This window comes from Helianthus annuus, chromosome 7, assembly GCF_002127325.2.
Source record: "Helianthus annuus cultivar XRQ/B chromosome 7, HanXRQr2.0-SUNRISE, whole genome shotgun sequence".
Classification (NCBI taxonomy): domain Eukaryota; kingdom Viridiplantae; phylum Streptophyta; class Magnoliopsida; order Asterales; family Asteraceae; genus Helianthus; species Helianthus annuus.
This window is the reverse complement of record NC_035439.2, coordinates 39,237,650-39,309,738: the sequence shown is the minus strand read 5'-3', so window position 1 is coordinate 39,309,738 and position 72,089 is coordinate 39,237,650. Positions and strand designations below refer to the sequence as shown.

Here is a 72,089-nt window from a genome sequence, read left to right as displayed (position 1 = left end):
AAAACTGCCAAGAACGCCAAGAGGCCACGATATGATTTGGGTGATTGTTGACCGCCTAACAAAGTCCGCACACTTTCTGCCAATCAAGGAGAAAGACAGTACTAGTAAACTTGCAGAAATTTACTTGAGAGAGATCGTAGCACGACATGGAGTACCCCTCTCGATCATCTCTGATAGGGACGGAAGGTTTGTGTCAAGGATATGGCAATCCTTCCAAGAAGCTTTTGGCTCACAATTGAATCTGAGCACTGCGTTCCATCTGCAAACTGACGGCCAGAGCGAGCGAACGATACAGACTTTGGAAGACATGCTGAGAGCATGTGCTATGGATTTGGGCGGTAGCTGGGATAAACACTTACCTTTGGTCGAATTCTCATACAACAACAGCTACCACACCAGTATTGGTGTCGCGCCTTTTGAAGCCCTTTACGGACGCAAGTGTCGATCACCACTATGTTGGGCTGACGCAGGTGATAGGCAGCTTGCCGGCCCCGAAATCGTCCAAGAGACGACAGACAAGATTGCGCAGATTCTTAAACGCATCGAAGCCGCTCGCCACAGACAAAAGGCCTATGCGGATCCAAACTGAAAACATATGGATTTTCAAGTTGGAGAGATGGTGTTATTGAAGGTATCACCCTGGAAAGGGGTGGCATGCTTTGGGAAGCGTGGGAAGTTAAATCCACGCTACATCGGTCCTTTCAGAATTCTAGAAAGAATTGGAACTGTAGCATACAAGTTGGACCTACCTGCGGAACTAAATGGTGTCCACGATACATTTCATGTATCCAATTTAAAGAAGAGTCCAACTCAAGTTGACGTTGCCATTCCTATCGACGAGATTCATGTTGACGACACGCTCCACTTCGTAGAAGCACCTGTCGAGGTCACAGATTGGAAAGTTAACAGGACCCGCCGGAGCAGTGTCAAACTCGTCAAGGTTCGCTGGAATGCCAGACATGGTCCTGAATACACCTGGGAGCGTGAGGACCGGATGAAAGAGAAATACCCCCACTTATTTCCCAAAAACTCTGCATCTACAAGCAGAACTTAAATTTCGGGACGAAATTTATTTAACGGGGGGAGAATGTGACAACCCTCACAAAACCAGGTATCCGTACGACTTAATTAGCTATTAACTGTTGCCTAATTACTGTGCTTAACTGAGATTTCTGATAAACTGCTACTTGATTGTTGATACATGTACATGTCTGCATCATACTTTGATTTTTCCTGTCACTACATTATTTATTTACTGAACTCTAGTGACAAACTTGATGCACAAAAAGCACAGTAGCACTAAACGGATACACAGTGAACATGCTGATATAGCCAGCATCAGGCAGACACTGCCTCTAAAGGCCTGAATGAGCCAGAATCATTTTACTACACCCATAGTGTGTGTAAGGATACAAGGGTTGTATGATTACGTCTCTAGGGATAAGATATAGAGATTTGGATGTGCCTAAAACATACTTTAAGCACGGAACACAGCACTTTTATTTACACACTAGCTTCTAGCTAATTAATAAAGTGCCAAAACACAAGGAATTATTCCTGACACTTTGCAAAATAAATTGTGTCGCTAAAAATATTACATACGACGCTTAAAGGATATCTTAAGCACTTTAACGGATTCCTATCCAACCGAACAACCGGACAATACCCGGAACATAAAAATATTGCCAAAATTAATATTGGTACTTTTCTGAGCCAGTTAGGGTCCCTGATTACCCTAACACCCGCAATATAACACATTAAACAACTAACGAGGTTAGACCTTAAAGTAACCGACTTTAACCAAACTGAACTATAACTGAACAATCGAGATCCAACCGGGTGGTCCCACCACCCTAACCAATCGGCCAACAAGGAAGGACAAGGAGAGGACAACTTTTGATTATTTTATTTGATTATGCGGATATCTAGAATGAGAAACCGATGGACGATAACGACAATTTTCTCTATTTAATCTCACTTCTCACACACACTAACACACACTTAACAAAATCACTCTCTCTCTCCCTTGCCCTCTCCTCTCGGCCGAACACTCACACAACCATCCATCCATTTTCGAGTTCGAGTCTTGCCATTCCAAGATCATTCAAGCTTCACGGGTCACGTATAAGGAGCTTTGGTGCACTCGGAACGCAAAGGACCTCTACCGTTTGCTTTTATCCACGCAGTTTTCGACTAGTTTCTTCCCTAGCCTCGAGCTAGAGGTATATTGTTTAAAACTCGTTTTTAGTCATGTCTAAAGTGGTTAAAAGGATTTTTATCGGTTAAATGTTGGTAACCCGCTTCATGAATCTTTAAAGTCTTCTAAAAAGTGAAAATCGTTGGATAAAAGAACATAACGCGTGTAAATGTCGTAGTATTTGAATATGTTGATTATTAAAGCCCGATCTATGATGTGGTGGCTCTCATCATCGTTTAACCCGACTTTGTTAGGATCACGTATCTTGACATACACTTGTTTCTTTTGTACAAGGGTTAAAAGGTGAAACTCCACCACACGGGAAACATGAACTTGTGTAAAAGTGTTTTAACATGAAAAATAGTATTTAAAACGAGCCGATCTACGTATGTACAAGTGGTATATTCGTAGGACCGGGTGTTGAGAAAATCATGTTTTATAAAAGTTGTATAACAGGCTAACAAATGTGATTTTTATAGTCTACAAGTGTATAAACACTTGTGAAATGAAAGATCCGACAAAATAACAATTTTTATAAAAATTGTCGGAAGTTGTAAAGAGTGATTTGTTCCAAAAACGGGGTTTTTGCAATAATAAACTATTTTATACCTAGATCCACTAAATATAACGAGATCTACATAATAGTTTTAGAAAAACTACAAGTTCATGTAATATTGTGCTTTTACATACTAGTCTACGAATTCGAAGTGTTGAAACTTGTTTATTTTGTTGGAAATTGATTGATTGAAATAAAAGAAGTGATTTTGTAAAAGAAAATGATACGCTTGAAAGCGTGGCCACCTCCAGTTACAGGGGAAACTCTGGCGAAATTTTCTAAAAATATAACACTTAGAATTATTTACAAGTGTTAGACTACTTTGACATGTTTTCAAATATATTTCGCCACAACTTTATTTATAAATAATCGGAGGTGGGATTTTCACAAAACTAAACGTGATAAATATATATTCGGTAAATATATTTTGTCACAACACTGTTTATGATTATTTTGTGAAAATGTATAAATATTATCTTTAGAGTAAAAATAATATTTACTAACTTGTCAAACCCAAAATAATACCAACGCTTATGCGACAAGCATAAAAGTTACAACGGTAATTTCTATTACCACCTAATCATTAAAACGTAACTTACGCATTACGCGGAAATATTCACCGACACGTATGTTGTCAACGTATTATTTTGGAAAGTATTATGTAAGGAGAAAATATATTATTTTTGAGAAAAATAATTATATTTTGGAAAGAGAAATAAAAATATATTAAGTGGGACTTAATGAGATAGTATAAATACACATGTATTTAAATCCCCCATCCTTGGGAAGGAAAGTAAAATACCAAGTATGTACACGAAACGGTTGTCTAACCGTCTCCTAAAAATATAAGTTATAAAGCTAAGGCACGGCCATCCGTCTAATAGAATTAGCACCTGTAGGTCGTTGCACAGCTTCGGATATTCGGATTACTTGGTAGAGATACGCATTCACTGTGAGTTCATGTCCCCCTTTTCTCTAACTGTTTTCAGTTTACTTAACTGCGGGGGTGAAATACATGTTACTATGATTTACGAGTACTTTACAACAGTATGTTTAATGTAAGGAGGTGTTATACGATCATGTGAGTGGATAGGAACAACATGGGGCCATTAGTCCTCATGGAGGGACCGAGGGACAGGAGCGGTAGATCTATCTGGGTGTAGCGAGCCCAGCCCCCGGCCAAACTAGAAACGGACCGTGGGGTGACTTTGTCCACATACTTTGCCGTGGCGAAATCTGCTAGGTTTGAGTCTCCCTATTTGCACTTCACATATGTCAGTGGCCTTGCAAACCATTGGTGATCACAAGTCCTCTTACACTGCTACATACCACAACTATTTTTATACTCACAAAGGTTTTACATACTCACTTACGCATGAACTCGCTCAACATTATTGTTGATTTTTCAACTCACATGTATTTCAGGAAATTAAACGGATCTGGCACGGTATGGAACGTTTTCCGCTGCACTGGTCATGAAGTCATCAGGGTTTAGGGTTGTGTCTCTTACCTGGACAAGACACAATCCCTAAATCACGTTTATGTTTTGTTATAAGTTGTAATGTTACTGAACAAGGTTATGGTTGCATGTTAAAAACAATGGTATTGTATGATGTTTTCAAAAACTTAATGGATGACTTGCATGGTTTTTAAATTCATATAGCTTTGTTATGATTAAGCTATGGTATTAAGAAGTCACACAAATTAACCACGCTTCCGCAAAGCCAGGGTGTGACATTTTTCATGTTCCCTATACTTTAACTTCATTTTAGAGTCTTGAAATGGGATTAACGGGGCTTAAACGTGTCAAAAATGCATCAAAAAACATGTTTTGCACATTCAGGGACCAAAATTGACATTCTGCCATAGTTATCTTAGGAAGGGACCAAAATGGAAAATCTAAATTCCAGCTTGTTCCAGATGTTCCCCTCATTTGCACATGGTTTTAATGAAACTAGGGGCTCCCATGGTTTCACAAAACCATTGGCACATGTGTACGGATGAGATCAAAGCTCGTTTTTCAAGAAACGATCCTAACGGTTCTTGTTTTCCTATAAATACCCAACCCCATCTGCTTCAAAACCCACACCTTGATCTGATTGATCTCTAAGTTGAAGTGCTTACACTTCATACCTGAGAATAATCTGGTCAAACTTCCATTCTTGGACCTTTTGTGCCGTTTGATTACGTGATCCCTCTAGCTTTGCTTGGTTGTTATTCAAGACTTCTAAGCACCCTCAAGTGAGTACATACTCCCCTCTTTTACTGTTTTCAAACGTTTTGGGGTGAAACACATGTTCCTACTTGTTACTTTCATGCTTTCTATGTTCTCATATCATATACTTGCTATGTTCATTAGTACACTATTAGTACATGATTTCATTTTGTTTTATGCTATGTATGTCCATTCAGTGCATACTTAGTACATTAATTTACATTACATTACATTTCTGCTATGTATGTTGACTGAGCATGCTAGCACATTGTTATACACTACATTTCATGCTTTGTATGTTAACTTAGCATACTTAGTACATTGTTTTACATTACATTTCACGCTATATATGTTCATTTGTTGCATACGCTTATCCAGTATGTGGATACATTGTTTTATACATTTTGAACCGTTTGTAACCTTTGATCTATGTGAACCATTTGTAACTGTTTGAACCATTGGGATTAAGGTAAGTGATTAGGTAACGGGACGGGTGTAATGTATTAAAAGCATGGTGGATACGCCGCTGGTACTTCCTATATATAAGTGCTTTTAACACATTATATATCGTTGCGTTATCTAGATCACTTGGGCAAATGTTATCAAAACAAAGTTATAATACAAGGTTTTTCTATCAATATATATATACCTTTTGAGTTTTATTTCAAAAACGATTTACAATCTGGGTTTAATCAAACAAATGTTTTGGAGTTAAGAATCATGGCTACAAGATTTTAAAAATTATAATCAACTTGATTTGAGTTGGTTAATTATGTCGCAATGCTATACTTTCCAAAATAAAGTTTTTAAATAAGTATTGCAACATGTAAAACGAGCCATGAATCTGACACTCACATAAAACCTATGTACTTGCCGGCATTTTTATGCTGACGTATTTTCACATGTGTTTCAGTGATATATGATGATGATATTGGTGAATGCTCACATAGGAATGGACGAGGCCTTAGTGACATTAAAAGATGTAAGACTAGTTAATTATGTTATGTTTCTTTGTTGTTAAGACATTGTAACTCATTTAATTCAATAAAACGAAACTATTTAAATCCATGGTTGTGAAACAATGATTCAGTTACAACACTCCCCGACGTTTCCGCCACGTTTTGTTGTTCTACGTGGTCGGGGTGTGACAGAAGATGTACCTTTCGTCTTCGATGAAGAGTGCATCAAGGCTTTTGATTTTTTGAAGAGAAACTCGTTAGTGCCCCCATCCTTGTTTCGCCTGATTGGAGCTTGCCTTTCAAGCTCATGTGCGATGCAAGTGATTATGCCGTAGGTGCGGTCTTAGGTCAAAGAGTTGACAAACACTTTCATCCAATCTACTACGCGAGCAAAACTTTAAATGATGCTTAAGAGAACTATACCACCACAGAAAAGGAGCTCTTAGTCGTAGTGTTTGCGTTTGATAAGTTTCGCTCATATCTCGTTCTTTCCAAAACCACCGTGTTCACCGACCATGCCGCTTTGCGCTTTCTATTCCAAAAGAAAGACGCGAAGCCACGCCTCATTAGATGGATTCTTTTGCTCTCTGAGTTCGATATCGAAATTAAGGATAAAAAGGGAGCGGAAAATGTGGTCGCCGATCATTTGTCACGTTTAGAGGATCCTAAGGGAGAGGAAGTTCGTGAGGATTCCACAGGAGATACCTTTCCTCATGAAACCATAGACTTTGTTAGTGCCGAGGTAGAGGGTTTGCCATGGTTTTCGGATTTGGCAAATTATTTAGCAACCAGTGATCTTGTGAGGGGTGTGTCCTACCAACAAAGGAAAAAGCTTCTTAGGGATGCTAGGAAGTACATTTGGGATGACCCGTACCTATTTAGGATAGGTGGAGATATAGTACTGAGGAGATGTGTTTCAAAGGAGGATGGATTAGACATCCTTAGACATGTGAACGAGGGCTTAACGGGAGGCCATCACGGGCCAAATGTGACGGCACAAAAGGTTTTTGATAGTGGTTTCTATTGGCCAACGGTAGTTAAAGATGTCGTAGAGTTTGTTAGGACATGTGATCATTGCCAATGTACCAGCAACATCTCATCCAAGGATAAAATGCCCCAAAATCCTATCCAAGTTCTTGAAATTTTTTACGTTTGGGGTATTGATTTCATGGGACCTTTCTCCTCATGGAGTGGGAATAGGTACATCCTTGTGGCCATTGACTATGTCTCAAAGTGGGTGGAAGCTCAAGCTTTACCCACTAATGACGCCCGAGTGGTGGTGAGATTCCTTAAAAAGTTATTCACACGTTTTGGAGTCCCTAAAGCTATCATAAGTGACCGTGGTACGCATTTTTGCAATTCCGCCATGGAAAAGGCACTTGCTCGCTATGGTGTTACTCACCGTCTTTCTACCGCATACCACCCTCAAACTAGTGGCCAAGTAGAGAATGCTAATCGAGGGGTTAAGAGAATCTTAGAGAAAACGGTAGGAAAAAGTAGAAAGGATTGGTCAGAAAAGCTCGACGACGCTTTGTGGGTATTCCGCACCACCTACAAAACACTGTTAGGAACGACATCCTTCATGATTGTGTATGGCAAAGCATGCCATCTCCCGGTAGAGTTAGAACATAGAGCTTTGTGGGCATTAAAAACCGTTAACCTCGACCTTACTGAAGCTGCAAGAAGGAGGTTCTTCCAAATCCATGAATTGGAAGCTTTGAGGGATGCCACCTATGAAGGATCTTGGAATATCAAGGAAAAGACTAAGGCGTTGCATGATAGGAGGTTGGGAGGATTGAAAGAGTTTAAGGTAGGTGATAGAGTGCTCTTGTTCAATTCAAGATTGAAATTGATAACGGGGAAGTTAAAGTCAAGATGGAGCGGACCGTATGTGGTAAAGGAGGTGTTTCCATATGGTACCGTAAAGTTATATGACGAAGTCGATAAAGGTGTGTGGAAAGTTAACGGTCATCGCTTGAAACATTACTTTGGAGGTCCCATTGATACTACCGAAGAGGAAGAAATTCCTCTAGAGGACCCACCCACCTTCACCGAACAGTGAGTTGCAACAGCTTCGTTTGTAGAGTATGTACCATTTGTAAATTTCTTTATTTTTCGTACGTCTCGTAGTTTTTCGTGTGTGTGTTTTGTGTGTTTGAGAAATTTTGCAGGAAACGTACCCATGGAGAGCTGAATTTGCGAAGAAAAAGTCATTCCAGGTAAGTCCCATACTTAGAAAAAATTTGGGATGGTTTGGGGAAGGTTTGGTGAAAGTTAGAATTTTTTCTAAGTCCAAAAACTCATAATTTTACGAAACCTTCTGTTGAAATTGGTCCGTCGCGTTGCACCACCACCAAGTACATTACTTGGTGGCGCAGCGCCACCATAGAGTTCAAATAAAAACCTTTTTGAACCTTTTAAACCTCTTGACCCCCAAAGTTGAACTCTTTGCACTGACCCCTAGCGTGGCGCTACGCCACGGCCTACCACTTCAATCGTCGCACGACGCGACCAACATAAATATCGAATTAAATCATTTTCACTCACCAGTTACCCCCAAACACTCAAATCCCTTTCTCTTACAATGCCATCGCCGACTACACCCCATCCACCCTCCAACCTCCATTAAACCACCAAATTGTCGCCGTTTTTACCCTTGTGCTCGTTTTCATACACCGAACGAAACCCCTAATTCCAAATCACCATCTAGCCGAAAGATAACTATCAATTTGGGGGCTCACCCGAAACCGAAAATTTCATCTTTTTCTTGCACAACTCATCGATTCAGGTATGTTCTTGCTTATTCTCTTATCTATTTGTTGACTGAAGTCAGTTGGTGAGTTAGTTATCTCGAGTTTGTTCTTGTTAGGTCTTGTCGAGTTTGGGTTGAGTTATTTTCTTGTTTAGTGATGTCAGGTCAGTTAGGTTAAGTAGGGTATGAGTCAGTAAACCATGAGTCCTGTAGGTTCAGCTTTGTTGAGTCAGTGACTTGAGTCGTTGTGTGGTTTTGTGTGTTGAGTTGGTCTTGTGATTTGTCGTCAGTCAGTCGAGTACTATTTTGACTCAGTTATTTGGGTCGAGTCTTGGTTCATGTAGGTCAATCGGTCCGTGAGTAGATGTCTAGTTCATATAGAGTCGTGTAGGGTTCAGTCCAGTCTTTTGGTTTTGGTGATGATGTTTGTCGATTCATATTAAGTCAGTTGCTGCCCGTTCAGCTGAGTTGGTGTCAAGTCAGTTTAGTCGGGTCCAGTTAATGTTATAGGGTATTGAGTCTTATTGTTTGGTTAGTCGAGTCACTGCTTGAGTCCTTATGTTGGGTTTTAGAGTCTTAGTCCATGTCGAGTCCGTAATAAAATCCATTTGCTTGTATCTTTATTGGTTGCGGATGGTTTTTGGTTTGGGATTTACTAGACGAATGTGGTATAATATCTAGTGAAGCACACGATTTTACTTGCATCTAATACATGGATTCGGGTAGTATCGGTTTGGGAAGCGAATGCATTTGATTGTGGCTTGGTTTAGTATGATGCATTGACACTTGAAGCTCAAACTTTGCGCAATAAAGTTGAATTTTTGCATTCGAAAGAAATCTCCTTTCAATAGGCGAAATTTTTCGACGCTAAAATTTATTTTCAAAACAACTAAAAAGCAAATTATTTTTAAGCGTGGATTGGATTTCAATGTCATTGTTTGGCACTTTGGCTCTTAATTGGGACAATTAAAAGTGCCGATGAGGGGTAATGTACATTGAGTCCAAGTTAGTGTCTTTGCGTCGTCTTAGTGTCGTTTTAGCATAGTTTTAGTAGTAGTTAGTCTTGTTTGGGTTTACTTGCACGTACAAGTGGTTTAAGCTCGCCCGTACTCAATCTCCATTCGGGCGAGTTTAACTATCACTTAGCAATTGTAAAAAAGTAACCCGTTTGTTTTAGAATCAGCCGCGAATGAAATGATATACGACTATTCTTTCTTTTTCGAAAAAAATTATAAAAATAAAAAAAAATAAAAAAAATATAAAAAATTCAAAAAAAAATTATAAAAATTAAAAATACCAAAAATAGTTTGTTATGACTGACTGTCTGCCTGTTTTGTCTTGATTTATTTGTTTTGTAGGCATGGCTAGTAGTTCAAGGAGCGGTAGGGCCCGGAAAAGGGTCGCGGGTCAGTCAGCACCGCAACAGGATCCACCTGAGAAGGATCCGGTCCCTCAGGAGACACCGATCATCCAGATAGCTGCCGATGATCCGAAACTGAGAAAAATCAAATATCAAGCGACTTATAACTTCATTCCGGATTACAAAATGCGTGTAGCAGCAAATCACCCGATTCTGAAGTTTGAGCTGAATTCGCCAGAATGGAACAAATATGACAAACTAAAAGATACTGATCTACTTCAGCATCGGGTTTTAGATTGGGGATGGTTGAGTGAAATAGGCTCGCAGCAGGAGGTGAGAGATCTTTTGGGTCAAAGGTTGATTGATGCGCTGGAGTGTATAGAGCCTTAGTACGAGGAGTTAGTGCTAGAGTTTCATAGCACTTCGGCGCATAAGGAGGGAAAGTTCAAGCAGGGCACAGCTGTGTCGTTTAGCTTAGGTAGGCATGTGTATGAGATGAATATGGTGCGTAATCCGGTTTACGACTACGAACCTGATCACATCGGTTCGTAATCCGGTTTATCGGTATGTACTGAAGATCTTATCTACTACACTTGTGGGTTGGAAGTCGGGGGAGAACAAAGCAAACTGGATAGAGTTGTTTATCTTAATGTGTAGAGTGCTGATCAGGGAGATGAATCTAGCTACTGTCTTAGCAGATTCTTTTAGTAGAGGTCGTTGTAACACCCCGTGTTTTCGAATGTCAAAGTCAAAGTCAAAGTCCAAGTCAACTTTGACTTCTTTTTTTTTTGGGTAAAGGGTTACCCCGGTGATTTTATATATTCACAAAATTAAAACAAGTAGTAAGGAAACACCCTTACTAGTTCAATCATGAGACATGCCTCATGAAAGTGGAACTAAACAAAACAAAGACCAAAAACAAGACGCGAACCACTAGACTAACAATCTAGCATCTAAACAAAACATATATCAATTATCCTCCATCGTCCACAACCGAATCACCATGAATCTTCCACTTGTCGAGAAGAGCCCTCACTTTAGGCGTGTTCTTGAACCTAAAACCCATTAGCTTATAGCGGACCATGTCAAAAATGGAGTCACAAACGTTTTCCGGCGGTCTAGCATGGTTTTTGAAAAACCGATTGTTTCGTTCACGCCAAATAGCATAAGCGGAAGCTGCAACAATTAAGCGACACATAAGATTAGCAGCAGATTTTGATCTTGCTCGATGCCGAAGCCAATCAACAATAGCACTCCACTTTGGTTCCACATTCCTCATTCCCACTTCTATCCGAACCCTATCCCATATCTGAGCCGAGAACTTGCATTCAAAGAACAAGTGATGATGCGAATCAATATCTTCATAACATAGGAGACAACATATCATGTTCATGTTGTTATTCCTAGTGTGGTTCCACTGAAGAATTTTATCCTGAGTCATCAACTTTTGCCTCATAATAAGCCACATAAAGAAAGCATGACGAGGAATACACTGCCCAAACCAGACGATATTATAGCAATCCACTTCCGGTTCTCTAGCTCTGATCGATTCCCATACCCCCGAAGAAGAATAATCGCTAAGGTCATCCCCATCTTTCCACATTAACCGGTCCTGAACATCGACCTCCCGCTGAAAATGATCAAGTTGTAATAGAACTGGATAAGTGTCTTTCCAAGCTTCAGGCCATAACCATGAACCATTGTTAAACATATCCTCAACAGTTGCTTGCAAAGAAAACCCCTCTCGAGTAATAGTTCTAGCCGAAAGGAAGGAACTCAACGGAGCAATATCACTCCAGGTATCATACCAAACTGAAGTGCGTCTACCGTTACCAATTTTCGACCACACATAACCTCTAATCAGCGGCCGAAGTTGTAAGAGTTTCCTCCAACTCCAACAGCAATTCTGAACAGCTTTGCATTCCCAAAAATTTCGCCCCTTTAGCCTGTATGAATGAATCCATGCAACCCAAAGCGACTCACGGTTTGTAAGAATGCTCCAAATATGGGAAACCATAAGAGCCTTGTTAACATCACCAATCCGTCTAATACCTAACCCTCCTTCAATTTTCGGAAGACAAACATAATTCCAAGACACCTTGGCCTTCCCACGTTGGAATGTACCCTGTGACCATAGAAAGTGTCGCATTTTTGCTTCTAGGTCATGAATAATCCGCGCCGGTAAAATGAAAACCGAAGACCAATAAACATGCATAGCTGACAAAACCGAAATAATGAGTTGTAATCTACCTGCAAAAGATAACAACTTGTTCTTCCAGTTATGAATACGCTGATCCAACCGCTCCACCAGAACACAACAATCCTTATAAAGGAGTCGTGTAGATATAAGAGGGACACCCAGGTAACGCACAGGAAGCTTCCCTTCTACAAAAGGAACATCACTCAGAATAGCCATTTTAACGTGTGCAGGAACATTACAAAAGAAACTCGTGCTCTTCTGAGAACTAGGAAGCAAGCCCGACATTTTGGAGAAATCCTTGAGAGAATTCATGACACACCTCACTGAATCAACATCCCCTCTAGCAAAAAGGAATAAGTCATCCGCAAAGCATAAATTAACAATCTGTTGCTTTTCGCATTTATTATGGAACCTAGAAGATGAATCAATCCTAAGCATATGCTGTAGGATGCAGGTTAGCACCTCCATAACCATAGTGAAAAGATACGGAGACAAAGGGTCACCCTGTCGTAAACCCCTCTTACCATTGAAAAAACCATACACATTACCATTGATGCATATCGAGTATGAAGTAGTAGAAACACAAACCATGATCCAATCTACCATAATATGATGAAAACCAAAACCCACCAGAATCTTTTTGAGAAAACCCCAGTCAACTGTGTCATAAGCTTTTTGAATGTCCACCTTGAAAGCACATCTAGGCGGGCCAGAATTTCTATGATAGTTGTGCATCAACTCCTGAGTAAGAAGGATATTATCCGAGATCTTCCAGCCTGGAACAAAAGCCGATTGATTTATGTTAACAATCCCACACAACGACACCTTTAGCCTTTCCACCAAGATCTTACTAATACACTTGTAAACAACGTTAGAGCAAGATATTGGTCGGTAATCAGTAACCCTCGCAGGAGTCGCGATCTTCGGAATCAGAGCCAGGAGCGTATGATTGAACTGTTTTAGAAGCTTCCCCGTGTTGAAAAAATCCAGAACCGCATTCGAGATGTCAGTACCCACGATATCCCAAGCACTCTTGAAAAAAGAAGTTGTAAACCCATCAGGCCCTGGCGCTTTATCATTTCCAATAGAAAACATAGCTGTCTTTACTTCCTCAAAAGTTATAGGCCGAATCATATGTGTAGCCCGATCCGCATCTAACTTTTTCGTAAACAACTCAGGGGAAGGATCTAGAAAAACTTGACCATGACATCCCAAGAAATTCTCATAATAATGGACTAAGACCTCAGGGACTTTATCCCCCTCATAAGTCACGCCATTTGCATCAGTGATAACATCTAACCGGGTTCGATGATTCCTACTCTTAAGCGACATGTGGAAATAAGCAGAATTCGAATCACCCGCTCGCAACCACTCCACTTTGGATTTTTGTTTCAATAATCTTTCTTCATCAAGACAAGCTTCCTGAAACTCACTCAAAACTTTTGTTTCATCAATCCTTAGCACTTCGTTTGTCGGATCCTGATCAATAGCCTTTTGAAGACTCCCAAGCTTGTCACGAAGATCCACCACTTTTTCATGCAAGTTTCCTTGAGCAAATAAGAGGCCCCTGAGATGAGATTTCAACATCCGTAACTTCTTCATAACTTGGAACTGATAAACACCATTGATAGAAGTATCCCATTCAGCTTTAACTATATCCAAGAACTTTGGCTTATGAACCAAAAAAATTGCGAATTTAAATGGTCTCGGTTTCACGTTCACAACCTTTGGAAATTTTAAAATGCATGGGCAATGATCCGAGATACCATACGGCTGAAACAAAGCCACCGATTCCGGATATTCTGTCATAAAAGCAGTGTTACCCAAAACACGATCAATTTTCTTCAGTAAACCCACCCCATTTTTCGGCTTTTGATTCCATGTAAAATGCATACCCACACGGTTAACATCAAACATCTCAATTTCCTCCACACACTCCTTGAACTCTCGCATACCTTGAGAAATAGTAGAGACCCCCATGGATTTATCTTCAAGGTTAAGAGCTGAATTAAAGTCCCCCATTATAACCCAAGGATCATTCCTAACCAACGCTTTATGCATTTTCAAATGTTGCCACAACTCCCGACGCGTCACATAATAGTTTGCTGCATAAACAATAGAACAAAAAACCATTCTCCTATCCACTTTAAAAATAACCTGAATGTGTATGACTTGAGACGTTTGCGAGAGAATCATAACATCTATCAGAGACGGATCCCACCCAAGAATTTTATGAGTCCCTTTTTGACAACAACCTCCATTAGAAGTCCAATCCCAGTTCCGAAACACAAAATTACAAACTTTACTAAGATTATTGACATCCACATGGGATTCAAGAATCGCACATAAACTGACATTATTATCCTTAACAACCTGACGAACCTCCTTTTGTTTCAGGGGCCGGTTCAGTCCCCTAACATTCCATGTGGTAAAACTAACCATTTAAAACTACTGAAACAAGAGTGCTTGCCCCTTTTTTGGTTGTAGTTCCATGGTTGTCCTCTCTAATAAATTCGTTTGTTTCATTGTAAACCTCCGTAACTTCCTCATCATCTGACTCCTCCTGATCACTACCCAGCTCATCACCAGCTTTACTAGACTCCCCTTTTTCATACCTTAGAGCATCAAAGGAGTTCTTCACAGGTTGGGCTGAACATTCGGATTACCCTGAACCTTAGGAGCCACCGGTCTATACTCAAACTTCGGTTTTGGTTTATTAACCGGAAAACCAGTCCTTCTAGCTACCTTTTTACTATCCACGTCCGTAAAACCATTAACGTCCGTACTTCTAGCTTTTTTCGAACCCACATTATGCCTAACCTCCTTTTGTTCCTTACCTTTATTTCCACTCATGGGTACACGAGTGACTTGCTTCGGACATGCATCCTCATTATGACCAAACAAGCAGCACCGCCCACATCTATGAGGAAACCATTCATACTCAACATAAACTTTCTCCTTCACAAACCCATCCCCATCCAAACATGGAACCGCGATGACTAACTCCTCCTTAAACTCATTCTCGGCTAAAATCTCCACAAGGGCACGAGCATAACTACTTCGACCCCATACATCAACACACATTGATGTTGTAAAAGAATCTAAAGCTTTATGCTCCCCAATCGCTGAAGCAATCAAGCTCAAACCATCTTCCGTGTAAGCAGCAATAGGAACCTCATGAATTTTAACCCAAACCTTTACCTTTTTTATTTCCTTTTTCACAAGTTTAACCGATGGTGACCAAACTTCCAAAAACATCGGTTGTGAGCGAATCATCCACGGACCTTCATTAAGAGCATTCATCATACCCGCTTGATCACCAAACTTAAAGAAGAAAAAACCATTCGCGTTCATCATAGATTTTTGCAACCCAAACCGCTTCCAATTATTCTTAACAAAGTAATCCACAACTGGATATGCTACCCGATCCCCTAAGAAATATCCATACAGTGTGTTAGCCATTTTATCCTGTACCACTTTCACTGATTCTCTAGGGATAACTACATCACAACCGTCATGCTTCTCATCAGTAGCAAGTTTCCGAAAATTTACCTTCCTCACGTTCCCAGCCATTACTGACTCCGCATATGACACAGGTTTCGAGCCCTTACCAGCCGACAACGATCCCTTATCCCCCACAGATTGATTAGTTCCCACATCAGTCATAGAAACATTGTCACTTTCAGGGTTAACAGGCTTGGATATAGCAGCGAGACCATCAATGACCGAAACATTATCAGAGAAAAACATACCCCTCCTCGACAACAAAGGTTTACCTTCAATGTTGGTCACACGGAGACCAATTCCTTGAACAGGAACTGATCCCGACGTAGAACCTGCCTCTTGAGCCGCCGAGTCATCTGTAGCCGTCGGAAACAAAGAATAAACATCTTGGTCAGCCAATCCCCGAGACACCTGATCTTGTGGGATGTTACTCCCATTAAAATCACGATCAATCATTTGAAAAAACACAGCTCTCTCAAAAACAACGTAAGAAAATCCAGCATGCACAACCCTAGACGTCCGCAAAGGCCAAGAAAACCAAGAACCCGACGAAGATAATAAACCCTAATCCTGAAACCCTAGCGCCGAAAATCAATCCCCAACAGATTAACCCAGAGAATCAATCTAGCTAAATTAATCTCAGTTAATCGCGACCAATATCAACCAGGTTAATACATCAGGATCTCAAATCAGCAACTATGGTGGCGATTGAAAAGAAAATGGAAAATAATGTTTAAGTGTTTCTTTGACTATTAATGTTTCTTTTGCTTTTGTATTATGTGGAGTACGTGTTGTCTAAATGAAATGATCGAATGTTTAACCAAAGCGACCGATTTACGACTGTGAATAGTAGGAAGTAACAATGCGATAAAGTTAATCAATCAATAATCAAGTTCATCGACTCATCAATCGAACTCGAGACTCGAACTATGCGAAACTGGTGTGGTAATACTTACGTGTGTGTGTGCCTTATGTGCTACTTGTGCGTGTTTACTTTATATTCTGTGTAGTATTCAATCGAATCAACCAAAACGAATCGAAACTCGAAAAGCAATCAAACTCAATCGAAACAGACATCGAAACGCGAATTACAGATGATTGTATGTTAGATACAGTAGTGGGACTGAAAGTAATTTGACTAGGAACTCTATCGTATTCGTGTCATTGTCCATCGAAATCGAAATATCGAAAACCGTCACGAAACACTCGAAAAGGGTTCCTGATCGAACAGGAAGTACCCTGATCGAACAGGCCAGCCGATCGAACAGGTTGTTCGATCGAGCAGGCCATTCGATCGGAGGTCCTGGCCGATCGGTTGACACTTTCCACTTTTGGAGCCTATAAATAGCCCTGTCATTGTCACTCTTTCTACTTTTGGAAAGCTCTGACCGAACCAGCCCCTGTTCTTCACCTTTTCTCAGATTTCTCTCAACTCCGGTAAGTTTTCACTCTAATTCTTGTATGTTTTTGATCATTAGCCGTTTCTACACCTTTCTATCTTTCAAAACTTGAATTCTAACCGTGAAATCACCAAGATCTAAGTGTTCTTGGATGATGTCATCATGGTGTTCTTGAAGAACATCATACCTTGGCCTCATTCAACCATGAATAACTTATATCTAACCGATTTCCACATAAACAAACTAAGATTTGCAAGAATCTTAACATTTTCGGGTTAAACATCAAACTACCGTTCCGAACAATTCACCGGCCGGACTTGGGTGATTCCTGTCCGAACCGGTAAAGCAAGTAAGAACCCACGTTCTATGGTTTAACTCGCTGTCAAAATACCTTGAAATCATATCAAAACAATCAAAACAGCCAAGTGGTAGACGAAAGGCCGACCAAGTCAGAATTGCTGGCCGAACGGCTAGGCTGTCCGAACGAACAGCCCAGCCGATCGGACATACCAGCTGATCGACCGGGCCAGCCGATCGGCTAGCACATGGTCCCACACTTTCAAACTTCATGAAGTATGCTATTGACGAGGTGATGTTCGATCGAATATGCTACTCGATTGGTAAACATTACTCTTCAGATCATGAGATACTATGCTTCAACACTTAATCGATTTTACAACTCGTTCGTAGTATGGAGTGCCACCCGATTGAGCATGCTGTTCGATCGAGTGACATCCTGCTGAGGATCACTTCTGAAGTTCCTAACCGATCGGCTAAGCCGGCCGATCGAACAGACCGTTCGATCGATCGACTTGAAAGGTAAGGACACTTCAGAGTTCTCAAAGGCTACACCAAAAACTTCAAAAGTTCAAACCATCATACACAAACACATCCTTCTCAGAGGAAGAAACAATCCACTTGAATGGTCCAGCCAATCGAGCCTACCGGCCGATCGAACAGGACTGTTCAAGCGGACTTTCGAACCGAATGAACAACCCGTTCGATCGAACCTGCTATTCGATCGACTAGGCTATTCGATCCATTTACACTTGTTTTCATTTTCCACGTTACTTATCGTTATGTTGTCGAACTATTCAGGCTAACCCTACTCTCAGCGCTCCCTTCAATCCATAATCAATCACTGTGAGTATACTCGAATCCCTTTTTGCTTTAGCACTTTTGGGTGTTACATACGTTACTTATCAAAATCACAATCGAACACACTATTCAAACTATTTGAACGCTAACCGATTGCATGTATTACGTGACTAAATGAATGTTTGTTGTTATGTTTACACGTGGAATGCTGTCTACCTGCCTTAACAACATAGTACTATAGTTTGGACTCAGCACCCGTTCTCACGAGGGTTGTTAAGGACAATTACTTGCATGGATTACGGTGGTAATCATGTATTGCGAACTGTCTCGGACAGTCAAGCCGCAGTCATTGGTATCGATAGATCCCTGTCGATAATTAACATGCATCATTTCCCTCTGTGTACGTGCTGGTTATGCGTAAACTATTCGAACTCTATATGCTATTATTAAACTTGTATGCTCACCTTTACATTTTATGTATTGACTTTATTTTAACGTATGTGACAGGTGTTTAATATATTTGCTTGCTAGGGAAGTGAAGCTAGAATAAAGCTTTAAAGGCCCCCAACAAATAGTTGTCTGTCAGGAACAAGCAACTAGGGCATAGTTGTCTGTAGATCTTGTCAGGACTGGGTCTTAGAAGCATTAAACAATATTTATTTATGTTAAATCTGAGTTGTCGGAACAGAATTACTTGTTTGGATGTTATCTGTAATAATGTATTTGTTTATTCGGGATGCGGTATGGGACGTATCTATAGCTGGATTTTATGAATAGTTGTTGTGGAAACTTCTGAACAATCTGTTTTGCTCAGTGCCATGCCCCGATGATTCCGCCATCGGTTGGGGTGTGACAGATTGGTATCAGAGCCATAACTATAGGGAATTAGGCTAGACACGACCTAGTCCGGGTCGCTGTCTTAGAGACCTAGACTATAGTTAGGAACCAACAGACCAAGCCTATATGCCTCATATTTCTTGCTTAGCACTACACAGCTATCACCTCACCATCTGACGCCGAACGAGTAATTTGGTCAAGATTAGGTGTGAAAGCCTGAAAACTCTCGACTAAATTATTTGTTCCGGCTGCAATTTATTCACAAATGAGGAGATTATTCATCGGGAATAGGTATGGAAACAACAAACTCTCGACCGAATTATCTGCTCAACTTCCTCAAATTTTGCTAAAACATGGAAGAAATTGCTAAGCCAGGGATGAAACCCGAATCTTGGCAACTTATTCCAACTTTTACTCATCTCACCAAAGCCTCGACGGACTCCAACGACCTGAACTCACAAGTATGTCCTAAGGAATACGCGCGGAATGCCCAAGAATCGAGGCAGAAACGCGATCCCGAAAGTTGGAAAGTGACGACGGGTCTACTGCGAATAGTCGAATCACTTTGGGTAGTCGATGTCTAGTAGCCGCAGACAATCCAATTCCGGATTTTGTGATATGAGTTGGTAAATGCAACGCTGATGATTCATCGATTTTATGTGTTTTAAGTGTGTTCGCCAGTTTAAATGTTTAATTTTGATGATCGCTCGATTTTTGCTATCACTCCGATTAACACACACGACTCGTATCGCTATCCTATCTCAAAATGGTAACAAGTTGCTATGGTTCTAGACAATACTATGCTATGAAATACAGTTATACTATACTATTCGACTCGCTATACGACTATATGATGCTATTTGATATACTATACGCGACCAATATAACGAACGACACGCGAGCTTTGAATGATAGGTTTCTGTATTCTGACTACCTCCACGACTAAATAGGAACGTGCTCTGTGTTTATATGTTTCCGTGCTCTACGTGCTTGTGTGTTTCCGTGATCTATGTGCTCTACGTGCTTCTGTGCTCTATGATTACGTGTATCTGTGTTTATGTGCCTACGTGTTTATTATGTGATTCGACGTGTTCCTAAGCTTTAGTAGTCTAGACGTGTGAGGTGAGATTCGATTTCGTTGTGTTGAGTCCCGTGACGATGTCTGTTGCAGACCATGTCATCGTCTGGATCCCGACACCACCTGACTCGTCAAGAGAAGAGAGACAAGCGTCTCGCCGCAATCATCGCCAAAAGTGTAGCAAAGGCTGTGAGCAACGTTAATGAAAACGCCAGCAAGTCGTCTGAAGAATCGCGAACAGACGCTCCCAAAGATGCCAACAAGGCTGCTTTCAGTTTCAAGCAGTTCAAAGCATGCGGACCCAAAGAGTTCACCGGAGAAGATGGCCCTACCGCCATGTTTCACTGGTTCGACTCAGTCGAAGTCACTCTGCGACAAAGCGGATGTCCTGAAAATCTCCGCACTCTCAATGCTACAGGCGTCTTCCAGTCCCGTGCTCTAGACTGGTGGACAACCGAAAGGAACAAGCGCGGAAATGATGCAGCTTACGAGCTAACATGGGAGGAGTTGAAGGCAATTATGATCGACGAATTCTGCCCTCCTCATGAACGCCAAAAGCTGGAGGACGAGTTTTGGACCATCAAGCAGAAGGATGGAGACAACGCTGCTCTCACTACTCGCTTCAAGCAGCTTAGCATCATATGTCCCGATCAGGTCAAGACCCCAGACCAAACCATCAAGAAGTACATTCGAGCTCTGCCCGATTGTGTAGCCGACTTTGTTCACGCCGCCAAGCCAGCAATGATTCAAGAGACTTACCTACTCGCCGCTGAGATCAATGACAAGCGAGTGAAGTCTGGCTTTTGGGATAAGCAAACCAAGTCTCTGCACCAAGCCACCGCAACAGCATCCACCGACACCGCCACTGCTCAATCCTCTAAGTCATCAAGAAGAAAGAAGAAGCACAACAACAACAGCTCCAGCAACAAGAGCTGTGCTGCCGCAACAACTGCTGCTCCTCTACAAGCTGTACCAGCTCAGCAGCAACAGCACCACCGCTCAGCTCCAGTGATCAATGCACCGCCAGCGAAGCGTGCATACACAGGCCCTCACCCGCTCTGCCCGACATGCTCGTATCATGATCCAGTGGGTCTAGCCTGTCATTTTTGCGCTCACTGCAACCTTTACGGTCATTTCACTACAAACTGTCGTTTTGGTCCCCGTCAAGCCCCAGTGCAAGCTACTGTCAACCAAGCTCTACTCCCCGCCCCTCAAGGCCAACAAGCAGCTCAAGCACCTGCAGTCAATGCTCGAGTCTGCTTTGCATGTGGTGATCCTAACCACTTTGCAAACAGGTGCCCGAACAGGGTGGTTAAGCAAGAGCCCCAGCAGCCCCAGCAGCAACAACAGCAGCCTCAGCAACAGCAGCAAGCAGCCCATGCTCGAACATTCAACATCAATGCCCGTCAGGCTCAGGCGGATAACAACGTGGTTAATGGTGCGTTCGTTGTGAATGGTATTTATGCATCGTGTTTGTTTGATACTGAAGCCGATAACTGCTTTGTGTCGTTTGAATTCGAGAAGCTCCTTAGTCGTAAGCGCTCTTATCTGTCCTCGTCATTCGAAGTCGAAGTCGCTACTAGAAGAACTGTTGTCGTTAACTCTGTTCTCCGTGATTGTACACTGGAGCTCAACACACATCTTTCCAATCGACCTTATTCTGATGCAACTCGGAAGTTTCGACGTCATAGTAGGCATGGACTTTCTTCGCAAAAACCATGCTGAAGTTGTGTGCTTTGAAAAGATGATTCGATTCTCGCTCGCGAATGGTGATTTGTTGTGTGTGTACGGTGAAACTGCGTCGAAAGGTCTCAAGCTCATGTCATGCGTGCAAGCCAGCAAGTATCTCCGCAAGGAATACCGAGCCTTCTTGGCCAACATTGTAGTAGCGAAGAACGAAAAGAAAAAGAAGGTTGAAGTCAAAGACGTTCCAGTGGTTCGTGAATTTCCTCAGGTGTTCCCTGATGATCTTCCTGGACTACCGCCAAGTCGTGATATCGACTTTCGTATTGACCTCATTCCTGGAGCTAACCCCGTTGCCAAAGCTCCTTATCGACTCGCTCCATCCGAAATGCGGGAACTCTCAAACCAACTCCAGGGATTGCTTGAAAAAGGCTTTATTCGCCCGAGCACTTCTCCGTGGGGCGCGCCAGTCCTTTTCGTCAAAAAGAAAGATGGATCGTTCCGGATGTGCATCGACTATCAGGAGTTGAATAAGCTAACCATTAAGAACCGATACCCTTTGCCTCGAATCGACGACCTATTTGATCAGCTGCAAGGTGCCCAATGTTTCTCGAAGATCGATCTGCATTCAGGCTACCATCAATTGCGGATTCAAGAGGAAGACATCCCCAAAACCGCTTTTCGAACCCGATATGGCCATTATGAATTCGTTGTTATGCCTTTTAGTCTAACTAACACACCAGCGGTCTTTATTGATCTGATGAATCGTGTGTGTAAGCCCTTCTTAGACCATTTCGAATCGAAGACCGAACACGCGCAACATCTACGTTTGGTTCTCGAGCTACTTCAGGGGAACCAACTCTATGTCAAGTTCTCCAAGTGCGAATTCTGGTTAGAGGAGGTTCAGTTTCTGGGTCACATCGTGAATAGTCAGGGAATACACGTCGATCCCGCAAAGATTGAAGCCATCAAAAGTTGGATTACGCCTAAGAACCCGTCTGAAGTTTGTTCTTTTCTCGGACTATCGGGCTATTATCGACGATTTATAGAAGGATTCTCCAAGATCATTGTGCCACTTACCGCTCTTACTCATAAAGACAAGCCTTTTGTGTGGGGAACCGCACAAGAGTCTGCCTTTCAAACCCTCAAGCACATGCTGTGCAATGCTCCTATTCTCACGTTGCCCAACGGGAACGACGATTTCATTGTCTACTGTGATGCTTCCAACCTTGGTCTTGGTTGTGTACTCATGCAGCGAGACAAGGTTATAACTTACGCATCTCGTTAGCTCAAGATCCACGAGAAGAACTATACAACCCATGACCTCGAGTTAGGCGCGGTTGTCTTTGCATTAAAGATTTGGCGACACTACCTGTATGGTACCAAGTGTACGATCTTCACTGATCACAGGAGTTTACAACACATCTTCAATCAGAGGGAACTTAATATGCGTCAACGCCGATGGGTAGAACTCCTCAACGATTACGACTGTGAGATTCGTTATCACCCAGGCAAGGCGAATGTGGTTGCCGACACGCTCAGCAGAAAGAGTTATGTGCTCAGTATCCGAAACGTTCAAGCCCAGCATAATCTCGAAGCCCTCATCCGCGAAGCCCAGCATGCGTGTTTTAACGAACGCACTTTGAAGAAGGAGAGAATCTATCACGATGGAGCTCAGCTCGTAAGCCAAGCAGATGGGATCTTCTACTATCTGGACCGAATTTGGATCCCTAAGCGGACCGATTTGCGAAATATTATCATGAATGAAGCCCACAAATCCCGATATTCTATTCATCCTGGTGCTGATAAGATGTACCAGGACCTGCGCTATAAGTACTGGTGGCCGGGCATGAAACGGGATATCGCTCTTTACGTTGGAAGTTGCTTAACCTGCGCAAGAGCCAAGGCTGAACATCAAAGACCTTCTGGCTTACTCGAACAACCGCCGATACCTATATGGAAGTGGGAGAGTATAGCTATGGATTTCATAACGAAACTCCCGCCCACGCCATCAGGTCATGACAGTATTTGGGTTATAGTTGATCATCTGACCAAATCAGCCCACTTCTTGCCAATACGAGAAGACTACAAGGTGGAACGACTAGCCCAAATCTACACCGACGAGATCATTTGCAATCATGGTATGCCTCGCGACATCATCTCTGACCATGATGCTCGGTTTACTTCTCGATTGTGGGAAACTTTTCAAGCGGCTCTTGGTACGTTGCTTAATCTGAGTACTGCATTCCATCCACAAACCGACGGACAGACTGAAAGAATGATCTGTACTCTTGAAGACATGCTCCGGGCGTGTGTCATAGATTTTGGTGGTAGTTGGAACAAACACCTGCCACTAGTCGAATTCTCGTATAATAACAGCTATCATGCCAGCATCCAGATGGCACCCTTCGAGGCCTTATATGGAAGGAGATGTCGTTCGCCTATTGTGTGGCACGAGATCGGTCATTCGCAATTAACCGGTCCCGAGATACTACAAGAAACGACTGACAAAATCCTCCAGATTAGAGACAACTTGGTAAAAGCTCGAAGTAAGAACAAAAGTTACGCCGATAGAAGACGCAAGCCACTTGAATTTGACGTTGGCGACTACGTACTCCTAAAGGTATCCCCTTGGAAGGGTGTAGTCAGATTCGGCAAGAAAGGGAAACTAGCGCCTCGATATGTTGGACCTTTTAAGATTCTGGAAAGAATCGGAAAAGTCGCCTACCGACTCGAACTACCGGAGGAACTCAGTAACGTCCACCCGACTTTCCATGTGTCTAACCTCCGAAAATGCCTAGCTGATCATGATCTAATCGTACCATTCGATAATCTTCAGCTCAACGAAACCTTACACTTCGTGGAAAAGCCTGTCGAAATCATGGATCGCCAAACCAAGCAACTCAGGCGCTCACGCATCCCTATCGTGAAAGTCCGATGGGAAGGAAAGCGAGGCGCGGAGTTCACTTGGGAACTTGAAAGCGACATGAAGGCCAAGTACCCGCAGTTGTTTGAATAGATCTGAAGCATCAAATTGGTAAATCACGGTGATGCACAGCTCTCAGCCTAATTTCGGGACGAAATTCCCTAAACAAGGGGAGGCTGTAACACCCCGTGTTTTCGAATGTCAAAGTCAAAGTCAATGTCCAAGTCAACTTTGACTTCTTTGACCATTCATGTTTCTTTTGCTTTTGTATTATGTGGAGTAAGTGTTGTCTAAATGAAATGATCGAATGTTTAACCAAAGCGACCGATTTACGACTGTGAATAATAGGAAGTAACAATGCGATAAAGTTAATCAATCAATAATCAAGTTAATCGACTCATAAATCGAACTCGAGACTCGAACTATGAGAACTGGTGTGGTAATACTTACGTGTGTGTGTGCCTTATGTGCTACTTGTGCGTGTTTACTTTATGTTCTGTGTGGTATTCAATCAAATCAACCAAAACGAATCGAAACTCGAAAAGCAATCAAACTCAATCGAAACCGACATCGAAACGCAAATTACAGATGATTGTATGTTAGATATAGTAGTGGGACTGAAAGTAATTTGACTAGGAACTCTATCGTATTCGTGTCATTGTCCATCGAAATCGAAATATCAAAAACCGTCATGAAACACTCGAAAAGGGTTGCTGATCGAACAGGAAGTACCCTGATCGAACAAGCCAGCCGATCGAACAGGTTGTTCGATCGAGCAGGCCATTCGATCAGAGCTCCTGGCCGATCGGTTGACACTTTCCTCTTTTGGAGCCTATAAATAGCCCTGTCATTGTCACTCTTTCTACTTTTGGAAAGCTCTGACCGAACCAGCCCTTATTCTTCACCTTTTCTCAGATTTCTCTCAACTCTGGTAAGTTTTCACTCTAATTCTTGTACGTTTTTTTTATCATTACACGATTCTACACCTTTCTATCTTTCAAAACTTAAATTCTAACCGTGAAATCACCAAGATCTAAGTGTTCTTGGATGATGTCATCATGGTGTTCTTGAAGAACATCATACCTTGGCCTCTTTCAACCATGAATAGCTTATATCTAACCGATTTCCACATAAACAAACTAAGATTTGCAAGAATCTTAACATTTTCGGGTTAAACATCAAACTACCGTTCCGAACAATTCACTGGCCGGACTTGGGTGATTCCTGTCCGAACCGGTAAAGCAAGTAAGAACCCACGTTCTATGGTTTAACTCGCTGTCATAATACCTTGAAATCATATCAAAACAATCAAAACAGCCAAGTGGTAGACGAAAGGCCGACCAGGTCAGAATTGCTGGCCGAATGGCTAGGCTGTCCGAACGAACAGCCCAGCCGATCGGACATACCAGCCGATCGACCGGGCCAGCCGATCGGCTAGTACATGGTCCCACACTTTCAAACTTCATGAAGTATGCTATTGACGAGGTGATGTTCGATCAAATATGCTACTCGATTGGTAAACATTACTCTTCGGATCATGAGATACTATGCTTCAACACTTAATCGATTTTACAACTCGTTCGTAGTATGGAGTGCCACCCGATCGAGCATGTTGTTCGATCGAGTGACATCCTGCTAAGGATCACTTCTGAAGTTCCTAACCGATCGGCTAAGCCGGCCGATCGAACAGACCGTTCGATCGATCGACCTGAAAGGTAAGGACACTTCAGTGTTCTCAAAGGCTACAACAAAAACTTCAAAAGTTCAAACCATCATACACAAACACATCCTTCTCAGAGGAAGAAATAATCCACTCGAATGGTCCAGCCGATCGAGCCTACCAGCCGATCGAACAGGACTGTTCAAACGGACTTTCGAACCGAACGAACAGCCCATTCGATCGAACCTGCTGTTCGATCGACCAGGCTATTCGATCCATTTACACTTGTTTGAATTTTCCGCGTTACTTATCATTATGCTGTCGAACTATTCAGGCTAACCCTACTCTCAGCGCTCCCTTCAATCCATAATCAATCACTGTGAGTATACTCGAATCCCTTTTTGCTTTAGCACTTTTGGGTGTTACATACGTTACCTATCAAAATCACAATCAAACACACTATTCAAACTATTTGAACGCTAACCGATTGCATGTATTATGTGACTAAATGAATGCTTGTTGTTATGTTTACACGTGGAATGCTGTCTACCTGTCTTAACAACATAGTACTATAGTTTGGACTCAGCACCCATTCTCACGGGGGTTGTTAAGGACAATTACTTGCATGGATTACGGTGGTAATCATGTATTGCGAACTATCTCGAACAGTCAACCCGCAGTCGTTGGTATCGATAGATCCATGTCGATAATTAAAATGCATCATTTCCCTCTGTGTACGTGCTGGTTATGCGTAAACTATTCGAAATCTATATGCTATGATTAAACTTGTATGCTCACCTTTACATTTTATGTATTGACTTTATTTTAACGTATGTGACATGTGTTTAATATATTTTCTTGCTAGGGAAGTGAAGCTAGAATAAAGCTTTAAAGGCCCCCAACAAATAGTTGTCTGTCAGGAACAAGCAACTAGGACATAGTTATCTGTAGATCTTGTCAGGACTGGGTCTTAGAAGCATTAAACAATATTTATTTATGTTAAATCTGAGTTGTCGGAACAGAATTACTTGTTTGGATGTTATCTTTAATAATGTATTTGTTTATTCGGGATACGGTATGGGACGTATCTATAACGGGATTTTATGAATAGTTGTTGTGGAAACTTCTGAACAATCTGTTTCACTCATTGCCATGCCCCGATGATTCCGCCATCGGTTGTGGTGTAACAGTCGTCGAGGAGGTCATCGAGCTGGTTTGGATATGGGCCCTTACATTACTAGGATTGCAACAAATTTAGGGTTGTTGACCAAGTATCTTCCCGAATTTCTACATGTGGGGCCCACGACAGTGGCATTTGGTTTGAAAGAACTGCAGCAAGCAGGTATAGTGTCATGGCAGGAGCCCTACGGATGGGAGCCGATCAGACAGGATCCACAGGTGCAGCCGCCACAGGGACATCCGGTTGAGGATGTATTGATTCAGATTGAGCCGATATATAGGCAGCGGACACCGTGGAGACACAAGCGGCCAGCACGTTAGTATCCACGGAGGCAACCCCCACCTGAGCCTCTTACTTTGGAGACACTCTCTGGCTATGTGGAGCAGAGATTTGACAGGCTTGATCATTTGATTGAGGCACTTCAGTTGGGTCAGTCGAGGCAGGATGACGCTCTTCGTTATATGATGACTACTCACAATATGAGGATCCCGGATTATTTCCAGCTGAGGCAGCAGGAGGGCCCGGCTGGTGCTGGTGCGAGAGTTGATCTGGAGCCTCCATTCCAGGTATTTGGAGAGAGTAGCGGTGCAGCTGGGCAGGAGGAGAGCAGTGATGAGGAGTAGTGTGGGGATAGCATGAGGATGCAGGAGCAGCAGCTGACTATTATATCTTTTGTTGGTTATTTTCCTTTTATGCTGTTTTTGATCCTCAAACTTTTAGTCTGTACTGATATTTATACACTTTGAACAGGTCGGTTAGGGAGGTTGGGTTGGTTGATGTGATGAAACTGATAAACTACTAATATTTTGATGATATATGATATGTTTTGGTAGTTTGTTTGATGATTGATTAGGTTAGTGTTTATAGCCGCTTTCGTTCGCATGTCCGAGGTTAGAGTTGTTTGCTGAGCGCGTTTTGAATTGGAGGGCTTATGTGGAAATGACTGGCACTTTGACAGTCTCACATATCAGCTAAGTCGTTTCCCTTTTTGTTGTTGTATTCTATTTATTTATTTCGTCGTTAGTCCATTATTTATTTAGTTAATTTGTTAGTAGTCTAGTAGTTGTTTTTAGGTAGTTGAGTCGTATTTCCATTCTTGCATTAGGGACAATGCAATCTTTAAGTGTGGGGATAGGATACATGTAAATAATTGAGTCTTATATTGAAAAATACAAAAAAAAAAATTAAAAAGTTAGAGAAAAAATCCAAAAAAATCGAAAAATAAAAAAATGTCCTTCGATATGAGAAGTTTGCATATTTAAAATGGGAAATGATAGAAAAGGTGACTTTTTTGCTTGGGTTAAAATAATAATAATAATAATAATAGGAGATTATAATAAATCGAGCTTGCGTCTAGTTAGGGATATGTGGATAGGCCCGAGTTTGGTTTTAAGTCCCTTTGAGCTAATATACCTTAATTGTTGGTCTGCTAGTGGGTTTTCGCCTGGGAGATATGGGAAATTAAAACTGCCGATAATAGTATAAGGGGCACCGTTATAAGTTAAAACTGTTAGAGTTTGTGATCATGCGGAAAAAATAGAATAAAAAGTGAGCTAGAAACTAAATGAAAGTAGTGCATTCCTATGTAGTCTGGGTTGGGGATAGTGACTTTACAACCGGATTACCACTAGGGTGTGTGAAATCGACCGTGCAAATAAAAGAAAAAAAACCGAAGCTTAAGTAATCCGAGTTGGGGATAGCGACTCTACCGCCGGATTGCCTCTTGGTTAGGGAAAGCATCGTCTAAGCTCATGAAAAGAAAAAAAAGAAAGAAAAGCGAAAAAAATGGAAAAAGGAAAAAAATGATTGTTAACTCTCTTGGTTTTGATATAAGACGGTTGGGAATTGGTCTGGTGATCATTCCTTTAGTCCTATAAGCTTGAGGTTGGAGTAGGTGGACCGTAAATTCTAGTGTGAGGCCCTAGGTGGATTGACCGCACTTAAATTAAATTCACATGATAAGGGCTTAGGATTGAATTCGGGTTTAAAGGGACAAGTATATTCGCAATCGCGGCTAATGCAAGCCTTGGTTTTAATAAGATATAAATAATTTTTGACCCAAGTGATTATTCGTCTCTGATTCCGTTGCATAATTCTTTTTCGAGGACGAAAAAAGAGTAAGTGTGGGGATATTTGATGTATTGCAAAATACATTTTTTATTCGTGTATAGTTTGTATTATTTATCGTTACTTATAGTTTAGTTTTATTTAGAATTACCTACTATTGATCAAATTCCGGTTTTCCAGGTCTTGATACATAAAGTTGCTGAAAAAAGAGTGGAAACGAGCTAAAATGCTGAAACATCAAGTCCCGGAACTATTTGGAATAAGTGTTAGAATTATTTTGGATATTTTGGGAGTTAGAGCTGGATTCTACATGCAACATTCTGTGAAAAATTGATGGTGGCGTCGCGCCACGGAGTTTATGGAAGTCAGTCGCGTAGTGCTAGCACTTAGCAAACAAAATCTGAAGTTAGTCATGGTGGCGTCGCGCCACCAGGTTATCCTTCACGCGTCGCGCGACGCGACGAGCATATCTGGCGTGTTTAATTCGTTAAAATTAAGGTTTGAGTATAAAAACCAAGAGATAATCATCATTAAAGTTAAGTTACGAACTCAAGAACCCTAAGGCGAATTTCGGAGCAGATTTCGAGTATTTCGGAGTGCTTTAGCTTGCGGGAATCATTCGGTTGAAGCTTGGATCGTAGGAAAGAAGATTGTTCGGGTCTTATCTCCCGGTTTTCTTTATTTTCTTGTTTCGATACTTTTCCAATGAATTCTTGTTTTGAACTTGTTTAGTTTATTTTAGACATCATGTTTTGTGGCTAAAACTTCGTTACTGCTTAGGCAAGATGATAGTTTAATGAAGTTTGGATCTTTTAACGGTTTTTATTGTTTTGTTATGGATTGATCTTTGAAAGTAAATTATTCTAGAATTTCTGATTTGGTGCATATGCGTATTTACTTTTGATTGTTGATTACTTGCTGTTTCACATAAATTTTGGTGAATGTCTTTCACATAATGAATTTGTGTTGATTATTCGTATCTTTGCGGGTTCGGGTGATCTTTGGGTAAATTGGCCAATAGCCTTAGAAACAGTAATTAAAATACAACTAGAATTAAGTATTCTGCTTAACTTGTCCCTTAGAGACTCGAGTTAGTTATTAGATCTCGGTGCAGTATATAGCTAAGATAGGTTTTGAGAAAAGTGAATCTTAGTTCCCTAATTGCATTTGTGTCTATTAAACCAAGTTAGAATCTAGGATTGCCCTAGATTATCGCGTTGAGAGGTAGTGATGTGCATTAGGTGTAATATAATTTAGATGTATATTTAAGCCCTTTTTACACTTTTAGCCAAGTTTTAAATTTATAAAACACGATATTTACTAACACTAAACACACATATGGGCAAGTGCACCCATGGTGGACGTAGTATAGTGTTGGTAAGATACCGAGGTCCTCCAAGGACACAAGAGCTTTTAGTACCGGTTTATCCTCAACGTCTAATCAAATCAAAAAGTTAGAAAAGGTTTTTTAAACTAAGAAAATAAAAACTAACTAAATGCTGAAAAATAAAATAAAAATAAAAACAGATAGACAAGATGAATCACTTGGATCCGAATCGTGTATTAGTATAACCTTTGATAATTTTCGCACTTTTGCACTTGTTTAAGAGACTATCTTAGTTATTGTAGTAGGCCACTCTTTTGAAGGCGACGTTACCCTCAACCCAGTAGTTTGAGTCAGCAAGGATACAATCCTAAAGGGTCGGATTATTGGAAGATAATGAATTAAGTTATTAATGCAAATTATGGTAGGCCCCGCTTTTGGCGGTGACGTTACCCTCGACTAAGTAGTCTGAGTCAGCAGGGATACAGTCCTAAATAGCCGGGTTATAGTATTAATAGTAGTTAACTTATGAGGGGGTCAAAGAGTTTGGATCCCCGCCATCCAATACCTATGGGTATTGAAGGAGATCCTACTAAATTTGACCCAGGTCCCTTGAAGGACCTCTAAACGCTCAACAAGGGCAAGACCCTTACCAAACCGTTCCCTTAACCCCCGACCAGGTACCCAACATACCTCCATATAGACCATGGAGATATGAATGGTGAAAATCTTTTATTTTATATAGACAGTAAAATAATGCCAAGACACCACGGACAAACGATAAGGAAAGATCACCTTCAACATAAGCAACTAGTTATTAAAGTCATTAATACAAAACCAAATAAAAAGTGCAAAAGATTAAAAATAAAAAGTATTATACTAAACACTTGTCTTCACCAAGTGATGTAAGAGACTTAGGCAAACATGGCCTTGATTGTCAATAACTCTTACGATCAATCTTGGATCCCGAGACGACTCACACACTCTATGATGGACAATGGATGATGGTGGTGGATGATGGTGTTGTGATGGTGGTGGGTGGTGGATGAAGTGTGAGAGAGGTGGTGTGCCAAGGGATGTGTTGAAATGAAGCCAAGCACTCCTATTTATAGGCTGAACAGAAGGCTGGGCACGGCCCCGTGTCCGCTGGACACGCCCCCGTGCCTGTCTGACACTCTCTCTCTTCATTAATTGTAATTCGCAATTACAATTAATGCGCCTGCTGTACTTTCGCCACGCCACCGTGTTCACTGGACACGGCCCCGTGGTGGGCAATAGAAGCTTCTATAGGTTTGTCTTTTCTGCTGCTTCTTGGGCACGGCCCCGTGCTGGCTGAGCACGGGGCGTGTTCAGTCTTCTGCCTTCTCTATTTTGCTTGGGAGGATGCCGTTGAGGGGTCGGGCAGTCCACTTATGTTCCTTTTCTTGTATTTATGTTAGATTTAGCTGTCTTTTTGCTTCTTTTGTGAATTTGAGCTCATTTAATCCTGAAAATACAAAAGGAAGACAAAAACACTCTTTTTCCAACATTTGTACTTAAAAAGGGTTAGTTTTATGCCTCATTTGATGTAAGTTATATGTTGCATTTTACACACATCAAATACCCCCACACTTGAACTTTTGCTTGTCCTCAAGGAAAACTCTTTAATATGTGGCTTACACTCACAAATGGAATAGGTAGAAGAGAAGGTTTTGGCTTGTCATAGAGTGTTGAGAATCCAAGATCTTTTTGGGTTTTATTTTTATTTATTTACAATCCTATTCGTTATGATTTGTTTAGAACGTTTCATAGGAGAAATTATTTATTTGGGCATAACATGCCTTTTTTTTTAAATTCCATTTATATACAAGTTCGCATACCTTACGGGAGAAATCACTCACACTCGGCCGAAGGTGTATTTTAGTGAATCACTCGAGAGCGGCATGGAACTTATTCCTACCATAAGCTTGCCAAGCAATCAATCCTCCTCCTTTTTGACTTGTTACTTTTGTAAATATCAAGAGAACTTTTTTTGAGTAAAGGCTTGGGCTAAAGGTGGGTGAATGGGTTAGTAGAAAAGGGCGAAAAGCGTAAAAAGCGTCGGTTTTCGTAAGTGACTTTTTATTTTGAAGTATTTCTCCAAACAAGCTTTCTGTTTTAAGAGCTTTGTTTGTTTATTTCTAACTTCATCATTTTTTTTTAGTCACACGAAAAACCGAGCTTGTTACTAAAATAAAGGGTAAAAATAAAAAGGTTTTTTTTTTTGTGGGTAAAAGGGTTTTAGGGTAAAGAAATGAAAGGTTTAGGCTCAAAGGGGTTAACTAGGGGGATTTTGGGTAGGTGGTAAAAAAAATTGAAAAATAATGGTGTAGAAAGAAAAATGGTTAGTCCTAATGCCTCCATCATTTACTTACTTGGGTTTAAGTTGGTAAGGACCAGGAATGAATCGTCGTGGCAAGTTCTAGAGTCGTAAGAACCAAGCGGCTAGTCTAAAGATGTAAATTTGAATGCTCAATAAAGGCTCAAAACTCACTTTTTGTGGGAATGGGTGTTTTCTATGTGATCAAGTATATAAAATCAAATTTTGACTAAGCTTGTCATGCCTTTTCATAATTTTCTTATGTTGGTTCTTGTTATCACGACGCTCTCGGTTGTAAATTTGTAAAAATATAACCTTATTAATCTTATGATTCCTAACTTAAACTTTAGAGAAGTAAAAAAAATGAAAATTTTTGAAAAAAATTTGGGGTGTTTAGCGGTTCCAATGGAGTTTTGTGTAAGGCTTGTTATTAGGACTTGCAAAATTTCAAGGTTTTAGCTCCCCCCCCCCCACACACACTTAAATTACACATTGTCCTCAATGTGTAATATGGTGTTAAAAGCAAAAATTTATGTTACTGGCAGTCTGGACACGGCCCCGTGGGGACCGGACACGGCCACGTGTTCAGGTGCCAGTAACAAAAATTAAAGAAAAGAAACAGAAGCCTGGACACGGGGGCGTGTCTGGTGAACACGGCCCGTGTCCAGTTACCTGAACTGGGCATTTTTCTGCAGGGGGTTCAGCACGGGGCCGTGTTGGTTGGGCACGGCCCGTGTTGAACCTTCTGTAATGGAGAGATTGATGTCGGGCTGCCTTGTTCTTGTGCATGGGGTCATTTTTCTCGTTCCCCTTTTCATCCTTTACCACCATGAGTGTGTTTTATTCCTGCAAATTAAAACTAAAAGATTAAACTAAACTAAGGATAGTTCCGCGGAATGCCTCCATGGTGCGCCACGTTTATAAGGGTCCTTGGCTAGACCCAATGTGAGGTTATATATTTTCCGAGTGGGATGTTTGGCATCCCATGTTGCACCATCGGAGAGCGGCATCCAAACTCGAATCAATAACCTTCATGTAGTTGACCGGGTCGTCGTCCTCTATGCTCTTCCCAACCCCGAATTTTACTTCATCATCCCCGTACCTTAGGGTGACCGTTCCGTCATTCATGTCTACCACTGCTTGTGCGGTGGCGAGAAATGGTCTCCCTATTATGAGGGGGACCTCGGTGTCTTCTTCCATATCGAGTATGACAAAATAGGCCGGATAGACGAATTTGTTTACCTTTACTAGGACATTTTCGATGACACCTTGCGGGAGTTTGACGGATCGATCAGCAAGTTGTATGCTCATTTTTGTAGGACTCGTTGTTCCTAGGCCGAGTCTTTTAAACATTGATGATGGCATGAGGTTAATGCTAGCCCCAAGGTCGGCTAATGCATTACGAACGGGGGAGTGCCCGATTGAGCAAGGAATCGTGAAGCTTCAAGGGTCGATTTTCTTTTGGGGAAGTTTGTTGAGTACGAGGGCAGAGCATTCTTCGCCTATGTTAACTAATTGAAAAGTTTCAATTTTCTTTTTATGAGTGAGGAAGTCCCTCATGAACTTAGAGTATTTGGGCATTTGGGTTAAAACATCAATAAAAGGAATATTGACATGCAATTGTTTTAATAGACTTTCGAATTTTGCGAATTGCTCATTGGTCTCTTGACGAATTAACCTACCGGGGTACGGAACTCGAGGAGCCTTTGTAGGCTCTGATGATGGAGGGGAGTTCTTCTCCTGCAGAGGCGGGGGTATAGTCTCTTCTGTCGGCGGTGGCGCTTCCGCAGGCCCCACGGTGCGGTTTCGCAACGTGATGAGATGAACTTGCACTTTTGGGTTTGTTTCGGTATTGCTTGGTAATGCACCTTGTGGTCTCTCAGAAAAATTTTGAGCTAGTTGATTTAATTGTTTTTCTATGTTTTGAATACTAGCTTGTTGATTTCTAAAATTTGATTCTAATTGTAGAAACCTTTCCGAGTTTTTCTTTTCAGTGTCGGAGATGAGGCGAGATATAGTATCTTCAAGCCTTTCTCGTCCACCTTGTTGTTGAGTGAAATTTTGTGACTCGTTTCTTGGTTGTTGAAAGTTTGTTCGTTGGGTTTGTTGGTTACTACTATTGCCGGGCTCTCTCCAACCAAGGTTTGGGTGGTTTCGCCATCCTTTGTTGTAAGTGCCCGTTGGAGGACCCGACGGCCTAGGTCTATTATCAATGTAGCTTACCGATTCTTGTTGATCGTCTGTTTCTTTCATACAACTCCAATTTTCATGTGGCCCACCACACCCTTCACAAGCCATAACCGAGACTGTTTTTGTCATTTCCAATTTTTTTATTTTTGAAGAAAGGGCCTCGATTTGGGCTTGTAAAGAAGTGCTTTCATCAACCTTATGGGCGCCCAGGGCAATAGATTTATTGCCTCGGGGAGTGTGCCACTGAAAATTGGTTTGAGCAATTTCCTCAATTTGGTTATATATTTCATGCGGGTGGCGATTACCTAAAAGTCCCCCGGAGCTAGAGTCAAGTGTCTGCCTTGTGTGTGGCAACAACCCATTATAGAAAGTGGATACTTATTGCCATATCGCAAGGCCATGATGTGGACACTTTTGCAATAGTTCCTTGAACCTTTCCCATGTTTCATATAAGGATTCCCCGTCCTCTTGTGAATATGTATTAATTTCAGTCATTAATTTAGCCGTTTTAGCGGGAGGGAAATACTTATATAGAAATTTTTGGGCTAGTTCATCCCAGGTGTTTACCGATCCAGCTGGGAGGGTGTTGAGCCAAGCTTTTGCTCGGTCTTTTAGCGAGAAAGGAAACATTCGAAGGCGGATGGCGTCATTTGATGCTCCATTGATCCGAAAGGTATCACATATTTCTTAGAAATTAGTAATATGTAGATGGGGATCCTCGTCCGCAAGCCCATGGAAGGTTGCGGAGTTTTGGAGCATTTGTATCAAATGCGGCCGAAGTTCGACGTTATTGGCTTCAACATTTGGTGCATTGATAGCGGCGCCTAGGTTACCTATAGTGGGCCGTAGATAATCCATGAGAGTACGTTGGTCCGCCATTGGAGGTGGATTCCCCGAAACTTTCTCTTGGTGTTTGGCTTTTAGTCTTTTTCTGAGAAAGCGTTCGGGTTCTTCTAGAGGTTCTTTTATGTCCTTATTAGAACTGGAGCTCATACACTGTGTAGGATGGCGTCTGGTTCCAAGTCCTGCAATAAAAACAGAAAAGAATGCTGGTCAGAAGGTTTACCACGGCCCCGTGCTCAGTGAACACAGCCCGTGGTCGGAGTTACAGTGATTGTTTTCCAGATCCCAGTTACTGGAGAGTTGGACACGGCCCCGTGTTGCACCGACACGGCCCAGTGGTCAGCCTTCTGTAACTTGGAAAACTAAAAACTGCCAGTGACTATGCTGGGCACGGCCCGTGTCCAACCAGGCACGGCCCGTGCTGAGCTCTGCAGAAGCTGAAAAACTAAGAAAATCCTATAAAAATTAAAAAGAAAGATAAAAATATGATTAGGCCGTTGATTCCTAACTTTCTTATAATCCTTGTGTCCCCGGCAACGGCGCCAAAAACTTGATGTGCGTTAGGTGTAATATAATTTAGATGTATATTTAAGCCCTTTTTACACTTTTAGCCAAGTTTTAAATTTATAAAACACGATATTTACTAACACTAAACACACATATGGGCAAGTGCACCCATAGTGAACGTAGTATAGTGTTGGTAAGATACCGAGGTCGTCCAAGGACACAAGAGCTTTTAGTACCGGTTTATCCTCAACGTCTAATCAAATCAAAAAGTTAGAAAAGGTTTTTTAAACTAAGAAAATAAAAACTAACTAAATGCTGAAAAATAAAATAAAAATAAAAACAGATAGACAAGATGAATCACTTGGATCTGACTCATGTATTAGTATAACCTTTGATTATTTTCGCACTTTTGCACTTGTTTAAGAGATTATCTTAGTTATTGTAGTAGGCCCCTCTTTTGAAGGCGACGTTACCCTCAACCCAGTAGTTTGAGTCAGCAAGGATACAATCCTAAAGGGTCGGATTATTGGAAGATAATGAATTAAGTTATTAATGCAAATTATGGTAGGCCCCGCTTTTGGCGGTGACGTTACCCTCGACTAAGTAGTCTGAGTCAGCAGGGATACAGTCCTAAATAGCCGGGTTATAGTATTAATAGTAGTTAACTTATGAGGGGGTCAAAGAGTTTGGATCCCCGCCATCCAATACCTATGGGTATTGAAGGAGATCCTACTAAATTTGACCCAGGTTCCTTGCAGGACCTCTAAACGCTGAACAAGGGCAAGACCCTTACCAAACCGTTCCCTTAACCCCCGACCAGGTAGCCAACATACCTCCATATAGACCGTGGAGATATGAATGGTGAAAATCTTTTATTTTATATAGACAGTAAAATAATGCCAAGACACCACAGACAAACGATAAGGAAAGATCACCTTCAACATAAGCAACTAGTTATTAAAGTCATTAATACAAAACCAAATAAAAAGTGCAAAAGATTAAAAATAAAAAGTATTATACTAAACACTTGTCTTCACCAAGTGATGTAAGAGACTTAGGCAAACATGGCCTTGATTGTCAAGAACTCTTACGATCAATCTTGGATCCCGAGACGACTCACACACTCTATGATGGACAATGGTTGATGGTGGTGGATGATGGTGTTGTGATGGTGGTGGGTGGTGGATGAAGTGTGAGAGAGGTGGTGTGCCAAGGGATGAGTTGAAATGAAGCCAAGCACTCCTATTTATAGGCTGAACAGAAGGCTGGGCATGGCCCCGTGTCCGCTGGACACGCCCCCGTGCCTGTCTGACACTCTCTCTCTTCATTAATTGTAATTCGCAATTACAATTAATGCGCCTGCTGTACTTTCGCCACGCCCCCGTGTTCACTGGACACGGCCCCGTGGTGGGCAATAGAAGCTTCTATAGGTTTGTCTTTTCTGCTGCTTCTTGGGCACGGCCCCGTGCTGGCTGAGCACGGGGCGTGTTCAGTCTTCTGCCTTCTCTATTTTGCTTGGGAGGATGCCGTTGAGGGGTCGGGCAGTCCACTTATGTTCCTTTTCTTGTATTTATGTTAGATTTAGCTGTCTTTTTGCTTCTTTTGTGAATTTGAGCTTATTTAATCCTGAAAATACAAAAAGAAGACAAAAACACTCTTTTTCCAACATTAGTACTTAAAAAGGGTTAGTTTTATGCCTCATTTGATGTAATTTATATGTTGCATTTTAAACACATCAGGTAGATAGTCGAATTAGGGCACTTTTAGAGTCATTAGAGGAGTGAGAGGAAGTCTAACAATCGGTGTTCATAACAGCCTTGTAGGGTTTCCTAGCTTTCTTCCTAAGAAGGGTCGGGAAGTCTTAGCTTGAAATACCTTAGGGTTTAGTACTTCACGATCTCGATTCCATACCACAATAGTACCGTTAGAACTCCATTCTTAGTTAAACTTGTTAGTGCATGCATCTGTCGACTTCGTCTTGTATCGAGTCTTGTACTAGATAGGTTAGATCAGGGCACGTAGATCGAGAAAATAGTAAGTTTAGGTTTGCATTATTGCTGATTTCGCTTGAAGTGGTTATTCCGCTTGAAATGACCTTGTTCATTTTCAAGCGGAATCACATGCTTGCTATTTCGTTTGAACGGCAGTTGATATGTTTCAAGCGGAATCTGTGGCCTATATATAGCATGTCCAAGCGAAATCATTGTAATCTTTTGTGAATTCCATACCGAGGTGCTGTCGGTGTGAAGACTGATTGTAATTGCTGTAATTTCAATCAAATCAGTGTTAAAAGTGAAGATTAAGTTGTTTCTAAGTTAGTTTCTTGTTTTTCGCACCTGAAACTGATCAAAACTCCTCTGAACGACTCGTTCGGGTCAACTACACGATCCTAGAAGTGGTATCAGAGCTCAGGAGGAGGAGTTCTTCAGATTACAGCTGAAATTAATTGCATTTTCTTACTTCTACACCTTCTTTCTTCATCAGAACAAGTTTTAACGGTCAAAACCTGATCAGTTTTTCACAGACTGTGTAAAAATACATATTAACAAACCCTTGAAAGTTTGAGATCAAAATACGCAGTAAAATTGACCAAAATGTACATTCGAAGTGATTTCGCTTGAACAGACAAGTTATGTTTTCGCTTGAATTTGCCAATTCCGCTTGAAAATTTTCAAGCGAAACCTGTGATCCCGCTTGAATTCAGTAAAATTGTGATTCCGCTTCAACAAAGTATTGATTCCGCTTCAAAGTTTTTACTGATTCCGCTCCAAGCTGCCAAATCAGAGATTCCGCTTCAAAGTGTGTGGTGATTCCGCTCCAAACAGTTAGTGGGGTATTTCGCTTGAGACTGTTGACTGGAGATTCCGCTTGAAGTGTTTTGTTTGTTATTTCGTTTGAAATTGTACTCTGATATTTCGCTTGAACTGCTGATTGGTTATTTTGCTTGAAAGTTGATTGTTTTTGAAATACGTGCTACCGAATCATGGAAAACGAGTTCTACAACGCGTTTGCTACTCCGACTACTCCGGCTTCCATTGCTCAGAACATGAATCTGGAAAACGAGACCGGAACGTTACAAAAGCCCCCGAAGCTAATGAGCATAGAAGAGTACTACTGATGGAAAGACAGATTCGAAAACTGGGTTCAGGCAAACCATCTTAGATCATGGGAATGTATTCTGAAGAAATATGTCTTACCACGTACTGATCTGCAAGTCATCAAAGTACTCTCAGAATTCAGTGACACAGAACGAGAGATGTACAAAGCTGAAAAGATGATGATCAGTTTACTTCAGCAAGCTATCAAAGAATACATCTTTATACTGCTTCAGCATGACAAAACTTCAAAATCGATTTGGGATGCTCTTCGAGTCAAGTTTGAGGGTAGTGAAAATATGATTAAAAGCAAAAAGGCATTGCTCAAGAAGGAATTTGATCTTTTTAGCAGTCTACCGGGTGAAGATACAAAGAAGCTAATTGAACGATACTGCCACTTAGTGAGAACTATGTCGATGTTGAGCATTACTAAAGATTGTGAAGAGTGGGTAGACAAGTTAGCTGATGCGTTACCTCAGAAAGAGTGGGGTACTTACTTAATGATTCTGAAGAACACTGGGGTTTATGATGGGTTGACGATTTCTCAATTCATTAAGAAGATTGAGAGTCAAGATCTGGAACAGCAGAAGATCGCGAGGATGAACAGTCCAAGTGGTCAACAAGACGTGAAAATGTACTATAAAGGCAGTGTTCCAGAAGTTGAAAGAAGCCCGAAAATACAGACTGCGTTTAGTGCTAGAGATTCTTCAGAAAAGGTTGATCAAAGTCCTAAAAGCAGCAGTGGTTTCTCTTCATACCCGAGTGTTAATCCAAAGAGCCCAACTTCAAGCTTCAGTTCTCAAAGTACGAAAAGTGGAAGTGGTTATGTGATACAGTGCAACATTGCTTTGAATCTTCCTGATGGTCAAAGTTTTTCTGGAGAAGTTGCAAAAGATCACATGGCTTTACTTGGTTCTGTGTTGCTATCTTATGAAGGATTGGATGCAGGGCGGATCGGGAATCCTATGCTCACGAAGGAGGATTACGATCAGATAGATGCTGAAGAGATGGAACTAATGGACATCAAATGGTGTCTGGCTAGTGTCCTAAGAAGAGAAGAAAAATTCAAGCTGATTACTAGGAGAAATGACTTTCTTGATACACATGTTTCTACTTTAGGTTTTGATAAATCTAAAGTTACTTGTTTTCGATGCAGGGAGAAAGGTCATTTCAAGAGGAAATGCAAAAATAGAGAAGCTAATGAAGCTCAGAATCCATTCGGAAAAGACGATTACTACCGAAAAGCCATATATCAACAAGTTGGTCAACAACAGCAACAAGAACCACAGGTGGCTCACGGTAGAAAAGTGATCGAGGATTCAAAGAGAGCATGTCTGGTGGATTTTAACTGGAACAAATACATATCACCCGAAAGCAAAGCATGCTTAATCAATCAGGATGATGAAAGGTTACCTGAAGGCTTCAGCTGGGATATGTTTGTGGATGAAAAAGGAGAGTTTAAGGCATTCATTGCTAAGATTGTGAAAGAACCAGATATGTTTACCACATGGATGAAATCTATTGGTGAGACTGTGAAGAATGTGGAGGAAGAGTTTGTTGCATCTGATGAAAGTTCACAAAGTGATTAAATTTCAGAAAAAGAAGTTGTTTTTGATCAAACACCATCTGATTCTGGTTCTTCGGATGATAATTCTGAAAAATCAATCGAGTTTGATCAATCACCAACTGATGACAGCAGTGATGATGAGGAAGAGAAACACATTAATGTTGCAAAATCTCATCTCTTTCCTGAAAGTTTTCATTTTTATTTTGCAGATCGCTTGGAGAAGCTGAAAGAGAAACAAGCTGCAAAAGAACAAATGAAAATAAAACCTAAAAGTGCCGCTCAAAATGAAGAAGTTAAGAGTGTTGCTGAGGTTTCTGAAACTGAGCAGGTAAATGAACCAGAAAAGGTGAATGAAGCAGAAAAAGTGGTTGAAGTAGTGAAAACAATCGAAGTTGAAAAGATTGTTGAAATCATCAAACCTTGCACAAAGTGTTTGGAACCATGAAAAGAATGTGCAGCTAAAGATGAAAGGCTTGCTGAGTATGAGAAGAAGAAGGAACAATTGTTGTTCAATCTTAACTACGTGAATGAATCATATGATGTTCTGAACCGAACAGTAACTGGTCTTCAAAAGACAAATTCTGAAAGAGAAAAAGCATTGACAATGATGAATGCTGTTATGATGACAAAACAGAAAGCTATCAACTTCTACATTGAAGAAAGTGCAAAGTGGAAGCAAGAGTTGGAGACAGAGAAAATTGAAAATGAGAGAATCAGACGATTACAACAGAGTTATTCTAGTTCTGATTATCTTATTGATCGAATTTATCCAGCTGTTGCAGGTTTTGAAGTTTTCCAAGATGACAAGCCAAAGAAAAAAGATACTGGTAAGAAACCGACTGTTAGCTATAACAAGTGTCCGCCTCCGATCTGGGAAGGTTATTCTCCCAGAAAACCAAATGAGGAGCAACTCGAAAAGGCAGTCAATATAAAGTTAAAAACCGACACAACTGATGAATTACCAGAAAATATTGACGTCACTTACACATCGTCTGACACTGATCATGAGTTTGAGTTAATCAAAAAGGTGGTCGATCAGGTGTTAGATACTGATGAGGAGTCTGAGTCAAAGTCTGAGTCTAGAGGTTCAAAGTCATCAGTCAATGATCAAAAATCGTCGGTTAAAAAGTCATACAGTAAAGAGTTTTTGTTATCAATATCAAATTTGAATAATGAAACATTCGAAGTAGCATATACTTTGAATGATTCGGACAAATTATATTCTGACAAAGAGTTTCCAATAAGAAGTGTTAGATTTGAAATGATTAAAAAGGTTTTCAAAATGACAGAAATTAATATTTCAAAAATAAAAGATTTAAATCTTACTGGAAAACCTAAAAAATACACTTCAAGAGTACAACAACGATTAAACAAGAAAAAGGGTTACAATTCTGGTTCTGGTTTTCAAAAGAAACCAAACCATAATGGTAGCTACAAAAAGAAAGGATTAGGTTTTATTCCGCCAGAAAATTATAAAAATGAGAAAAATTCTAAAACAAAAACAGAATTTGTTTCAGGTGGAAGTGCAGAAGAAGAGCAGAAGAAACCTTTCTGGAAACAATCAAACCAGGAGTTTCTTACTGAGAAGAAGAGAAAAGGCACTGGAGTTTTTCATCCAAAAGAAACTAGAACCTGTTTCAAATGCAATGAAGCTGGTCACATTGCATGGAATTGTCCGACAAATTCCAAGACAAAACAGGGAGTTTCTGAAAAAATGAAAGAAAAAGTTGTTGATGTCAAAACACCAACTGAAAGATTCAAAAATTTTGAAAACTCAACTTATGAAGTTGGTGAGTGTTCTAAAAAGAATTTTTACAAAAAGAAAGCCAAGAACAACCAAGTGTGGGTTGTTAAGAATGTTTCTGAGAAAGTCGGCGATGAATCTGGTTACACAAAGCCAGAAGAGCCACAAGGTGAAGTAAAAGAGGTAAAATCTGTACCTTCAGTGAATGATGATGAGTTTCCATCACTGAAGATTGAAAAAGTCAAACAGAAAGTTGGTAAAGTTGAAATTTCAAATCAATTCTTTTCTGATCAGAAGGAATTTGATATTGAGAAAGTATTCAATGGGAATGTTAAGAAAATGTTTGGGAAAATGCTTGATGGGAAAGTAAAAGGGGTTAAAGATTTTTATGCAACAAAGAAAGCAACTTATAACCCTACTGAACAAGAGCTGAAAACACCCAAGGTTGGTAAGACTTGGGTGGAAATTCTTTTTCCTTGAAAATCTGGACTTGCCGGAGATCCCAAGTTTGTAATCGTGGATCAGGAATCGGCATCATTCTTGAAAATAGTTTTTGTGAAAGATTTTAAAGTTGATAAATTTTACAGGTGAAGGACTATGCCGGAGCTTCCAGGATGGTAAGTGCGAAGCAGGAATCGGCATTCTAGTTGGTAAAATGATTGAGTGTAGAGGTTTTATTCCTACACTTGATACAGGTGATTGTGTTCCTACAACTGGTACATAGGTTTGATCTTACAAATGGTACAAATGATTCATCAAGGTCATTTATTTGAACTTGATGTAATCCTCATACATGTAATTGATGAACGATATGATGAATCATGCCCCTAACTTACAAGTGGTAAAAACAAACTCATTTTCCGGAAAAATCATTTTGATTAAAACAAACTTAAGTGTTTTGAAATCAAATTGAGAAAATAGTTTGTTGAAAGGGGGAGTTCTGATTGTTTATGCCAAGTGGATGGCCAATTGAAGCAATTCGATATCAGTTGTCAATTTACTTGTGTAGTTTGTTTTCAAAATTTGTTTTAAGTGGGTCAAGAGCTTAGTTGTGTTTTCAAATTTCGTTTAAATGTGTTTGCATTTTAGGGGGAGTATAAAATTTCAGAAAATCCAAAAAATTAGAAAATTTGAAAAAGCCAAAAACATTAGAAAATTTGAAAAAGCCAAAAACATGATAATATCAAAAATGAGTTTTGGTGTGTAAAAGAAGAAATGATAGTACATCAGTGGACTGTCACAACATGCTAAAGAAATGGAAAGTTAAATATGTGATAAACAATCTCTCTGCAGATATGCCAGTAGGTTTTTGCACATTTAGTAGATTATGACGAGATATAAACCTAAATTTTAAACTTGCTTGTTTCGTGGGTAACAAAACTTGGATATATGGCTAACCCACGAAATCTTGTTTGAAAGGTCCCTCTTTCTGAGATACTAGGTCTTTATACTCAGTGATATCTGGGGTATTATCCCGGAACTTCTGCTGAATGGAAATTCTAACCTAGTCCCCGTATAATACTTTCCACAATTGCTTGAAATAAGCACCGCCCTCAGCATAAAAAATGATGAAACATTGAAAAATGCTAATCATGTGCTGTTGAAGAAAAGATCCTCTAAAGGGGACACACCAAAAGTCGAGCCGTCATCTCTCTGCTGAACGGAAGTCTGACCTGAGCTCTCACGGTTTTGCACCTAACCCTTTCCAGATATCATCTGTGGTATACTCACCTGTAAGACTGAATATTGGGATCCGGATACGGGAGTATATTCAAGTAGTGGGACACGCAAATAAGTTTAAGTGCTTAAGACATCAATATCGTATCTCGAAACAGTTGAACTTTGTGTGAAAATTTAAGTGGACCAATATTCTTGTAACACCCCCAAAATACCACCTGCGGAAACTCCGCGAGGCGTGTTACGCATCAGAGTCTGAGCCACCAATCACACTGAACCAATGATAATTATTTAAATAAACATGTCATCAATTACCAATAGAAAATGTCAAACATAATATTAATTCCCAAAGAGTTGTATAGCGAAAGCATGTGATAAATCATTTAGCAATTGTTTCATAATAATTCTCAAAACCAATGTATCAAATATAAGTTAATCCAAGCGCCTCGATCCATGACCACTCCAGCACTCCCAGATAGCAAGTCCATGTCTCGTATTCTAACGACCTGCAAGCATGCAGACAAGTGTGTCAGACGACGCTGGTGAGTTCAAAGTTTAGTTAACGTGTTTTGTTACCAGGTATGTGTTAAGTCAGTTCAACGTTGTGATTTGATGCGGTTTATAACTTGTTGAGATACCCTAGGGAGTGTGCCCATATGTATCCGGGAAGTGTGTCCCTCAATAACCTGGAATGTGTCCATTCCCCAATGCCCCTAACCAAGCATTGGTAATGATCGATCCCATGTACAATACCCAAGACTCAGTTTCATTGTTTACCCAAGATTCCCTATTCCAAACGTTTACTAGTTGTCCCAAACCACCGGGACGCATGCTTGAGAAATGTAGTGAACTCACCTTGGTTTGCTCGGTAAGATTAACTACTCGCTCACACTTAATCAGTCAAGTCCTAAAGTAGGCACGTATACATAATCAGTTTATAGTCACGAAGTTGGCACGTAGGTATAATCATAGTGAACATCGCATCAATAAGCACCAAGTATCACATTGCATGTATTCCAGATCATACAAGTATTGGTTTATACTTGACGACAGTTAATTATTCCAGTTAATTTCTAACGGAGTCTAACTAGGTTACTGTGTAAGTTACCCAATTCGGCGAAACACAACATTGGCGAATCACAGGTTTGGCGAAACACATTCTGTTTCGTCAAACATCCTTTGGCGAAACACATTTTCTAATTCGTCGATGATCCTTGGCGAAACACAAATCCTGTTTCGCCGATTACTCTTGGCGAAACACAATCTTGTTTCGTCAAGGATTCCATTTCGTCAAACATTCAAATTCGTCAAGGCAGCAGTTACGTCAACATGTCAGTTACGTCAAACATTATCATCAGTTACAGAATTATCACAGAACCCTAATCTCAGCAACAGCCGTTACACCCTAACAATGAACCACCAGTTATCATACGAAAACAGGAACCAATGATCATCACGTATACAACCTGAAGTCTATGCGCAACAGTTTCAACACATCCCTAAAACGTACATCATCAAACCACATGCTCACTTGTTTTGCAAAGATCGGTTGGTTATTATCACAAGTATCATACGAAGATAATTAATCAGATCCTATTCTAGCAATCGCTAGCATGTACAATTGTTGCAAGATTCATGAAACCCTAGTCTTCGTCATATGATCGCGACTACTAGAACTCAATCAAAAACAAATGACAAATCATATATATATACACAGCCGTTTCATAATTCAGACATACACCAACAAGTATCGGTCAATCAAACAATCATGAAACCGATATGACAAACATGCACTAACCGAGATATTAGCAAAGATGAGTCGGATCGTTCGAGGGGCTAGGGAAACGCAGCTGCCGTCACACACAAGAGAGTTCTAGGATTTTCTGTTTTGCTAAAAATGTCACAACTGATCGGTTCCGTATAACTTATACGTGTATATGTGTTCTGGGCCCTTAATGGGCTTGGCGAATCAACGGGCCGGCGAATCACATTTGATTCGTCGAGATAGGATGGACGAAACAGGTCTCCTGTTTCGTCGAGCTATGTCTTGGCGAATCACTCTCTTGTTTCGTCGGGTTGCTCAAGTGTTACCAGATTAAGTTTAACAACCGACTTCAAGTTATTCAATCAAACACATAATCATGCAATCACAAAACACATTCATTTATCACAACGTGTACATTACAAGTCAATCAAGTCAAACACTTAAACAGTCAAAGTCAACGTGCATTCAATGCGGAGGTGAAAGTCGAAAACTCGAGTTGTCACATCATCCCCAACTGGAAAGAAATTTCATCCCGAAATTTGATAGGCCATCCGCAACACGATGCGATGCTAATCAAGATGACTGTGCATTTTCCGCGGGTGTCACATCATCCCCAACTTGAATGGGAATTTCGTCCCAAAATTCACTAGTTACATGAGATGTAGAATTGCTAGGCTTGGTCTTGTCTTTGGGAAACAAATGTGGATACTTACGTTCCATTTGGTCCTCGCGTTCCCACGTGAACTCCGGACCACGTCTTGAGTTCCAACGAACTCTCACAATGGGTATACGACTATGCTTACGCACTTTAACTTCCCGATCCATAATCTCAATTGGTTCTTCGACAAACTGCAACTTGTCGTCTATTTTCAGCTCTTGAAATGGTACAACTAGTGTTTCGTCAACCAAACATTTCTTTTACTGCGACATGTGAAATACATCATGGACACTACCCAACTCAGCAGGTAATTCCAATCTGTAGGCCACCTTTCCAATCCGTTCTAGAATTTTGAATGGTCCTACGTAACGAGGGTTTAGTTTGCCGCGCTTCCCAAAACGCACCACACCCTTCCAGGGTGAGACTTTTATTATAACGCGATCATTAACTTCAAATTCCAGAGGTTTACTACGCTTGTCAGCGTAGCTTTTCTGACGGTCGCGAGCTGCGGCCATACGTTCCCGTATCCGGACAATATTTTCCGATGTTTCAAGCACAAGCTCCGGGCCTGTGATTTGACTGTCACCCACCTCAAGCCAACAGAGAGGTGAGCGGCATTTTCGTCTGTATAGTGCTTCGAACGGAGCTGCCTTAATACTTGTATGGTAGCTGTTGTTGTAGGAGAATTCTATCAACGGTAAGTGCTTTTCCCATCCTTTTCCAAAGTCGATTACACATGCCCGCAGCATGTCTTCAAGCGTTTGGATGGTGCGTTCGCTTTGACCATCCGTCTGCGGGTGATAAGCGGTACTCATGTCGAGCTGTGAACCGAACGACTTATGCATTGCTTGCCAAAGTTCAGAAGTGAAACGTGGATCTCGATCTGAGATGATAGAAGTTGGTACCCCATGTCTAGAGACGACCTCTTTAAGATAAACCGCTGCTAGATGCGAGAACTTGTCTGTCTCCTTGATTGCTAAGAAATGTGCTGACTTCGTGAGACGATCAACAATCACCCAAATGGTATCGTTTCCAGCCTGAGTTCTTGGTAGTCCTGTCACGAAATCCATGGCGATCTGTTCCCACTTCCATGTGGGTATCTCCGGTTGCTGCAGTAGACCTGAGGGCTTTTGATGTTCCGCCTTGACTTTAGCACAAGTCAAACATTTGCTGACGTAAGTTGCTATATGAGCTTTCATGCTAGGCCACCAGTATGTAGTTTTCAAGTCGTGGTACATCTTATCTGATCCAGGATGTACGGAGTAACGTGACTTGTGTGCCTCATCCATTACAAGTTCCCGTAAATCACCATAGAGTGGAACCCAGATGCGTCCGGTTACGTAGTAAGCACAGTCTCCCTTTTGTTCTAGTCGTTGCCTTGAGCCACGTAAAGCTTCAGCTTGAACGTTCTCTGGTTTCAACGCTCCTAACTGGGCGTTTCGTATCTGGGAAGGAAGTTTGGACTGGATCGTGAGTTGCAACGCTCGTACGCGCCTAGGTGTATTATTCTTTCTGCTGAGGGCGTCAGCTACGACGTTCGCCTTGCCCGGATGATACTTGATGGCACATTCATAATCATTCAACAGTTCAACCCATCGCCGTTGCCGCATATTCAATTCTTTCTGGTCGAAGATATGCTGAAGACTCCTATGGTCGGTGTAGATAGTGCATTTGGTACCGTACAGATAGTGCCTCCAGATCTTCAAAGCAAATACCACCGCTCCTAACTCCAAGTCGTGTGTCGTGTAGTTTTTCTCACGAATCTTCAATTGTCGTGAAGCATAAGCTATCACCTTCTCGCGTTGCATCAACACGCAACCGAGACCCTGAATCGAAGCATCACAATAGACCACAAAATCTTCGGTACTCTCTGGTAGAGACAAGATTGGCGCACTGCAAAGTTTCTGTTTTAGTGCTTGGAAAGCCTCTTCCTGCTTCGCACCCCAAGAGTATGTCGTGTTCTTCTGTGTCAGTGATGTGAGAGGTTGTGCGATCTTCGAGAAATCTCTAATAAACCTCCGATAGTATCCAGCGAGACCAAGAAATTGGCGCACCTCCGAAGGAGTCTTTGGTGCCGCCCAATTCTTAACTGCTTCCACTTTTGCAGGATCTACATGTATCCCTTTTTCGTTAACGACGTGGCCAAGGAAATGCACCTCTCGAATCCAAAAATCGCACTTGAAAAACTTTGCAAACAATTGTTCCTTCCTCAAAAGTTCCAATATAAGGCGTAGGTGGCGCTCGTGATCCTCCTTGTTCTTTGAATAAACCAAGATGTCGTCAATAAACACTATAACAAACTCGTCGAGATATGTCTTACATACGCGGTTCATGAGATCCATGAAGACCGCTGGTGCATTCGTCAATCCAAACGGCATAACCAAAAACTCGTAGTGTCCGTAGCGCGTTCGGAAAGCAGTCTTGGGAACATCCTCTTCTCTAACCCTTACCTGGTGGTAACCCGACCTTAAGTCGATCTTTGAATAAAAACTTGACCCTTGCAGCTGGTCAAACAAGTCGTCGATGCGTGGTAACGGATAGCGGTTCTTAATGGTTACCTTGTTGAGCTCTCGATAATCGATACACATACGGAATGACCCGTCTTTCTTCTTTACAAACAGAACTGGGGCTCCCCAAGGCGAGGAACTGGGTCGAATGAAACCCCTATCCAACAATTCCTCTAGCTGATTAGACAATTCCTGTAACTCCCAGGAGCCAACCGGTATGGAGCTCGAGCAATTGGGGCCGCTCCTGGCGCCAGATCAACCTGAAATTCTACTTGACGGTGAGGAGGTAACCCTGGTAACTCCTCTGGGAACACATCAGCGAAATCCCGCACCACTGGCAGATCCTCGATCCTTCTTTCCTCAGACTGAGCGTTTGTAACTAAAGCTAACATTGCAGGATACCCCTTTTGTAGATACCTCTGCGCATGCATAGCCGAGATAATACCAACCATCGTCCCACTACGATGCCCTTGAACTATTAATGACTCCCCGTCAGGGAGAGGAATACGCACAACCTTCTCCTTACACAAAATCTCTGCTTGGTGCTTAGACAACCAATCCATGCCTACTACTATGTCGAAACTACCGAGCGTAACAGGAAGTAGATCAATATCAAACACTTGACCCACGAGATCTAGTTTGCACCCGAAAAGAACATTCAAGGCTTCTATCGTTTTACCGTCTACTAGTTCTACTACTTGTTTAACTTCTAAAGGCGTTGGGGTTATCCCCAATCGTTGACTAAACTCTAGGGACACGTAACTCCAATCGGCACCAGAATCAAATAACACAGAAGCAATATGATTGTTTACAGGAAACGTACCGGTGACAACATTGCCGTCATTCCTAGCATCCCCTGCCCCAAGCTGAAACACCCTACCCCGAGCACCATTACCCCCATTGTTGCCATTGTTGTTGTTGTTCCCAGCATTGTTGTTATTCGGGCGGTTGTTGTCGTTAGCGTTCTGGTTTAGTTGAGGGCAATCCCGCTTAAAGTGACCCTCATCCCCGCACTGATAACACCCCTTTCTGATGCCCTGATTCTGCTGGGGTGGTTGTCCCTGCTGTCTCTGGTTCTGCTGGTTCTGTTGCTGCTGATGTTTGGGCTGTGGGGCCCTACAGTCTTTGGCCTCGTGGCCCGCTTTACCACACCTGTTACACGTCCGTCCACACTGCCCGAAATGATGATAGCCACATTTGTTACATCGTGGCTTCTTCCCTGCATACGAACCCTGACTTTGGCCACTTCCCTGGCCTTGATTGACAGAAGACGACTGGCTGATGCTGCGATTGCTATAGTTGTCTGGCCTTTTCTGAGTCTGGCCCGTACTAGACGCTTTATCATAGTCACTCCACTTCCTTTTGTTATCGTTGGCGGACGCAGTGGCAGAAGGTGCAGCAGCAGTAGTGGTTGAAACACGCGGCGGTAACGAGTTACTCTCTACCTCTTGATCCACAATCTTGTGGGTCAATCGAACAATCTGCGTCAAATCATTGAGATGGGCTGCAGTGACCAAACTCTTCACACGCGGAGGCAGCCCCTTGATGAATAACTCAATCCTCCGAGACATAGGCCGAGTCAAGTTCGGGCACATGTCGGCCAATTCATACGATTGCTTCACATACGCTTCGACTTCAGATCCAACCTTCTTCAAGTCATAGTACTCGTTTTCCAACTTCTGGACCTCATCCCGAGGACAATACTCCTCTCTGATTAGTTCTTTAAAGTAATCCCAAGTTGTGGCATTCGCTACCTCAATGCCTAACAGCTGCACTTGGGCATTCCACCACGTTAGGGCACCATCCGCAAAGGTACCCGCAGCATATTTCACCCTGTCCCCAGCGGGACAGTTACAGATAGCAAACACGGACTCTGCTTTCTCGAACCATCTCAAGAGTCCCACAGCCCCTTCAGTCCCGGTGAAGATTTGTGGCTTACAGTCCATAAACATTTTGAACGTACACGCAGGCTGGTTGGGTTGGGTTGAGGTTGCGCTTGCTGACCTAAATGATGAAAGGAAACACGTTACAGGAGTGAAAAGACGTGTATGCGTTATAAGAGTAAGAGTACTTGGTACATTCCGTACCAGCTTGATAGGCTGCTAAAGCCTCAGCCACACGGGTGTTGATTAGGTCAGTCAACTCAGCCTGAGTCATGTTGATGTTTCCACGTCCGTGTCCTCGTCCACTCATGATTCTATATATAGAGATGAACCGATTCAGGAAATCGAAACGAGATGGATATCAAGTATCATGTCGATATCTACATACTACCAAGTTCACACATAATAAGGTAGAACCCTTCTCACGCTCGATAAGCCTCACTGGGACTTGCATGCACCCCACGTTATTATTAAGTGTGCACCCATAATAATAAGGCAATTTGCATGCTTATCTCAGTGCCTCTTAACTTGCGCTCGAAGTTTCCCCCGTTCACACAACACAACGAATGGTATCACAGGTTTACTATTCACATAAGTCGAAGAGTAGTGTCTCACTATCAAGTCACCGTAGTATCGAGTATATCGTGTCATGCAAGTTATGAGTGTGTGACTACTAAAGAAGTAAGGCATAAACTAAACAGGAGACGAACCTTGCGATCTGGAGCTGAGTGTCATGATCGATTCTTCGAAGGTATTTGGTTATAGTCTGGTTTTATAAAACGTTTTAAAACCTAGCTCACTATAACCAGTGGCTCTGATACCAAACTGTAACACCCCCAAAATACCACCTGCGGAAACTCCGCGAGGCGTGTTACGCATCAGAGTCTGAGCCACCAATCACACTGAACCAATGATAATTATTTAAATAAACATGTCATTAATTACCAATAGAAAATGTCAAACATAATATTAATTCCCAAAGAGTTGTATAGCGGAAGCATGTGATAAATCGTTTAGCAATTGTTTCATAATAATTCTCAAAACCAATGTATCAAATATAAGTTAATCCAAGCGCCTCGATCCATGACCACTCCAGCACTCCCAGATAGCAAGTCCATGTCTCGTATTCTAACGACCTGCAAGCATGCAGACAAGTGTGTCAGACGACGCTGGTGAGTTCAAAGTTTAGTTAACGTGTTTTGTTACCAGGTATGTGTTAAGTCAGTTCAACGTTGTGATTTGATGCGGTTTATAACTTGTTGAGATACCCTAGGGAGTGTGCCCATATGTATCCGGGAAGTGTGTCCCTCAATAACCTGGAATGTGTCCATTCCCCAATGCCCCTAACCAAGCATTGGTAATGATCGATCCCATGTACAATACCCAAGACTCAGTTTCATTGTTTACCCAAGATTCCCTATTCCAAACGTTTACTAGTTGTCCCAAACCACCGGGACGCATGCTTGAGAAATGCAGTGAACTCACCTTGGTTTGCTCGGTAAGATTAACTACTCGCTCACACTTAATCAGTCAAGTCCTAAAGTAGGCACGTATACATAATCAGTTTATAGTCACGAAGTTGGCACGTAGGTATAATCATAGTGAACATCGCATCAATAAGCACCAAGTATCACATTGCATGTATTCCAGATCATACAAGTATTGGTTTATATTTGACGACAGTTAATTATTCCAGTTAATTTCTAACGGAGTCTAACTAGGTTACTGTGTAAGTTACCCAATTCGGCGAAACACAACATTGGCGAATCACAGGTTTGGCGAAACACATTCTGTTTCGTCAAACATCCTTTGGCGAAACACATTTTCTAATTCGTCGATGATCCTTGGCGAAACACAAATCCTGTTTCGCCGATTACTCTTGGCGAAACACAATCTTGTTTCGTCAAGGATTCCATTTCGTCAAACATTCAAATTCGTCAAGGCAGCAGTTACGTCAACATGTCAGTTACGTCAAACATTATCATCAGTTATAGAATTATCACAGAACCCTAATCTCAGAAACAGCCGTTACACCCTAACAATGAACAACCAGTTATCATACGAAAACAGGAACCAATGATCATCACGTATACAACCTGAAGTCTATGCGCAACAGTTTCAACACATCCCTAAAACGTACATCATCAAACCACATGCTCACTTTTTTTGCAAAGATCGGTTGGTTATTATCACAAGTATCATACGAAGATAATTAATCAGATCCTATTCTAGCAATCGCTAGCATGTACAATTGTTGCAAGATTCATGAAACCCTAGTCTTCGTCATATGATCGCGACTACTAGAACTCAATAAAAAACAAATGACAAATCATATATATATACACAGCCGTTTCATAATTCAGACATACACCAACAAGTATCAATCAATCAAACAATCATGAAACCGATATGACAAACACGCACTAACCGAGATATTAGCAAAGATGAGTCGGATCGTTCGAGGGGCTAGGGAAACGCAGCTGCCGTCACACACAAGAGAGTTCTAGGGTTTTCTGTTTTGCTAAAAATGTCACAACTGATCGGTTCCGTATAACTTATACGTGTATATGTGTTCTGGGCCCTTAATGGGCTTGGCGAATCAACGGGCCAGCGAATCACATTTGATTCGTCGAGATAGGATTGACGAAACAGGTCTCCTGTTTCGTCGAGCTATGTCTTGGCAAATCACTCTCTTGTTTCATCGGGTTGCTCAAGTGTTACCAGTTTAAGTTTAACAACCGACTTCAAGTTATACAATCAAACACATAATCATGCAATCACAAAACACTTTCATTTATCACAACGTGTACATTACAAGTCAATCAAGTCAAACACTTAAACAGTCAAAGTCAACGTGCATTCAATGCGAAGGTGAAAGTCGAAAACTCGAGTTGTCACAATACTGACAATCTAAGTGAATTTTTTAGAACTTAAAATGAAATGAAGCTTAACAGTGTTAGTGGTATGTCTCATATTCTGATATGATCCTCTTACACAAATTCACAAAAATATTGTTTGTAAATATTTCTTTATTGCATTCTTGATTAAATTCAAAAATCCAAAAAGATTTTTGGTGTGTTTTAGCATAAACTGTTGAAAAATTCAAAAAGATTTTCGACAACTGATGTGGAAGAGGTGATTTTCAAAGTTCCAAGTGCTAAACATGATGACATTATTGTGTAGATGAATTTGTGCTTGAATCCAAATATGTTTTGATCAAATTTTAAAAGTGATTCATCAAAATTATTGAGTTAATGTTGAGGGAGAGTCATTGTTAGTGCATACAGATTAATATTGAATTGTTAAATATGTGAAATTTATTTTGAGGTAGAGATTGCGCAGGTGTAAATCTAAGCCAAGTGACGATCCTGAACTGGAAGAGAGCCAAATAACGATCTTGGAATCAAAGCTGAATGTTAGAGAGCCAGGTTGATCGATCCTGAAAATTCTGTGGAAAGAGCATGAGCCAGGTTCCGATACCTGAGGAATAGAAAGTTAAAGTCAGATCACGATCCTGAAACAGATGATGCTGATAAACTTAAAGAATGCCAGCACATTGTTAGGGGGAGTCTGAAGACATGCAAGAGAAGATAGAAAGAGTGAAGCCCCAAAGACTGATAGAGACTGAAGTTGCGAAGACTCGACATGTGAGACTCGTCAACATCTGAGGGGGAGTCTGTTAGTGCATGCATCTGTCGACTTCATCTTGTATCGAGTCTTGTACTAGATAGGTTAGATCAGGGCACGTAGATCGAGAAAATAGGAAGTTTACGTTTGCATTATTGCTGATTTCGCTTGAAGTGGTTATTCCGCTTGAAATGACTTTGGTCATTTTCAAGCGGAATCACATGCTTGCTATTTCGCTTGAACGGCGGTTGATATGTTTCAAGCGGAATTTGTGGCCTATATATAGAATGTCCAAGCGAAATCATTGTAATCTTTTGTGAATTCCATACCGAGGTGCTGCCGGTGTGAAGACTGATTGTAATTGCTGTTATTTCAATCAAATCAGTGTTTAAAGTGAAGATTAAGCTGTTTTTAAGTCAGATTCTTGTTTTCCGCACCTGAAACTGATCAAAACTGTCACACCCCTTTCTGCGGCGGAAGCACGAGGTGTGATCATGAAAGGTTCTCATTGCATACGAAAGGTAAACATACTATATGCTCGAAAATAACTTCAAACATTACATTGCCAAAACATAAGTCAAGTGTTTACAACACAAGATACCATATTGTCTTAAAGTTTACAACTTTATTTAACAATAAACAAAGCGACATCCACAAGCATAAGTAAGACCACGCGCACATCCATCCTAGTTACCTGAAATACATGTGAGTTTTGGAAAAACGTCAACATAATGTTGGTGTGAATTCATGCAGTTTTTGTATTTCACGTTTTTATACTTTATATGAAAACGTAGTTTGTGTCATGTATAAATCAAGTTTTCATAAATAGATCAAGTATTCATGTGTACACCACGTACTCATGTATAATTCACGTTTCTCTTGAGTACCCCACGTACTCAAGTATAATTTCCCATTCTCTTGAGTACCCCACGTACTCAAGTATAAATCAAGTTTTAGTATGGTATGAGTCTTTAAGTATACAAAGTATTCTTGTAAGTTAGCAGGATTGTTAATGGGTTGCAAGGCCATTAACATGTGACACGACATAGGAAGTCACCAAACCTTAGGCATTTAATTGGTATATTCAGAGACACAAAAGCACTACTCGAATCTCGCCCTCACCGAGAGTGTGGCTGCCCGGCACCCGTTAGATCTAACCTTTTGTTCTGCAGTCTAGGTATATTGTTGATTAATGGTGCTTATGTACCCTATTCGTGACACGATTTCTCGTATCATTTATCATAACGCATCCTACTTGGTTCTCGTTCTCACCAAGTGCGCCTCTCGTATTCTTATATCACAACACACTTGGTACTCGTTCTCACCAAGTGTGCTTTTTGTTATCATACCATTTGTTAAACATAAAAATATTTTTAACATGTATTTCACCCCCGAAGTTATAAAACTGAAAACAATTAAGAGAAAAGGGGGAGCATGAACTCACAACTTTGTGTTCCTTGCGTCGTAAACTTCACCGGGTTTGCTTTACCTAGCGTCGTGACCTAAACGTGTTTTCTTAACGTTAGTCTCTAGACTTGTATCGCACAAGTACAGTCACTCTCTTTGGTGTTTATATTCTTGTGTTAAAAATATTTTATATTTTTAACTAAGTATCATACTTATATTATTTTCTCTAAAATTAATATAAGTATCTCGTGTTTTGCACTTTGCACCCGAATTATGTATCTTGTATGTTGTATGTGTATTTTTGTTACAAAAATTATGGCGACGTTTGTATTCGAAAAGCATAGTTTAGAACACACTAGCAACATTTTTCTAGAAAGTATTTACTAAGTGTTAGGATTTTTAGAAAATTTCGCCATAGTCTCCTTTGTAAATGGAGGTGTCCATGCTAAGTAGCACATCATTTTCTTTAACATATAACACTTTAGATCGTTCTCAAGTAATCAACCCGACATTCTGACATGCAAGATACTACTCTTGTCGTTTCAGTTTTAATATATAAAACTGGACTGTTTTCGGACATTTTAATAAAATGGTTATCTTATTCCAATAATACCCAATTTTTTACAGAATGTCTTATCCGAATCAAGTATTATTGTGTAAAAATATCGGGGTCCAGTTCATCATCAGTATTTTATAGAAAATCCTTTACCGAACTGCAATCAGATTTGTTACTTTCTGACCACAGCCTACGGAATAATTCGTTTAAAATTTTTCGTAAGTCCGTTTTACAAAATTCCAGTTGGAGGGTCACACTGACATCAGTGACCATCTACTGTATGAATTTCAAGGGCTGGTTCTACTCAGGTTTCAAGTTATGATGAAAAATATAACACATATTTTCAGCAGGAAAATGAAGCTTGAGCTGCTGTTACGAAACGGCCCTTAAAAAATAGTAAACGACTTCGAAAAATTACGATTCCAGTGCCATTTGATCTATTTTTCGATTTAGGCTTCAGAAATTCTATTTTTCGATTTATTATGGTCTGTTTACAGCCATCTGAAGTTGGCTGAAAATGTAATTCAGCATGTTTCTTTATAGTTTAAATGTTACTAAATCGTATCAACAAATGTCCGAACAACGGGTTTATCAAGAGACCAACGATCAAATATCATGCATGATTTAACCAACCCTCATCCAACAAGATTTCATCTTCATGTCTTATTCTTATGTAAACATCATGTAAAGGTTTAAGTAAACTTTATGTTCATGTTTTTGGTGCTCTTGTATTTCATAAGATCCCATCATAAATAATCTTTCACTACTCAAAATAGACATAAACAAGAGTAAACCGAGACTTACTACTAGCACAAAGCTAGGGTAGGATCTAGTGAAAAGACGATGAGAAAAAGATGAGGAATCAAGCGAGAACAAGGCTCCTTTGAAGCTCCACAAGTTGCAAGCTCCTACAACCCTTCTTCTACACTTGAATGATGCTCCAAGATGGATGAATATGGTGGTTGTGTGGTGGTGATGGTGGCGGTTTGGGGGTGAGTCGAAAGAGGGAGAGAGGGAGTGAGGAGAGAGGGTAAATCTTGTGAATGATGGTTGTGATCTTTGGCCTTGCTTCTTATAGATATGATCATATATTATGGCAACTCCAACAAGTAAACAATCTATTAAAATAATAGGATAAAATATTGCACAAGATTTGGGCATGATTGTGATGGTCCTTGTAATCTTTTCATATCCTACAAGATCCTTACAAAATCAAATAAAATCCAAACAAATCCAAGGAAAATTAAGATAGATCAAATGGGATATGGTAGGATTTGGAGAAATATTTGGTGGGTCCATCATATGACCGTCCATATGCAATGTGGGGGGGGGGTTAAGTGTAAATTTTGAACCATGTAGTTACCTTGTAATCATATACCAAGTATCTAGTTAGTGTAGTTAGTTACTAGATATTTTAGTGTGGGTTAGGGTGTTAAGGGACCGTGAATACCTCAGAAATAATTAAACAATGCTTTTAATAATATTTTGATGTTCCGGGTTATGTCCGGTTGTTTGGTTAGATACCGGTTCGTTAAGGCGCTAAATTGCACCGTTTAGTGTTCTTTATGTTTCCTTTTGTAACCCTTTCAATTTCCAACACTTAGGGAAATATTCCGGACAATAAAACGTAAATTCTGCATGATATTTATATGTTTAAAAGCTGATTATAGCTGAATTTAATAAAATTATGCACTTAAAGTGCGTTTCGGGTGCTTTTTAGTGCGTATTTTAGCTTCCGCAATGTACATATATTAACCCTTGCATGTATTCTTGGGTTTTAATGTATTCTTGTCATTGGACCTACACCTAGGCTCCAATTTTTATTGTTTGGCTGCTTTCTGCAGAGTCGTTGGCATATTGTGTTTTACCTGTGAGTTTACTAGTATTTCTGCCGCAACGCTCTCGTTTTTGCATAAAGCAATATTTTGTAGTATACAACGTGCATGAATTCACTTGTTTAGCATCTAATCAGTCAATGTTAGCATTTAGGCACATAATTGCAGTCATTAAATAATAATTAAAGTGTACGGAAGTTACCGGTTTTGTGCCAGTTGTCACAGTCTCCCCCCGTTAAAAGAATTTCGTCCCGAAATTCAGACTGAACTAACTCTCGCAGGAGTCTTCTTGAATAGGTGGGGATACTTTTCCTTGAACTGGTCTTCGCGTTCCCATGTGTATTCGGGCCCATGCTTAGAGTTCCAACGTACTTTGACAAGTTTCACACTACTCCTCCTGGTCTTGATGACTTTCCAGTCAGTAACCTCAACGGGTTGTTCTGTAAATCGGAGGGCGTCATCAATACGCACTTCATCCGCGGGGATGATCACGTTCTCTTGTGTTGGACTTTTCTTGAGGTTGGACACATGAAACGTATCATGTACTCCATTAAGTTCTTCCGGTAACTCCAACTTCTACGCCACGGTACCAATTCTCTCCAAGATTCTGAATGGTCCAATGTATCGTGGATTCAGCTTCCCACGCTTTCCGGATCTGGCTACGCCCTTCCAAGGTGAGACTTTTAACAACACTTTGTCTCCCACCTCGAATTCTAATGGTTTTCGTCTTTGATCAGCGTAGCTCTTCTGTCGATCTCGAGCCGCCTTAATGCGCTCTCGGATCTGCGCAATCTTGTCGGTTGTCTCTTTTACAAGTTCAGGACCGACCATGCGTTTATCTACGGCGTCTGCCCAACATAAGGGCGATCGGCACTTGCGGCCATACAGAGCTTCGAACGGCGTGGCTTTTATGCTTGTATGATAACTGTTATTGTAGGAAAACTCAACTAAAGGTAGGTGAGTATCCCAGCTGCCGCCTAGATCCATGACGCATGCGCGAAGCATATCTTCTAACGTTTGTATGGTCCGTTCGCTCTGGCCGTCTGTTTGTGGATGGAATACCGTGCTCAGATCTAGCTGAGACCCAAAGGCTTCTTGGAATGATTGCCAGATTCTTGAGACAAAGCGTCCATCTCTGTCTGAAATAATGGAGATTGGCACTCCATGACGCATGACAATTTCTTTTAGATATATCTCTGCAACCTTTCCAGTGCTATCCTTCTCCCGGATTGGTAGGAAATGCGCAGATTTCGTTAGTCGATCGACTATCACCCATATCATATCATGCCCTCTAGGGGTCCTAGGTAACTTCGTTATGAAGTCCATCGAGATTTGTTCCCACTTCCATACGGGAATCTCTGGTTGTTGTAGTACGCCAGACGGTTTCTGATATTCAGCCTTAACCTTAGCGCAGGTCAGGCACTTTCCAACATAGACAACAACGTCGCTTTTGAGTCTTGGCCACCAGTAATATTCTTTTAAGTCTTGATACATCTTGTCCGACCCTGGATGGATCGAGTATCTTGACTTGTGCGCTTCATCAAGGATGACTTCTCGTAGGCCACCATAGAGCGGAACCCAAATACGCTTTTTAAAGTATAAGGCTCCCTCTTCATTTGGCAACATGTATTTCAATGCACCCCGGAGGTATTCAGCTTTGCGGTTTTCCACCTTAAGGGCTTCTTGTTGTGCGTCACGAATACGTGAAGTGAGGTTCGTTCGAATAGTCATTTCCAATGCTCGAACCCTTAGGGTCTTAACCCTTTCTTTTCGGCTTAACGCGTCTGCTACAACGTTTGCCTTCCCAGGATGGTACTTGATCTCACAGTCGTAATCATTTAGCAGCTCGACCCATCGCCGCTGGCGCATATTCAATTCCTTCTGATCAAATATGTGTTGTAAACTTTTGTGATCTGTGAAGATTGTACATCGAGTACCATATAGATAGTGTCGCCAGATCTTCAAGGCAAATACCACTGCGCCCAGCTCCAGGTCATGAGTGGTATAGTTTCTTTCGTGCACCTTCAGTTGCCTTGAAGCGTAAGCGATGACCTTTTGGCGTTGCATGAGCACGCAACCCAGTCCTTGTCGCGAGGCGTCGCAGTATACCGCGAAGTCTTCCGTGCCTTCGGGCAGTGACAGTATTGGTGCATCGCATAGCTTGTTTTTGAGCAACTGAAAGGCTTCTTCTTGTTTAACACCCCAGTCATACTTCTTGTCTTTCTGTGTAAGGGCAGTTAGCGGCTGAGTTATTTTTGAGAAATTCTCTATGAACCGCCGATAATAGCCCGCTAAGCCCAAAAATTGCCGAACTTCAGTCGGGGTTTTGGGAGCTTCCCAATTCTTTATGGCTTCAATCTTGGACGGGTCTACATGAATGCCCTTCTCATTCACCACGTGACCAAGAAATTGTAATTCGCGAATCCAGAATTCGCACTTTGAGAATTTTGCATACAGTTTCTCTTTCTTCAGTAGCTCTAAAATGGTTCTGAGGTGTTGCTCGTGCTCTTCTTTCGTCCGTGAGTAGATCAAGATATTGTCGATAAATACAATCACGAATTTATCGAGCTATGGTTTGCATACGTGGTTCATCAGATCCATAAAGACCGCTGGTGCATTCGTCAGCCCGAATGGCATCACAAGAAACTCATAGTGTCCATAGCGTGTTCTGAATGCCGTCTTTGGTACGCTTTCTTCTTGTATCCTTAACTGATGATATCCTGATCGAAGGTCGATCTTGGAATAGTAGCTTGATCCTTGCAACTGATCAAATAAGTCATCAATCCTCGGTAGTGGGTACCGATTCTTGATAGTGAGCTTGTTCAGTTCTCTGTAATCGATGCACATTCATAGAGTTCCATCCTTTTTCTTCACGAACAATACTGGAGCTCCCCAGGGCGAGAAGCTTGGCCTTATAAATCCTTTATCCAACAACTCCTGGAGTTGTGTAGATAACTCGCATCTCGGATGGTGCAAGCCGATAGGGTGCCTTGGCTACAGGAGCGGCTCCTGGAACCAAGTCTATACGGAATTCGACTTGCCGTTGCGGAGGTAGTCCTGGCAGATCTTCGGGAAAAACATCAGGGAATTCCTTCACCACAGGAATGTCTTCGAGTTTTGGCTCCACAGCCTTCTTGTCTATAACGTGTGCTAGGAAAGCGACACATCCTTTCCTCAAGCACTTCTGTGCCTTCATACAACTGATGATTCGAAGAGGCACGTCTCGTTTTTCTCCATGCACGATGAGAGTTTCATCATTCGCCAGAGGGATGCGAATGATTTTCTCATGACATACAACTTCAGCTTTGTTCTTGGATAACCAGTCCATTCCGACTACCACATCGAAGCTACCCAATTGAATAGGTAAGAGATCGATGCTAAATCTTCGTTCACCAAGTTCTAGCGTGCATCCTCTAACAACTTCGTCTGACTCAACAAGTTTACCATTGGCTAGCTCTATAGAATAAGGAATATCTAATCTACTAGACTCTATCCCAAGCGTACGTTTAAATTCCACAGACATGAAACTATAATCGGCACCAGTGTCAAATAATACGGATGCAAAGTGATTGTTAACGAGAAACGTACCGGTGACCACGTTAGGGTCCTCGCGTGCATCCTTTGCTCCAATCACAAATGCTCGAGCCTGAGCATTGTCTTTCTTTGGGCAGTCTTTCATGAAATGATCATTGCTTCCACAACGGAAGCATCCTTGGTTCCGCCCCTTCCCGTTACCATTCTTGTTACCAGCACCGTTTCCATTTCGATTCTTTCCCTTACCCGAACAGTCTTCCGTTTGATGACCCAATCTACCACATTTGTCGCACCTTGGAATGCGACAAGCTCCATCATGATGATACTTACATTTTTGGCACTTAGGCATGGTGCCTTGGTACCCTTTGGCTGCAGCATTTGCCTCCTTAGAGGGGTTGGTGTCACGTTTCTTGTTGGAACCCTTGTTGTTGCGAGTTGCTTGATTCAGGTTTGCATGCTTCCTTTTCTTGTCACCGGACGACTCAGCATGCGTCACGGTGTTTTCTGTCGGGTTCAGAGATAGCTTCTCCATGCGAACACAGTCTTCAGTAAGGCTGACAGCCAGAATTACAGCCTCAGTGATTGTTTGGGGTTTGGCTGAAGTCACCATGCCGTAAAATTCCAGGGCCAGTCCCCAAATGTAGCGTTCAACGCGCTTAAATTCCGGAGTCACCAGATAAGGAATTACCCTGGACAAATCATGGAACCTTCGAGTATACCCAGTGATGTCAGCACCCACCATAGTCAAGTGCCAGAACTCTGTCTCCAATCTTTGGAGTTCGGCACGAGAGCAATACTTCTCTCGCATTTTCTCTTTCAGTTCATCCCAAGTCATGCCGTACGCGGCTTCATCACCCAGCGTTTGAACTTGCAAATTCCACCATGTCAGTGCTTCATCGACAAACAGTCCCGTAGCGAAAGTGACTTGCTGATCCGCGGTACACTTTCTCATGCGGATAGTGGCCTCAGTTTTCTCCGTCCAACGCACAAATGCTACTGCTCCTCCAGTGCCATCGTAGTTCATCGGTTTGCAGTCGAGGAACTGCTTGAAGGTGCAGCCTTGAGCTGCGTTTCCTCCAGACGAATCTCCATGCCCGTCACGTCCAGCATTGCTTGGTCCTCCACTGTCTTGAGTACGGTTCGCCTCGTACTGGGCGATAGCAGCAGAGATCCTCTCTTCTAGTAGAGCGTTCAGCTCTTCAGCAGTCTTTGGTAGTGGGGGAGGAGGAGGTTGATCACCATTCTGAGCATTCACAGTTTTCCTGGGTGCCATGTTCTGACAGAACATAACACAACAGGGTTAAACGTTTGTTTGATGTCGTCGAACTAAACAGTAGTAGCACATATATTCACAGGGATATACCACATAAGTGACATCAAACAATTATCATTCTAGCAGAGTACTTAGTAGGCCTGCACTGAGGGAGTCTACACGTGACCAGACTTGCTGTGGTTTCTGTGCACTGAATTCCATAATTATGTATGCATCCATAATTACGTAACTCCTTGCACAGTCCGCACAGTTCGTTTCATCCTCGTATTTCTTCCTTCAGATGGGCCATTGTTTTCAGGTAAAGTCACGTATACTTGTGACATCCTACACCTAGCATGTGTAAATATCAATTATCACACATAATTGCAAGTAATCCATAATCATAGACAAGTGCTACCCCAGTGCACCCTAAGTCATGTAGCGTCTTTTATAGACTCATGTAAACAGTTTCAGGCAGTGGATGTCGCGGGAAGTTTTATGCAATGAAAACTCTTTGAAAAATTGTTTTCGTGATAAGATCCTAGAGATTGTAGACTAGACTCGAGAAGGAATCTTGATTCACTACAATCGCAGCTTTGATACCAATCTGTCACACACCTTTCTGCGGCGGAAGCACGAGGTGTGATCATGAAAGGTTCTCATTGCATACGAAAGGTAAACATACTATATGCTCGAAAATAACTTCAAACATTACATTGCCAAAACATAAGTCAAGTGTTTACAACACAAGATAGCATATTGTCTTAAAGTTTACAACTTTATTTAACAATAAACAAAGCGACATCCACGAGCATAAGTAAGACCACGCGCACAACCATCCTAGTTACCTGAAATACATGTGAGTTTTGGAAAAACGCAACATAATGTTGGTGTGAATTCATGCAGTTTTTGTATTTCATGTTTCTATACTTTATATGAAAACGTAGTTTGTGTCATGTATAAATCAAGTTTTCATAAATAGATCAAGTATTCATGTGTACACCACGTACTCATGTATAATTCACGTTTCTCTTGAGTACCCCACGTACTCAAGTATAAATCAAGTTTTAGTATGGTATGAGTCTTTAAGTATACAAAGTATTCTTGTAAGTTACCAGGATTGTTAATGGGTTGCAAGGCCTTAACATGTGACACGACATAGGAAGTCACCAAACCTTAGGCATTTAATTGGTTTATTCAGAGACACAAAAGCACTACTCGATTCTCGCCCTCACCGAGAGTGTGGCTGCCCGGCACCCGTTAGATCTAACCTTTTGTTCTGCGGTCTAGGTATATTGTTGATTAATGGTGCCTATGTACCCTATTCGTGACACGATTTCTCGTATCATTTATCATAACGCATCCTACTTGGTTCTCGTTCTCAGCAAGTGCGCTTCTCGTATTCTTATATCACATCACACTTGGTACTCGTTCTCACCAAGTGTGTTTCTTGTATTCTTATATCACAACACACTTGGTACTCGTTCTCACCAAGTTTGCTTTTTGTAATCATACCATTTGTTAAACATAAAAATATTTGTAACATGTATTTCACCCCCGAAGTTATAAAACTGAAAACAGCTAAGAGAAAAGGGGGAGCATGAACTCACAACTTTACGTTCCTTGCGTCGTAAACTTCACCGGGTTTGCTTTACCTAGCGTCGTGACCTAAACGTGTTTTCTTAACGTTAGTCACTAGACTTGTATCGCTCAAGTACAGTCACTCTCTTTGGTGTATACATTCTTGTGTTAAAAATATTTTATATTTTTAACTAAGTATCTTACTTATATTATTTTCACTAAAATTAATATAAGTATCTCGTGTTTTGCACTTTGCACCCGAATTATGTATCTTGTATGTTGTATGTGTATTTTTGTTACAAAAATTATGGCGAGATTTGTATTCGAAAAGCATAGTTTAGAACACACTAGCAACATTTTTCTACAAAGTATTTACTAAGTGTTAGGATTTTTAGAAAATTTCGCCATAGTCTCCTTTGTAAATGGAGGTGTCCATGCTAAGTAGCACGTCATTTTCTTTAACATATAACACTTTAGATCGTTCTCAAATAATCAACCCGACATTCTGACATGCAAGATACTACTCTTGTCATTTCAGTTTTAATATATAAAACTGGACTGTTTTCGGACATTTTAATAAAATGGTTATCTTATTCCAATAATTCCCAAATTTTTACAGAATGTCTTATCCGAATCAAATATTGTTGTGTAAAAATATCGGGGTCCAGTTCATCATCAGTATTTTATAGAAAATCCTTTACCAAACTGCGATCAGATTTGTTACTTTCTGACCACAGCCTACGGAATAATTCGTTTAAAATTTTTCGTAAGTCCGTTTTACAAATTTCCAGTTGGAAGGTCACAGTGACATCAGTGACCATCTACTGTATGAATTTCAGGGGCTGGTTCTACTCAGGTTTCAAGTTATGATGAAAAATATAACACATATTTTCAGCAGGAAAATGCAGCTTGAGCTGCTGTTACGAAATGGCCCTTAAAAAATAGTAAACGACTTCGAAAAATTAAGATTCCAGTTCCATTTGATCTGTTTTTCAAAAATACATAATTTAGGCTTCAGAAATTCTGTTTTTCGATTTATTATGGTCTGTTTACAGCCATTTGAAGTTGGCTGAAAATGTAATTCAGCATGTTTCTTTATAGTTTAAATGTTACTAAATCGAATAAACAAATGTCCGAACAACGGGTTTATCAAGAGACCAACGATCAAATATCATGCATGATTTAACCAACCCTCATCCAACAAGATTTCATCTTCATGTCTTATATTTATGTAAACATTATGTAAAGGTTTAAGTAAACTTTATGTTCATGTTTTTAGTGCTCTTGTATTTCATAAGATCCCATCATAAATAATCTTTCACTACTCAAAATAGACATAAACAAGAGTAAACCAAGACTTACTACTAGCACAAAGCTAGGGTAGGATCTAGTGAAAAGATGATGAGAAAAAGATGAGGAATCAAGCGAGAACAAGGCTCCTTTGAAGCTCCACAAGTTGCAAGCTCCTACAACCCTTCTTCTACACTTGAATGATGCTCCAAGATGGATGAATATGGTGGTTGTGTGGTGGTGATGGTGGCGGTTTGGGGGTGAGCCGAAAGAGGGAAAGAGGGAGTGAGGAGAGAGGGTAAATCTTGTGAATGATGGTTGTGATCTTTGGCCTTGCTTCTTATAGATATAATCATATATTATGGCAACTCCAACAAGTAAACAATCTATTAAAATAATAGGATAAAATATTGCACAAGATTTGGGCATGATTGTGATGGTCCTTGTAATCTTTTCATATCCTACAAGATCCTTACAAAATCAAATAAAATCCAAACAAATCCAAGGAAAATCAAAATAGATCAAATGGGATATGGTAGGATTTGGAGAAATATTTGGTGGGTCCATCATATGACCGTCCATACGCAATTGGGGGGGGGGGGGATTAAGTGTAAATTTTGAACCATGTAGTTACCTTGTAATCATATACCAAGTATCTAGTTAGTGTAGTTAGTTACTAGATATTTTAGTGTGGGTTAGGGTGTTCGGGGACCATGAATACCTCAGAAATAATTAAACAATGCTTTTAATAATATTTTGATGTTCCGGGTTATGTCCGGTTGTTTGGTTAGATACCGGTTCGTTAAGGCGCTAAATTGCACCGTTTAGTGTTCTTTATGTTTCCTTTTGTAACCCTTTCAATTTCCAACACTTAGGGAAATATTCCAGACAATAAAACGTAAATTCTGCATGATATTTATATGTTTAAAAGCTGATTATAGCTGAATTTAATAAAATTCTGCACTTAAAGTGCGTTTCGGGTGCTTTTTAGTGCGTATTTTAGCTTCCGCAATGTACATATATTAACCCTTGCATGTATTCTTGGGTTTTAATGTATTCTTGTCATTGGACCTACACCTAGGCTCCAATTTTTATTGTTTGGCTGCTTTCTGCAGAGTCGTTGGCATATTGTGTTTTACCTGTGAGTTTACTAGTATTTCTGACGCAACGCTCTCGTTTTTGCATAAAGCAATATTTTGTAGTATACAACGTGCATGAATTCACTTGTTTAGCATCTAATCAGTCAATCTTAGCATTTAGGCACATAATTGCAGTCATTAAATAATAATTAAAGTGTACGGAAGTTACCGGTTTTGTGCCAGTTGTCACAAAAACTCCTCTGAACGACTCGTTCGGGTCAATTACACGATCCTAGAAAACTGGATTCAAGACTAGGTAGTCGTTAATCTCATCTGAATTAAACCTTAGCTCTTATTCGTGTCTTAGTCTAATTTTATTTTAATATCAATTTTAGGATTTTAGTAAACCCCCCCCCCCCTTAAAACACAAAAGTAATTAAGTCGTGTCAGTGTCTAGTCTAAATAAAGTCGTTAACGTAATTAATTAGAGTCCTTGTGGCTTCGACATCCGGACTTGCTTTTCTTTGCTAGAGTCGACCGGTTCACTTGCCGGTGAGTAGTTTAGTCAAGTAAGAGAGTCTAGATTATTATTACTTGAGTCTAAATTTAGGTTTATTTTAATTTATTTAGTTAAACCACTTAATCCACATCAGTAACTTGTTCAAATTTTCATTTCTGTTTTCTCGGTCGGGAAATTTCCCCAAACTAGCGTGTAATATCCCCCAATTACCCAATTTTTCCAGGTATAACCGGAATTACTCTGGCTTTCCAACTATCGCCAATTTAGTCATCAGTCAGTTTACAAGTTCCGTTAGGTTCGTTAAACCTTTAACTTGCCGGCTTGTATTAAAATAATACAATTTAATTACACAAATTCCAAAGTTGTATTTCCAGCTTTATTAAAATTCTTAAAGTTTTTTATATAAAATTTTAAAAATATGTATCTTTCAGGAAAAATATTCTTAGAATTTATTACATTAATTTATTAATTTTAATAAATCCGTTGTAAAATTGTATTTAACCAATAATTTTGTGACTACGACAATCCAATTTTAAAAAATTCCTAAAATTTTATAGAATCCTTCTTATGTAACCAGGAACTCCTTGGAAATTTTTTAGATTTCTCTGAATTTTGGATTTTCGGCTGCCGAAACATTGCAAAAACGTAATTTTTAAAACCGCATGTAAACTCAGCCAACGATGTCCGAATTTTTCCAAGATTATTCCTATACCAAGCCCAACATCTCTGCAAATTTTGGTGATTTATTGAATCCGTTTGTTATTTTTCCCGAATTAACGCCATTAAACAGTATAAAATTCACTAAACATTCTAAAAAATTCTAAAAATTACCAAATTTTGTACGAGTATTATATTCATCATATATGATCAGCTTGTAGAGTTTCAAGTCTTAACAATACCACCACAAATAATTATGCGAAAACAAAGTTTACGACCCCTATTTCTGTTTTCGGGTAGTATACCTCGCGTTTCACATCGTGTTTAACATAATAATGTATTAACCATCATCAATCAAGCCCTGTTACTAGTCTTTTTCGGTTAATGTCTTATATGCACTTTTCTTGTCGTAAATCCGAGTTTTTGATCCATATTCCGAAGTTATAAATCATTAAACCTCATGAACCATCATGTTACATCTAACTGGAGTTTAAATAGCCTTTGGGCTAAGTAGTTTGGTCGAATTGCCCTTCTAGTTAACAGAATTACATATAAAATAACTGAATTACCCTTCTCGTTAACATAAAAAATGGATAAAGTTAACCTAACGGACTAAAATGGCAATGGTGAAACCTTTTTGGACCCACAAACAAAAAATGAAATTTTTGAACTAAACTCACAAAATAACTCAAAACACATATACTAAAATCACATTTAACTCAAGATTTAATTTTAATCTTAGGTTGAAGAATGGTGGGGTCAGATGCCTTCTTGAATGATTTTGTCATTAAATGTGAGGCAAAGGCATATTGGGGAAATCCATGTTGGTGCTTTATAATACAGTTTACAAACATGAATTAAGAAAATCATTATATGTTTTGCTTTATAATACAGTTTACAAACAAGAACTAAGAAAATCATTGTATAAAGATGGTAGCCATTTAGTTATTTGATAAAAATAATTTGATACAATTTATATAATTAACTTATAAATATTTCTAATAAATTCTTTTTACTTGAAAAAAATACAAAATAAATCATATTTCAGTTTCTCTTTATGTTGATAAATTCAATTAAAATGCCATTTTTAAATTGCTTACCGTGAATTGCTTATTCTAATGTTAATTCGTTTATGTGTAGTCGATTGGTCATTCTGAATTGGTAAATTAGTTGTAGTAGCAAATTAGTTTGAAAAGTACATGAGAATACCAACTGATCTTATTACGGATGAAACCTGTCGCGAAACGCGGGGTTCGTTACTAGTTAGAAACAAATTATTAGTTTGACGCATTTAAATATGTCTCGTGTACCCATAAGTTAAAGGTCTAGCAGTATCATGTTTGCCTTATATAGGTATGATATGAGTTCAAATTAACATTGTAATATTAGATGGTATTCATCAAATGTAAAAAAAGTTGTTGCGAAAGAGGTGTGTCATTTTTTAACTTAATTTTTTTTCAAATATATTATTTTGTAACTATTTTTTGTAATCATATTTAATCATGGAATAAACCAAGTAAACATAATTGACTGTGGGTAGGAGTTGGTACTATTGGCAAAGTCATTTTGTGTAATTTAAGCCATTAAAAAATACATATTTCTTACAAAAATTTTAAGGTAAATACCAAAAAATTTAATATACTTTCTTATTTTTCTCATAAAAGTCCTTTAATATTTTTTTTACACGTAAAAAACCAACATACTTATGGTTTTATTTCACAAAAGTCTCTTAATAATTTTTTGAACATTAAAGTCTCTTCACATGTTAAATTTGAATAAAATTATGACAAAAACTTCATTTAAAACTTGCTACATGAAATTATATTTCAACCTAAGATACGTATGCAAATTCATAAGTTATTGCTAAAGAATCGAACACAGTTAAAAACGAAAATCGAGCAAAAAACGATTAAACTCGAAGCAAATAAAATGAATTCGGTTTATATGTATCCCAATAAACCTAACCAAAGTAAACCATACTTTATATTTAGTCGAATAAACCTAATTATATGAATTCATTGTATTCGGTTAAAACAGAAACCGAAACCAAATTCAAATTCGGTTTGTGATTCAGTTTTGAAGTACTTAAATTTTGTTTAGCTTGGTTCGATTTTTGGTTCAACCCAAAAATTTTCAAACCGAATAAAAGGAACCAAATAATCGAATAAACCAAAAAGACCCGATGGACACCTCTAATGGTTCCAAGTTGTTGAGAGATTTTTGTAATATCACATTTAATATATGAAGGGACTTTAATGTTCAAAAAAAAAAAAAACTGTTGAGAGATTTTTGTGAAACAAAACACAAAGTATGTTGGTTTTTCGGGTATGTTTGACATGGAACTTTTAGGAGCTTTTAGAAGCTTCTAGCTTTAAGCTTTTAAGAAAAAGCTGCTACTCAATAAAAAGTCTTGTTTGGTTGAAGGAACTTGAAACTTTTAGGTTAGGAGCTTGAAGCTTTTGGTTGAATGCTCTTACTAGTAGTAGCGTTTAGAAGGAGCTACAAGCTTTTAGAGAAAAATGACTATTTTAACCTTTAAATATAATGATTTTTTATTGCACAAACTTTTTAAATTTTTAGTTATGTCCATTTTGGTCATTTTATACATTTTATTAAAAACTTCAGCTACTCTGCCAAACACCAAATATATCTAAAAAACTACAGCTACTAGCTACCGAAAACAAATTCAAATTCGGTTTGTGATTCAGTTTTGAAGTACTTAAATTTTGTTTAGTTTGGTTCGATTTTTGGTTCAACCCAGAAATTTTCAAACCGAATAAAAGGAACTAAATAAGCGAATAAACCGAAAAGACCCGATGGACACCTCTAATGGTTCCAAGTTGTTTAAATTATTTTTGTCATAATTTTGTTTCACATTTAATATATGAAGGGACTTTAATGTTCAAAAAAAGTTTGTTGAGAGACTTTTGTGAAACAAAACACATAGTACATTGGTTTTTCGGGTATGTTTGGCATGGAGC

The 72,089-nt window shown here is 40.4% G+C and overlaps 1 non-coding gene across 1 annotated transcript; it reads left to right on the top strand.

Annotated features, from left to right (window-relative positions):
• Window positions 1-35,918: 35,918 nt before the first annotated feature.
• LOC118480793 lies at window positions 35,919-36,025 on the top strand. The gene has a single exon (XR_004863771.1). It is a non-coding gene; the product is annotated as a small nucleolar RNA R71 (small nucleolar RNA).
• The last annotated feature ends 36,064 nt before the right edge of the window (window positions 36,026-72,089 follow it).